This window comes from Triticum urartu, chromosome 5, assembly GCF_003073215.2.
Source record: "Triticum urartu cultivar G1812 chromosome 5, Tu2.1, whole genome shotgun sequence".
NCBI lineage: Eukaryota > Viridiplantae > Streptophyta > Magnoliopsida > Poales > Poaceae > Triticum > Triticum urartu.
The window spans coordinates 605,089,819-605,161,907 of NC_053026.1; the positions used below are offsets into that span (position 1 = coordinate 605,089,819).

At 45.9% G+C, this 72,089-nt stretch overlaps 3 protein-coding genes across 3 annotated transcripts; all 3 read left to right on the forward strand.

Annotated features, from left to right (window-relative positions):
* The first annotated feature begins 10,884 nt into the window (after positions 1–10,884).
* Positions 10,885–12,464, forward strand: LOC125511148 (transcription termination factor MTERF4, chloroplastic-like). Its single transcript, XM_048676447.1, has one exon. It carries the CDS (start codon positions 11,008–11,010, stop codon positions 12,166–12,168), a length of 1,161 nt encoding a protein of 386 aa, XP_048532404.1. The 5' UTR covers positions 10,885–11,007; the 3' UTR covers positions 12,169–12,464.
* A 7,609-nt stretch (positions 12,465–20,073) lies between these two features.
* On the forward strand, positions 20,074–22,807 carry LOC125511149 (ras-related protein RABE1c-like). The gene is made up of 9 exons (XM_048676448.1): positions 20,074–20,255; positions 20,336–20,427; positions 21,203–21,275; positions 21,381–21,481; positions 21,570–21,635; positions 21,706–21,803; positions 22,131–22,193; positions 22,365–22,457; positions 22,544–22,807. The coding sequence occupies exons 2-9, from the start codon at positions 20,355–20,357 to the stop codon at positions 22,619–22,621; spliced, it is 645 nt and encodes a 214-aa protein (XP_048532405.1). The 5' UTR covers positions 20,074–20,255; positions 20,336–20,354; the 3' UTR covers positions 22,622–22,807.
* A 17,906-nt stretch (positions 22,808–40,713) lies between these two features.
* On the forward strand, positions 40,714–43,094 carry LOC125511150. The gene is made up of 2 exons (XM_048676449.1): positions 40,714–41,981; positions 42,672–43,094. The coding sequence occupies exons 1-2, from the start codon at positions 40,816–40,818 to the stop codon at positions 42,673–42,675; spliced, it is 1,170 nt and encodes a 389-aa protein (XP_048532406.1). The 5' UTR covers positions 40,714–40,815; the 3' UTR covers positions 42,676–43,094.
* Positions 43,095–72,089: the final 28,995 nt, after the last annotated feature.

A 72,089-nucleotide genomic window follows, 5' to 3' on the forward strand; every position in this document is an offset into this window, starting at 1 on the left:
CAGGAGGCGCTGGGGAGTGTGTGGCCTCACCCAGTGGGCTTTGGCCCGGACATGGAGAGGAGAAGGCAGGCCGGTGGAGGAGAGAGGCAGGCCGCGGATCTGGAGCTGGGCTTGGCGCTGCGCTGGCCGGGAAGCTGGGCCGGCCCATGAAGGAGGAGGAGGCAGGCCGAACGAGGCCGGCTGGAGCTGGGCCGAAGGCGGGGCCCATGCGGGCGCGGAGCGACCCGGTCGTCTCTCCCGATCCGATCGGGATCGAGGCAGGGCGGCGGTGGCGCTGGGAGACCCCGGCGACGGGGATGGCCGGAGCCGCGGCGGGCGACTCCGGATCTGAAAGCAGGCGGCGGTGGCGGTCCTCCTCGGGCTCGGATCGAGGCCGGAGGAGTCCGGGACGGCGGCAGGGAGGCGTTCGGGCGCCGGGGCGCGCCACGGCGAGCGAAGGCGGCTGCCGGCGATGGCGGTGGCGGTGGCGGTCGGTGGCAGGCGCGCGGAGGAACGAGCGCTCGGGCGGCGGGGGGTTCTGGCCCGGGCCGGCCGGCTCTGGGTGCCGCGAGCCCGCGCGGTGGAGAGAGGCGGCGGCGCTGACGTGGCACGCCGTGGTTGGTCGCGGCGGGCGGCGCGGACATGTCCGTCGGCAGGGAAGAAATGTCCGGCGGCGCGGATCTGAGAATTTTTAGGGTTAGGGGAAGAATGAACCGCGAATTTCGGAGAGGGGGTGCTCTTTTATAGGTAGAGGGAGCTAGGAGAGTCCAAATGAGGTGCGGTTTTCGGCCACGCGATCGTGATCGAACGACCGAGATGATGGAGCAGAGTTAGGTGGGTTTGGGGCCAAAATGGAAGGGTGTTGGGCTGCAACACACACGAGGCCTTTTCGGTCCCTCGGTTAACCGTTGGAGTATCAAACGAAGTCCAAATGGTACGAAACTTGACAGGCGGTCTACCGGTAGTAAACCAAGGCCGCTTGGCAAGTCTCGGTCCAATCCGGAAATGTTTAATCCCCACACGAGAAAGGTAGAAATGACCACCGGAGGAGAACGGAACGCCGGAATGCAAAACGGACAACGGGGAAAAAGCTCGGATGCATGAGACGAACACGTATGCAAATGAAATGCACATGATGACATGATATGCAATGCATGACACGCAAGCAATGACAAGGCAACAACAGCGAATAACTGGACGACACCTGGCACATCGGTCTCGGGGCGTTACAACACTCCACCACTATGAGAGGATCTCGTCCCGAGATCTAGAATGGCACCGGAGGGAAAACGGAGGAGAAAGAGAAGAGGTAAATTAAGTTGCTTCTTTGACCAATGAGTGAAACCAAGAACCTTGCGGGTTGAACAAATTCGAGCAAAGAATACAACGAAGGTGAACTAGGTCGAAAACACTCCGTTAGAAAAGAGGGACAAAGAGCATTGCGAAAAAAAAAACCTTGAGGTTGAAGGGCAAGATATTTATTGAAAACACTCCGGTTAAAGAAGGGGATCAAGGAAAACCAAAATTCGGGCAGCACTCCGGTTGAAAAGAAAAGGAATTGAATAATAACTTGATAAGATGAGAAGATACTTGATGAAATCACAATACACTGCCTCCGTAACTATTGAATGAATTGAAACAAGGGGTAAGAAAGATCTCGGACAGCACTCCGGTTTAAAAGAGATGAAAAACTTGGTAAAATGAAAGAGCTTGAGCAAAAGGGGACACAACACTCTGGCTAAAAGGATAAGCACGATCAAAACATGGTCCTGGCAATCCGAGAAGATGGGTTGAGGAGAGCAACATCACAATGCCTCCGGAACGAAGGGAAACAAGATCTTGAGAGAGCACTGTTACAACAAATGTTAGAACGGATTTGTTGGATTAACAACAAGAAAAGAACAAGGTTGTAGTGGGCTTATGGAGACCATCTCAAACTTTATGAGGTGAAAATTCTGCCACTAACGAAAACAAAAGATTGGATTGATATGAACTAGGAGGCGAGAAACTTATTTCACCGGGAGGATAAATGAAAACTTGGATCATTTATAAGCACCATAATAACAACAATCCTTAGGGAAGGCTTTAGATGAAATATAACCCGAGATAATTCCAATGAAGAAAATGATGGATTTAAAATGTTTCATTCTTGACCGCATGTGAATCATGAAAACATGAACTCAAATTATCAAGAATGACATAATACCACCTCGAATGATAAGATAGACAGAAATGCACTCCGGATAGCAAGATGAAGAATGCTTGAGCTCCTTAGAAAAGAATCTTGATGAACACTTTGAGAAGGAATTTAAATCCTTCATGAACCAACATGTAGAACCTCCAAGAAGAACTCCGGTAACGAAAGGATAACGAGAAGAAAGAGAAGTTGAAAAACACAAGGTGAAACCTTGTAATGATTTAGATGGATCTCCGTGATAATTAGATCTTGGAACTCCGGGAAAGAAAAGATAAGGCATCTCAAACTGAGAATATGACATGATGAACCACTCCGGAAAAAAGAAATTACTCATCCGGATGAAACAAGAATAAGAATTACATTATGCTCGTCCTTCATCAATTAAATTGATGACAACCAACGGATTTGGCACACTACTTATTCTCGTATCAAGGATTAAGAGAGATATAACATAATCTTGAGAACGTCTTCAAGGAACCACCGGTAGGATTGGAACAACAAATGAATTGATATGATGAACAAGGAAGAGAGATCTTGAAAGAACCACCGTAAGAATTGAAAATGCTTGAAGTAGGGGTGCATCACCGGTAAGAATTAGCAAATGAACGAAGGTGCTTGAGACAAACTAGATACATGAGAACGAAGAGATCAAGAACTGATTAGAGGATATTCGATTGATGCACCGGCAAGATAGGAGAATGATAACTGACAGCTGAGAATGAATAAACCTGAATTGATGGACTCTGGATAACACACTGAGAAGACTCTTGAATATCTCCTGATGGGTGAAAAAGATTCTCACAATCGAAAACAATTATGAGAGGATGGCAACAAGCTATCACCATGAATCTTGAAGAGAATAGAGCAAGATTAAAAAGAAACTCTTCTTCGGTCTTCAAATGTTGAGAATGACGACGACAAAACACCACCATGAATAATTTAGACACTCTGGAAGAATCAAAAACGAAGAGGTTGAGCCAACTATGAAAAGAATTTGAAAGATCTTGGAGAAATACATTTGACTGATGATAATTCATTCTTACATCAAACTTCAAAAAGAATTTGATGATAGCTCCGGGGAGATTAGAAGAGTCAGGTAAGACCCTGGGAAAAGACCTGTGGGTTAGGGCCCACTCAAAAGTTACACCGTTGAAATGATTTAAAAGAGAGGATTGCTTCGGTTGAATTAAATGGCTTGAGTAAGATAGGACCTCGAAATAGCTTGAACGGATGCAAAGTGAAAACACAATTCTTCGAAATATCTTGAGCACTCCGGAATAAATGAATAGCGAGAAATGAATGAATATGATGAGCAACGGTATGATAAAGCTTCTGAAACGAGGAAAGGATATGATCAACACCAAAGGCTTGACTTGAATCCACCGGAGAAGATAAAAGAACAAAGAATGATAACTTGAAGCTCCGTTACGATCTTCATGAGAATCACCGGATAAGAATATTGACGGAAAAGGAATGGAGAAGCTTCCCATCAATAAAAGGATACTTGAATAAGGAATCTGAGTCCTCGAAGAAGAAGGGTGGGTGGGTGGGAAAAACAAAGACCACTTGGAACGGATGAAACAAACACCGTTGAGAAGAAATGATAATTGATCTTGTGAATGTTGAAGTGATCGGATCCACTTGAAGAGAAACACGTCGTTGAAAAGAAATTTAGATGACAAGCTCGATGACCGAGAAGGATTAGTATTCACATCGGAGTATGAGAACACCATTAGGGGAAGGTATGGAATCAACATTTGACTTTGAAGCAACTCGAATACCACAACTCAAAACAAAAACAAAGGATTGGCTTGCAGAATAAGCCAGAACAAACATATGATAGAGATTTCATCCGAAGTTTTCGTGGTGGGGCCTACACGGGCTCGATCGTACAACACCATCATGTACAAGGCAGTGCACATGACATACGAAGCGTCCCCGAGTCGGCATAGCCAAGGACTCTTTAAGACACAACGAGACCACTGTAAAACCGACCGTGAATAGGCGGACCACTAGACGTCGAACCCCAATTTCATATCATACATCTGTCGGAAAGAAATCCTAAGAGCTACTAGAATTCCCACCTATGAAACTCCCGAACCTTTCCGGTTATGCAATCAGGTGTTGGGGATACAGGGGAAGCATAATATCTCACCCAAACTAGCAAATCCTACATCCAGCTGTATCCATCCTTCAACACATAACCAAGAAACCTTCGGAAATCATCTACCTCAACCTTCGAAAAGCATCCGTTATACGAGTTATGGCGATACTCCCGAACTCCCGCCCCAGTACTGGGTGGCGTCGAGGTTATCTCACCAACGAACTGCATAAAAGAGATTTTCGATGTCGGCGTACTAAACTCGGGTATTCCAGAACTACAACGATAAAATTATGATGACAACACCTCAGAGCTCAACTCCCCGGGACACTTCCACTAAACCCCTGACAGGAGGCACCAAGACAATGTTCTCATCATAAAACCATTGGAACGATTCCAAGATACCCGCGTGATCCTAAATTTTTTTTTGTGAAATTTGAGAAGAGAAGAGTCAAAACTCTACGTCAGGATGCCTTACCAGAGCGATGAGGAGACTGGGAAGTAAAAAGAATTCCTAATGTCTCCAATATATAATTCCTAAAGACTCAAAACATTTTTCTAGACACAACTCGGCCGCTAAAAACGATCAAGCAATGGGGCTCCTAAGGTCGGGGAAGGCTCTGATACCAACTTGTAACACCCTCTATGCGACTATATCTCCCACGTGTCGAGGCACGACTTAGAGGCATAATCGCATTGAAGGCATATGTCGCAAGTGAGGTAATCTTCACACAACCCATGTAACATAATAAGGGAAAGAGGTACATAGTTGGCTTACAATCGCCACTTCACCCAATTACATGAATAAATCATTACATCAATCAGATACAAACAAGGCCCGACTATGGAGCCAAAATAAAAGAAGAACCCCAAATGTGACAAAAAGGCCCCCGATCGACCCCAACTGGGCTCCACTACTGATCAACTAGAACGAAACAACATAAAGGACAAGATCTTCATCGAGCTCCTCCTGAGCTTGGTTGCGTCAACTGCAAGGTCTCATCGGCACCTGCAAGCTGGTTTTGAAGTAACTGTGAGCCACGGGGACTCAGCAATCTCGCACCCTCGCGATCAAGACTATTTAAGCTTATGGGTAAGGTAAAGGTATGAGGTGGAACTGCAGCAAGTGACTAGCATATATGGTGGCTAACATATTCGCAAAAGAGAGCCAAGAGAAGGCAAAGCGCGGTCGAGAAGCTATGATCAAGAAGTGATCCTATAGCAACCTACGTCAAGCATAAATCCAACAACCGTGTTCACTTCCCGGCCCCCACCGGAAAGAGACCATCACGGTTACACACGCGGTTGATTCATTTTAATTAAGGTCAAGTTCAGGTTTTCTACAACCAGACATTAACAAATTCCCATCTGCCCATAACAGCGGGCACGGCTTTCGAAAGTTCAAATCCCTGCAGGGGTGTCCCAACTTAGCCCATGACAAGCTCTCACGGTCAACAAAGGAATAGACCTCCACCCGAGACCCTCCGATCAGACTCGGTATCCCGGTACAACAAGACATTTCGACAGGGTAAAACTAAACCAGCAACACCGCCCGAATATGCCGACAAATCCCGATAGGAGCTGCACATATCTCTTTCTCAGGGCACACTCAGATGAGCGCTCCATACAACTAAAACCAAACCTCGAGTTTCCCCGAGGGGGCGCTGCACAGGACTCTAGTTTGGACCAACACTCAGAGGAGCACTGGCTCAGGGGGGTAAAATAATGATGACCCTTGGGCTGGCCGACCCAAGGGAAAGAAAAGGCTAGGTGGCGAATGGTAAAACCAATGTTGGGCATTGCTGGAAGAGCTTTACTTAAGGCGAACTGTCAAGGGGTTCCCATAATAGCCCAACCGCGTAAGGGACGCAAAATCCGGGAACATAACACCGATATGACGGAAACTAGGGCGGCAAGAGTGGAACAAAACACCAGGCATAAGGCCGAGCCTTCCACCCTTTACCAAGTATATGTATATAGATGCATTAATATAACATGGCAATATAATGATATCCCAACAAGTAAATAAATGATGTTCCAACAAGGAACGGCCTCCAATCTTCACATGCAACTAGCAACGCTATAAGAGGGGCTGAGCAAAGCGGTAACATAGCCAATCAACGGTTTGCTAGGACAATGGTGGGTTAGAGGTTTGACATGGCAATTTGGGAGGCTTGCAAGCAAGTGGTAGGCATCGTAGCAATGGCATAGCAAAAGAGCGAGCAAACTAGCATAGCAAAGATAGTAGTGATTTCGAGGGTATGATCATCTTGCCTGAAATCCCGCAAGGAAGAAGAACGAGTCCATGAAGAAGACAAACGGACGTAGTCGAACGGATCCTCACAACACGACGTTATCGGAACCAACCCGAAGAAGCAACACCGGAAAGAAGCAAACGACATAGTAAACAACCACCACAAAGACATGGCATGATGCACAAACAAGTATGATGCATGTCCGGTTTAATGAGGCATGACATGGCAAAGTGCACAAACAATCCTACAAAATAAGTGGAGCTCAATATGCATCGGGATGCATATTGAAAAAACACCACATCAATTATTTAGTTCTCTCTCGTTTATGTACCCCAACAAAATTAAATGTTGATTAACATGGCAAGAGGTGAAGCATGACGAAACTACTTACTCTACGCAAGTTTAAATGAGGCCGGAACAACAACCAACAAGTCCGGAAACTCCTCATGAGCATATTATAGATTTGGTACTGTTCTTCCCTAAACATAATTTTAGAGTTATTAAACATGCAAATTAAAGGCACCATGTTAAACTAGGCATTTTTCTACCCCATTTACATATAAAGTTATTTAAATCGGAGCTACGGTTATTTAGTTATGAATTAAATCATTTTAACATGGCATAGGAGCAAAATTAAACAAACATCATTTTAGACATTTCAAACATAGATGAAAGTTGGATATTATTAATCTACACAAAATTCTGAGCAAGTTTCATATATAAAACATTTTAATCCGATGCACGGTTAGTAAGTTATTAATGCATGAAGAACAGGGACTTTTCTGCAAAACTGACAGGCTCCTGGGAAATTAGATAAAATCGCCCAGAACTAAAAAAAACGATGCGGGCGAATCTGGGCAAGCCCAACAGCAGGGAAAAAAATAGGAGGCGCTAGGGGAGTGTGTGGCCTCACCCAGTGGCTTCGGCCCGGACGTGGAGAGGAGAAGGCAGGCCGGTGGAGGAGAGAGGCAGGCCGCGGATCTGGAGCTGGGCTTGGCGCTGCGCTGGCCGGGAAGCTGGGCCGACCCACGAAGGAGGAGGAGGCAGGCCGAACGAGGCCGGCTGGAGCTGGGCCGAAGGCGGGGCCCATGCGGGCGCGGAGTGACCCGGTCGTCTCTCCCGGTCCGATCGGGATCGAGGCAGGGCGGCGGTGGCGCTGGGAGACTCCGGCGACGGGGATGGCCGGAGCCGCGGCGGGCGACTCCGGATCTGAAAGCAGGCGGCGGTGGCGGTCCTCCTCGGGCTCGGATCGAGGCCGGAGGAGTCCGGGACGGCGGCGGGGAGGCGTTCGGGCGCCGGGGCGCGCCGCGGTGAGCGAAGGCGGCTGCCGGCGATGGCGGTGGCGGTCGGTGGCAGGCGCGCGGAGGAACGAGCGCTCGGGCGGCGGGGGGTTCTGGCCCGGGCGGGCCGGCTCTGGGCGCCACGGGCCCGCGCGGTGGAGAGAGGCGGCGGCGCTGACGTGGCACGCCGTGGTTGGTCGCGGCGGGCGGCGCGGACATGTCCGTCGGCGGGGAAGAAATGTCCGGCGGCGCGGATCTGAGAATTTTTAGGGTTAGGGGAAGAATGAACCGCGAATTTCGGAGAGGGGGTGCTCTTTTATAGGTAGAGGGAGCTAGGAGAGTCCAAATGAGGTGCGGGTTTTCGGCCACGCGATCGTGATCGAACGACCGAGATGATGGAGCAGAGTTAGGTGGGTTTTGGGCCAAAATGGAAGGGTGTTGGGCTGCAACACACACGAGGCCTTTTCGGTCCCTCGGTTAACCGTTGGAGTATCAAACGAAGTCCAAATGGTACGAAACTTGACAGGCGGTCTACCGGTAGTAAACCAAGGCCGCTTGGCAAGTCTCGGTCCAATCCGGAAATGTTTAATCCCCACACAAGAAAGAAAGGTAGAAATGACCACCGGAGGAGAACGGAACGCCGGAATGCAAAACGGACAACGGGGAAAAAGCTCGGATGCATGAGACGAACATGTATGCAAATGAAATGCACATGATGACATGATATGCAATGCATGACACGCAAGCAATGACAAGGCAACAACAGCGAATAACTGGACGACACCTGGCACATCGGTCTCGGGGCGTTACAACATCGGTCTCGGGGCGTTACACTTTGCATCGGCAATGGCCCGACCTAGATCATCAGCGGGCTCATCTGATGCCTCTTCTTTAGCTTCTTCCCGCATTGCCGGCTCACCTTCTTCCCACATTGTTGTACCATCGTATTCAAGGAACCCATGGCCAGGATAGTTGTTGTCGTCCTTTTCTTCTTCATTGTCTTCCATCGTAACCCCCCTTTCTCCGTGCTTGGTACAAACACTATAGTGGGGCATGAAACCGGACTCAAATAGGTGCCAGTGAATGGTTTTTGACTTAGAGTAATTCCGATCATTCTTACAGCCAGCACATGGACAAAACATAAAACCATCCGCCCACTTGTTTGCCTCAGCCGCAAGCAGAAAAGTATGCACGCCATTAACGAACTAGGGAGAGCATCAGTCATCGTACATCCATTGTCGGCTCATCTTCATTACACAGCACCGAATAGACCAAATTAATACAAGTTCATACAACACTTATTATCATAAAACAACATACAAACTCTCTAGCTAAAGCATTTAAATGCAACAACAAATGGATCAAGATCTCAACTACGGTAACAATTGATCCAACAACATAATGATACGAAGCCTCACTATCGATGGCATATTTTCTAATCTTTCTAATCTTTAGTTTTGCATTTTCACAGTATATACCAACAAAGCTAGCTTAGACTAAATTTATTAGTATTGTGTTGAAGCTGCAGCGCCAAGCTTTAGCACTTAACTACTCTTGCTTCTATGCCTTTAGAGAGAGCACATTTTTTTAGTCACCTACTAGAGAGCTACTTAAGAATCATGTGCAGTTTTATCATATTTTTATTTATATACTTTCTACCACTTATTCTCCGAGTACATATTTAGTAAATGCAGAACATTGACATCAATGGTCGTATGTGTATGCAACTGTCTTTATCTTGTTATACGTACTACAAGGATTTCTCACTTTGTTTTATTTGGCTTGGGCAATTTATTTCCTGGTGCTTATGATTTTTGATAGATTATTGAGATGGAAGCAAGCTTTGCTAGAGATACAGATTGATTTTAATAGTTTTCATGTGAGATTTTTATAAGTTCCGTGCCATGTTTCATTGCTTGGCTACACAATTACCTTACCTAGAATCATCTTATGTGCATATATTGGTTGTGCCATCATAATCATTTGTTTATCCAAAAAATCCAAAAGTATCAATTTGCATTCTCCGTGAAGAATTTTCACTTCACTATTTTCTGTGTCTATACATATATAAATGACGTGGCTGTTTTTTTGTGGAGATTGTGTTATTGTGCAGAAAGTTTGTGCTCTTATGCATAGTTGGTTTTTCTAGAGAATGTGGTATTGTGGATTATGCTTCTTTTACTTACATGTTGTTGTTAAAACAGATACATGCATAATCGTTTGCCCAAAATAAAGCATGCCTAGCGTCAGACTCGAACCTATAGTTGTGTGAGCATCGACGCTGTTGGACATGGAAGCTTTAGATAGAAGATTTCGAGCACTAGCACGTGTCTAGCCCATGTTCGACCTGGCCAATTTTGATTCATAGAACCAAGTGTTTTCTTCCGTTGCAATGCACCGACATTTGTGCTAGTAACCTTTCATGGGAAGATAGTGTGTCATTTCCCTATCAGAGTTGGACTACTTGATGTATGTGTTGTATTATTGGCATGGTCGTAACAAGCAACCATAAATATTGTTTTTGATTTCTTTGGGATGAAGACTTTTATGTGACAACCATATGTTTACTAATACATAGTGGGGTTTCGGAAACTGATGGTTACTTTTGTTTATTGACAAAAAATTACTGTGATCTAGGAGCTTTTAGATTACAAGTCCCTATTTTATTTGGATTCATGAACCATGGGAGTGGACTTTCATTCGATGCCACTAGCTCCTGTGATGCACCATGTGAACATGTACCTTTTGTCACATCTATCCATCCTTTTGTGCTCGATATCTACCGTGTATGAATATTACATTCTTTAGTTGCCTCGTATATGAACACATCTTTCAAATGTGTTGTGCTATCATTCTGGTGACTATGGAGATATATTGTACTACACGAATGTATGTTTTTTTCTTTATTCTGTTATATCCTAATAAAGTCTGGTGTTCTACTAACTTGACCATTACTTGTTTTGCCATATCGTTGAGACCGGCACCCTCGCGCCAAGGCGCGATTCCGATCTTGTACATGGTATGGGCCAGCGAGCATGAGATGAGACTGACGTGTGGGGCCCACTTCACTTGGGATCGAACCAGAGCAAGAGCACCCACGGAAATCTTGTGCCCGGCTCCTCATTCCCGCACCAAACCGGCCGTCGTGCGTTCCCCTTTACCTCGCCGCCGGCGCCACCGCGCCGTCGCGCCGCCATGCTCTGCCTCCGCCTCCGTTCCCGTGCCCTCTCCCAGCTCCTCTCGTCCCCCTCCTCCTCTCCTATCTCCCAGCTCCACCGCCTCCTCTCTGCCGCCGCGCCCGTCGTCTCCCCAAACCCTAGCTTCGCCGTCGAGGATTACCTCGTCTCCACCTGCGGCCTCACCCGAGCGCAGGCCCTCAAGGCGTCCGCGAAGCTCTCCCACCTCAAGTCCCCCTCCAAGCCTGACGCCGTCCTCGCCTTCCTCGCCGGCCTCGGCCTCCCCGGCGCCGACGTGGCCGCCCTCGTCGCCAGGGATCCCAAGTTCCTCTGCGCCGGCGTGGAGACAATACTGGCCCCCAACGTCGTCGAGCTCACCGGCCTCGGTCTCTCGCGTTCTGACATCGCGCGCCTCGTCTCGGTTGCCGGCAATCACTTCCGCTGTAGATCCGTGGTCACCAATCTGCAGTACTGCTTGTGCCTCCTCGGGTCCTACGAGAATCTCCTCTCTGCTATCGAGCGCAAATCCTACATTCTCTCGTCCAACGTCGAGAGGGTTATCAAGCCCAACATCGCGGTCCTGCGAGAGTTTGGGCTTGGTCCTTGTGATATTGCCAAGCTGTGCCATGCTCAGCCATGGCTCCTCACCTGCAACGCAGAGCGTGTCCGGGCGATGGTAGTGTGCGTCGAAGGTCTGGGTGTACCCCGTAGATCTGGGATGTTCAGGCATGCGCTGAATGCTGTTACATTTGTCAGCGAAGAGAAAATCGCCGCCAAATTGGAGCACTTGAAGAAAACGTTCAGGTGGTCGGATGCTGAGGTGCGCATTGCTATTTCTAAGGCTCCAATGGTGCTGAATAGGGCTAAGGAGTTTCTGCAGAGAAAGTCAGAGTTCCTGATCTCTGATTTGGGGTTGGAGCCGGCATACATTGCTCATCGCCCGGTAATGCTTTTGTACAGCCTGGAGGGCCGGTTAAGGCCCCGGTGCTACGTTGTGAAGTTTCTTAAGGCAAATGGATTGCTAGGTCCTGATCGAGACTTGTATTCCGCAGTCGCATTGAGTGAGAAGTTATTCATAGAGAAGTACATATGCCCTCACAAGGAATCTGCACCCTGCTTAGCTGAAGACTATGCTGATGCTTGCAAAGGGCTAGTGCCAACTAATTTCAGAATTACATGAAGCAAGGACGTGCTGTGGAAATTGGTAACTGTGTATGACTATGACAGAGTTTTTACCATTCCTAGTAAACTGGTAATTCACATTAGTGTGTTTTTTTCCTAAATAGAGATTGATTTTTTGCTGTAGTACGCATTCCACATGCTGGTTTGCTTGTTGCTAATGCCTAATGAATTGATAGTTTAATTCATGAACCCTGTGGTGTTGATGTAATGATGTTCGTCGTTAAGTAGACGTGAAAGCATCGCCTACAATCTCTGGAATCGAGAGTCCATGAATATATTTGTGTTTCCAACTTCCATTTAGGATAATGAAAGTGAATATGTGAGTAGACCAATTTTCTTGTGAAACCAGAACCCAGAGGCCTTTTGATTTTTTTTTCCCATTATCCTTCTAAGGTTGAATATCTTTGTTCCTGAATCCTGTACCTGATTTTACTTCCGCTGAGAAAATTTTCAAATTTGATAAGGTAATCTATTTGGGACTATAGCATGGTCAACAATGAATTAGTCTCATCATTTACATCTGTCATAGTTCGTCAGAACTAGAGGGCCAGTTCAGGCCCTGATACTATGGTGTAAAGTTTCTCAAGGAAATGGATTGCTCAAGTGCGACCTGAGCTACAATACAGTTTCCATGGTGGCCCAGAAGGTTTTCATCGAAAAAATTCATATGCCCCCATAAGGAAGCTGCCCCGCACCGCGCTAAAGAATATGCTGCCGCTTGCAGAGGGGAAGTGCCCCGACCTAGCATTTCCATTGGCGCTAGCTGTTTCTGTTACAAAAAATACTTGGCTGTTCCACGGATACTCAGAATTTTGGTTAACTCCCCTTTTGAAAGCCTTATATTACTTGAGCTTTTTCAAGCACAGAAAGATAGGTCATGCTGTTTCCTTTGCAATATTAAATGAACTTTAGATGCATTATATATCTTGAGGACTGTTAGGACTGAAGTTCTAGCCATTGGATGCATTTTATGCCAATATCTACAGATACAGGTTAAACTTGGACTCTTGGAGTTAACAAGTTGCCGTTGCGGTTGACACACTTGAGTTATTTTCCCTTCTTTCTTTGATTTGTGTCAGTCCTGTTTGCACGCAATCACATGTTTTGGTTGAGTAGATAATTAGAGGTGACATGAGCTAGTTGCTGTTCATCTGGTAGCACAAGCAAAAAGACCTGGGAAGCAAAGGAGGTGATAATGGTCCATGTAGCATTATTTATTGGGTTTAATTCCATTACACGCATGGTACAGCATATCAGTCGAATTCCGGAGGGCTTGATGATCCTTGCCTCCTCTGTACTGACATTCTATACATGCTTTGCCTTCAGGGGCTAATCAGTAACATCAACAGAGCGGAAGATGCCCTGCATACTTCTTTGATTAGACTCGGTTGTGGTGCTTTCCTGATTCCAATCGTTCTTTCAGGTAGCAGCAGCCTTTTGACTTAAAAGCTTGGCTACTGTGGTCATTGGGTGTATTCATTCTCTGTGCCAACTAGAGAAGACATGGCATGCACATAGGCTGTACTACTTGTTGAACAGGGAATGTTTACCTGGAAATAGTGTTTTAGTCTAATCCACCCAAACTCCGTCTTCAGTTTACTGAATTTAGATGCTGTCTTCTTTCTATCGTGAGAAGATGTTGGATGCAGATGCACGCCGCCTGAGTGAGGTCGCTTCGGGGCACACTGCAGACATGTATTGCAGTCAGGCTCCACTGTTCAAAGTTTTTTGGTTTCGATTTGCTTACAGAATTTCTTTTGCTTGGGCTAGAATAATCTAAGTAGTGGTGGGAGCTTGTGGTTTATCGAGCTGCAGCGTTGTGAGCTTTTAGTGGTGCGTACGAATGGGAATGGTGACTGCAGCTTGTCATGATCTCTTCTTCTTGGTTGACAGTTCTTCATGCTATAGCTGTTTAGAAGAGAGCAAAGTTTGAGCTGGGGAGATGGTTTTGAGCATGTATGCCCATTTTTATTGCAGGGCAAGTGTTTTGCTTATATGCGCAGTGCCATGGGAATCCATTGACATGATCCAGGTGCTGATCAATGTAATCATAACTCTCCTACAGACAGAAAGGTCATCACTTACTGACTCAAATCAAAAGACAGCAGCACGTGAAATGCATGTGTGTTCCGCAGCACGGCAATTCCGGTCGGGGTGCTTGTGACTCGCGTCAAAGCGGAAACTTCGCTGTGGTGCCTTGCCGGGGCGAAATATTTGTGTAATATAATGCCGCGAGAGTGATGCTTGTAACCTGGTCTTTTGGCCTAGACTCTTAAACCTTCTTCGTATTCAATGAAAATGGCAAGCCTTTTGCCTTGTTTCAAAAAAAAAAAGACAGCAGCACTGCATTGCATCCTTTATTCTTTCATTTCTTTTGATTGTGTGGTTGGTCAGGCAAGTTATCTCTCAGATTATGTCTTTCAGCGCAAACCGGAGTCGATTAATTGATTTATAGTGTGTGGTATGTGATGGGCTCAACTCCACTGTTGGTGCTGTAAAACTCTCAGTTCCTGACACCCCACATTTCTGAAGACACATACGCGTACTGCCTACAGTTTCAGCAGCGATGTAGTGGCTTGTGCCTGTCAGTTGGGTAGAAGTAGTGCAGCTTGACTGTTTCCTTTGTGCAAGGTTGAACTCGTTGCCGGCTCCGAGATCTTAGACCACACCGACAGCGGTATGGGTGGAAGAAAGGTGCCCCATACATATATTATACTACCTCTGTAACAAAATATAAGACGTATTTTTAGGCTAATTGATACGGAGGGGGTATGAAGTTACAAAGTTTTTTCTTTTCTTTAGAGGATTTGCATCATCAGGTTTAATAAGCGGCTAATTATGTACTACCATCATGTCTCAAGCTCGAGTTTTTACCGGTCTTTCTTATTTGAGAAAGGGTTCTCACCATTTTATTTTAGGTAGTTTCTCAATTGCTATTTCTTGATATTTCTATCAAGATTGTGTTAGACCTTGTCTTTAGCTTTCCAACAAACTTAATTTCGTCCAATTCAGAATTCATTTGCAAAAGTTGTGACCGTTTCAGTTTTACCAGTTCCCGCATCTCTCTGCCTACTGCGGGTGCCCGAGATCACCTGAGCCCCTCCATAGACACCTCTCTGACCTGTCCGGGTGCCCGGGGTCACCCGGGCCCCCTCCCGAACCTCATCTGATCACCCCGGGTGCCCGGGCTCCTCCGCCACCTCCTCTCGGCCCCCTCCGGGTGCCTGGCCCTTGTGTGTCCGGGTGCCCTGGGTTGTATGGCTTTTTCTTTGTTGGGTCCGAGTGCCTGGGGGTGGCGGTTGTGTGCAACGGCCACATTTTTCTTGGGGGTATTTATACCCTCTTCTTTCACCTTCAACCCTAACTCTCTTGCAAGCCCCCCCCCCTCCCCCAATCACCACCATTGTTGACCTCTTCGAGTTTGCTAACTCTCTATTCCTTATATGATTCTTGGTTCTTTTTGAGGGAAAAGAGAGAGGAGACCTAGATCTATATTTCCACCAATCATTTTCTCTTATATGTGAGGGGAACTTTGTGGATCTAGATTTTGGAGTTCTTTTGTGTTCTCCTTGTTCTTCCTCTCATAATCCTCCATAACTTTCGTTGCTTTGGTGGGATTTGAGAGTGAATGGCTTGGGCACTTCGTGTGCCCTTGCCATTGCATTCGGTGCATCAGTTTTAGTTCTTCACGGTTATAAGTGGAAGTGAAAAGTTGAGAAGCTTATTACTCTGGGGTGTTTGGCATCCTGGAGCTTGTTCCTCTTGGGTGCTTTGCGACCAAGCTGAATTTCTTCTGTATTTGTATAACTCTATATACTTTCTTGACGTATCGTGTGTTAGTATCGGGACCATTGCAGAATGTCTTAAAATATACGTTTTCTGCAAGATTGCATTGATTTTTCTAGAGTATGGATTTTTGACTGATATGTGCAACATCTGCTTTGTTTTTCTAGTATGGATTTTTGACTGATATGTGCAACATCTGCTGTGTTTTTCTGGAAATAATGTGCAACATACATAATTTTATACATTATGTCAAAAGTTACAGGGCAACGTCCTATAATATTATGCCACTGCAAGCCCATGTCAATGGCTACCATTGCATGTTAACCAATCCTTAGGCCATCTCAAGTTTTCCCTATTTTAAACTCATTGTTTGTCTTCAATTATAGTTTCAAAATCAAAACAATTAAGCCATTTTTTGTGGTTTTGCTTTTGGTAATGTAATGCAATGTGTTTATAGGTTGCACTACATAATTGTTTTTGTTTTCTTGGTGTTGACGGTTGTCATAAATTAGAGCCAGCACTCCTCTGAAAATGCTTCATTTCTTGCAAGTTAATTACATGTCTACTCCTCCATTTTCTCTATGTTTTGGGTCGTTCATTTCTTGTCTTTGTTGAATGAAGCACGACAAATTAATAAATTTGTAGTTGATATCAGAAAAACTACTAACTAGAGGTCTACACTCTAGTGATCAATTGTTGTCACTACTGATGCAAAGTGATCCATCACGGTCATTCTATGGTTGGTTAGCCAATCGCCCTTTCTATTGGTAACAACTAATTTCATTTTTAAAAAGGAGTATGTTTGTTAGATCAATATTTGTGAATTAATACAATTGATGAAAATAGTTGTTAAATTTAACTTGCCCATCAACATAGTTGAAAATAGTTCCATTGATCTAGCATATATATGTATTGGTAGCATAGTACTTGATAATTGTTATTGCTAGCGGATTTCACTTGTGTGATTTGTTCGTTGTTGGGATGGTACTTGATAACTAGCTGAAATTGTCGATCATTGAATTCTTGTATACCCACTCCTAATGTTTCATGTAGGTTAATATTGTGTTGTATAACTTCTAATTATTTCATTTCTGTGAATCAAGGGGATAGACTTCCGAGACGAAGTAGCAGCGGTTGGAAGTTAGCTCACATCCTTTCACCTCTGGGTTACTAAAGTCATAGTGCCATATGTACCTCCACTCGACACAATAATACCAGACTATCTTGGCAATGTCGTCGCTATATCAGTTATCTTAGTATCATTTGTTCCATTCCAGAGTTGATTAGGACCCAATTGCGTTTATTATTTCCAGTTCGTGTCCTCGTAAAAAAGGGAACTGGTTATAATTTCCTGCCGTGATCTCTGACACGGAATCCAGTAGGAATCAGGCACAAGAATCAAGGAAAGTGGGGAAATAGATCCGCCCAAACGTGAGCTCAGCGAGGCAACATGAACTGACGGACGCAAGAGGCGGCGCATGACTGCAGCTATGGGGACGAGACGAAGTATTACCCTAAGTTTATCTGTCATCACACTGTGGTGGGCTACAACTGCGTTCAACTCGAGTCACCTGTAAACCAAACGAAAGGGTACACACTAATCGACTGTGAAGGCAGTGAAAATCACTGTTTTCGAAGGGGCAATAGTAGTCCGCTATGATAAGTATTAATTCAGGTTTTGGGTCCTTTGGGATCAAGCTCTCATTAAAAAAACTATCATTTTGTTCCATATAATATTTCTGGAAATGACACTGTAATGAAGGTGTGATGAAGATGATATCTGCAGTATTATTGTGCATCATTTTTCTAATTCATGGACGTTATCCTGATACATGTTTGTTAGGGATTTTCTTCCTCCCTTGATTTCCATTTGGCCAATGTGAATGGTGGGGATATGTCCCATGTGGTGGTAGGGATACCATTTACAACAACAACAACAACAACAACAACAACAACAACAACAAAGCCTTTAGTCCCAAACAAGTTGGGGTAGGCTAGAGGTGAAACCCATAAGATCTCGCAACCAACTCATGGCTCTGGTACATGGATAGCAAGCTTCCACACGCCCCTGTCTCTTTTGGGTTTCATCTCCATAAGAGTGGCTGAGTTTTTACGTTGGCTCGCCAAGCCTATCACAACCCTCCTCCTTTACCCGGGCTTGGGATACCATTTGTTGTGGAAAATTCTCCCCGAGGCTGTGTGCCCATAGTTTTATTTTCCTAGCAACCAAATGAGCCCTAAGTGTAATCAGGGGAGGAAAAGGGGTAAGGGTACGCCCCTCCCTCTTCCAATGCATGAATATTAGTAAATCAAGCTCGGTTAATAACCTCACTCGATTTGTAACATGAAAAGTATTAAAAATATAGTGGTAAACAGTTAAAAAATTTCATCGTGTAAAAATTGTTCACTATGTTGAACTAAAACCACGACACTTTATTTTGGAATGGAGGCTGAAGAACTTATTGAACCGGCGACAGGGGATTGGGACACGTTGCGGGTGAACCAAACCTTTTGTGGTGTGGATGTTCAAAGAATTCTCTCCATCCCACTGCCAATTTATGAGATGGCCGATTTTGTGGCTTGGAGCTATACAAAAACGGGTGTTTTTTCAGTAAGATCTGCCTATCACGCAGTTTGGGATAGTCAATTCGGGCAATGTTTACAACAAGTTGACAGCTCGACCTCAACTACGCCCACTTGGGAGTCTATTTGGTCTCTGAACTGCCTGGGGAAAGTCAAAATTTTCATTTGGAGAGCGCTCAATAGTTCAATTCCCTATCGTGCGAGCTTGTCTGACAGGCATATCAAAATTTCACCACTTTGTCCAGTTTGTAAGAATGGCCCTAAAACAATTCGACACTTTCTGTTTGAGTGCCCGGTGGCAGTGGAGGTTTGGAAACTGCTTTGGTCTATACGATGTGATAAAGCAAGGTTTGCTTATGGATAAGTCTGGGGAGAGGGTTTTGGATTTTCTTCTAAATTTGCTTGAGAACTTTGTCCAGATCCTTGGACTTCCGAAGCTGAAGGAAACAATTGCAACTTGCTGCTTGTATTTGTGGTGGGAAAGGAGAAAGCATACGCATGGGGGAACACCGCAAACTGCATCCCAAATTAATCTCTCAGTTCGATCAATTGTGGCGAATTTTATCTCAGCTTATTCACCTAAGGCGTGAGTACGCCTTGATGGCCGGGTCAAACCGAGGCATGATTGCGTCAAGCTTAATGTGGATGCGGGTTTCGATGCTGACACACTCGAAGGCTCGGTTGGAGCTGTCATCCGAGATCATAACGGCAAGTTCATAGCGGCTGCAAATGAAAAATTGAATATCTGTTATGATGCACTCACGGCAGAAGCCATTGCGGTCAGGTTTGGTTTGAACTTGGCTCGTACAGCAGGCTGCAATAGAATCGAACTGAATTCGGATAGTTTGGAGGTAATAGGCGCATTAAAGAAGGGATTTTCATCTTCAGTAGCTAGTGCCATCTTTGATGACTGCTACTTTATGTCTCTTGATTTTTCCCATACCTTGTATGAGCACTGCTGTAGAGAGAATAATCGTGTAGACCATGAGTTAGCTAGGCTCGCTAAATTCTCACCCCCTCATGTATGGTTGGATTCCCCACCCAGGGAAGTCTTACTGTTGATTGTATCTGATGCTACTATTGTAACAGTTTAATAAAGAGAAGGTTTATGTGTCAAAAAAATATTTTTAAAAACCATTGCATATTTTTTATAATGTAGATGTATAAAAAGTATATTTATAGAAATGAAAAGAAGGAATGCTTGTCATCTCTTTTAAAAATGTGCATCGTGTATTTTCACAAATACTCTTGAATATTTTTTTTAGTAAATAAAAATAAAAAGGAATATTAAATAAATATAAAAGGTAAAAAATTCCGAATAAAAACCAGGAAAACGTCAGAGAGAGAGAGAGGAAAAAAACAGTATTAGCCGCTTAATAGGCCTGGTTAATATAGCACGCCCCCTGTGCGAGGTTCGTCGAGCGATGAATAGGTGGTTTAGAGAAAGTCCACAGGTGGGCTGGCCCGCTTCGACCACCACCCCACCCGCGCCGCCGATCGATCCATCGATCAAACCCAACCCAACCCAGCCCAGCCCCCCTCTCCTCGCCTCCCTCCCCTCCTCTCCGGCCTCGCCCACGCGCCGCTGCTCGCGCGGGGAGAGAGAGAGAGAGAGAGAGAGAGAGAGAGACGGACGAAGCGGAGATCGATCGGACGAACGCCGCCGCCGCATCGGAGCACGCGCGCGCGCGAGCGAAGCCGTCCCCGCCTCGCTCGGTCCGTCCGTCGCGCCGTTCGTTTCGCTCCCCGTTCGCCGCGTTGATCTAATTTAATTTCGTCGCGGTTTTTTTGATCAGGCCTGGGAGTTAGGGCGCGATGGCGGCGCCGCCGGCTAGGGCTCGGGCCGACTACGACTACCTCATCAAGCTCCTCCTCATCGGCGACAGCGGTGAGCCCCCCTCCCCCCTGTTCCCTTCCCCCGTCCTCGCCTCTCGATCCGCGCGGGATCTGGCGGCGTATTCGTTAGGCGGTTTGATTTCGATGCGCCAGTTGGGATCTGGCGCGCTAGATCATTTTTCGCGGAGGCTGCTGTGTGCCCGTGTGAAATTTGAACGGGCGATAGAATCTAGCCTCTCGTGTTCCGTTGGATTAGTGCGTGCTCTGTAACAGGAGTAGCCTGTTCCTGCTTGCAAATTATAGAAGCAATAGGAGCTACGTAATCGCGCAACTGATACAAGTGAGGATGTAGTTATTACATTGATCGTCACATGGAGTCAGGAGCAAGCTCTTGTTCCTGTAACTGCCTGTCCCGGTGTTACGGAAATCGCATGGTTGGTATGAATCGTGCAAGTAGGATAATGAATTTCATTTTCTCTTTCCCCTTAACTGTGTAAATAACTGAACCAGGATTAAGCAAACCACTAGCTTTCCCCCTGTTTCTGTGACCTTACCATACCTGTATGTTTTGGTTATGTATACTCTTGTTGTTTTCATGTCGATGTGCAACTTGTAACTGATGCTTAGCCTATTAGCCTTACACAGCATTTCTCCGATTTCATGTCTAAAGGAGCATTTATGGTTTTACCTTGTTGTGACTAGTCTTCTCTCTGAGTATTCCCAGTCGATGTACTTCTGGATTCCAGCTTTAGGTTTTTCTGGCACAGACTATAGCATTCTATGTTGTTCCATTATCAATCATTTACAAAGTTTATTTACTTACGTAGGTGTTGGGAAAAGTTGTCTGCTTCTGCGGTTCTCAGATGGCTCCTTCACCACTAGCTTCATCACCACTATTGGGTATGTACTGTTGTAGAAATCACAAAAATATTAGCTTGGGAATTATTATTCTACATGGTAATGCTTGTATGAAGTTATGAATCATGACTGGGTTTCTTGAAACAGTATTGACTTCAAGATAAGGACTGTTGAGTTGGATGGCAAGCGGATTAAGTTGCAGATCTGGGATACTGCTGGCCAAGAACGCTTTCGGACTATAACTACTGGTATGGTTCCACACTTTGAGCAAAGCAAGAGTAGGCTCCTCCTGATTGTATGGATGAAGTTTGTGAAATGTGCAATTCTTCTTTGCAGCCTACTACAGGGGAGCGATGGGCATTTTACTTGTTTATGATGTCACGGACGAGGCGTCATTCAATAGTATGGACCTGTGTGCTTCAGATAACATTGAGCAAAATTTCCTTTTTCTGATTATCTCCATTGTTTGCAGACATCAGAAATTGGATCAAAAACATTGAACAGCATGCTTCAGATAACGTGAGCAAAATTTTGGTGGGGAACAAAGCGGATATGGATGAAAGCAAAAGGGTATACTCTTGTATCCTGGCCTGTTTCTAGGCATGTTTGTTCTGTAGCTGTTTCATCTTAGCTTCATGTTGCGGACTGGTTTGTTTCATGTGCAATGCAGAAAATAGATATTCACCGAACCGAACTATATTCAGGCTAAGCAGATGTTACTATTTGTTAAATTAGATTTAAGCTGTACAGATGTTACTCTGATACATTTAGATGTCATGCAAACAAAAAGAAAACATGCTCAGCATTATTATGGCTTACATTTTACATTCAGTTTGTCACTCACTTATCTTTGGAAGAATCCATATCTCTCTTATCTGCTCAATTGCTTTCATGCAGGCTGTTCCCACTTCAAAGGGCCAGGCCCTGGCCGATGAATACGGGATCCAGTTCTTTGAAGCGGTTAGTGAAAGTCACAACCTTCAACCTTGCTACATGTAGCATTTAAGCTCCGCACAGCAGTGAAATTTTATGTTGATTTATATGGCATCTTTCTAAGCATTGGTGCCCAACTGCCGATACCTTGGCATTTGTTTCCCACGCATAATCCTTTATATATTACTGTCCCCGCAGAGTGCAAAGACAAACATGAATGTCGAGCAGGTTTTCTTCTCTATAGCAAGAGACATCAAACAGAGACTCTCGGAGGCAGATTCCAAGACTGAGGTATCCCAATCATTCCCATAGTTCTGAGAGCATCTTTGCGCTTGCGACGGCTGGGCAGTGCCTTACAGTAATCTCGTTGGTTTCAGGGGGGGACTATCAAGATCAACACGGAGGGTGATGCCAGTGCAGCAGCAGGACAGAAGTCGGCTTGCTGTGGGTCTTGAACCGTCGTCGTCGCTACGGGAAAAAAAAGATAGTTGCGACACGGTGCTTGTAATTCTTGTCATTCCATTCTTTGCCTGCTGGTTTCGTTGTGTTATTTAAGTTATCGCTGTTGTTAGGATTTGGACAAATTGGTGTTACGTCAGCAATTACTTGCAGTATCGGTGGAAACTTTTTGTTTTTCTTGAGATGAAACTCTGCTACTCCATTAAGGCTGCTAAACCCGGTACATAATGGGTGTAGGCATGCACAGGCGGAGGAGCCTGCGAGCGTCCGCATCCATCAATTTTGCACCAGTATGGTTATTAAAGTAGCAGTGATTAGCTTAGTTTTTACCTGGCGGATGTCTCCGCTTGCATCCCTGTAATCGGGGAAGTTCGTCCACCGCCTCTCATGGTATCACCCCTAGCTGCTAGCATATGAGCAGTCTCATTACATGCCTGTGGGCAAAAGTAGACTGTAAAATGAATGAAGATCCAGAGTTCCAGAGACACAGGTGGCCCACTGAGCATGATCAAATGCAGGCGAGCTCAGTTTCTCCTCAACCAACCAGCATGGTGGAGCCTATCGCTGCTCAACCTGGGCTGCAGCACTGCCTTTGTTTCCTCGTGTGAGTCAATGCACACTGTAGGCTGATTTCACCAGGAAAATGCCGTTGCTATCGTGATGCCTTGGCTTTGGTTGCAGACACGAACCAGATCCTCTCATCCCACAGAGTCTTTGAATGCTGAGTGCAACAGCGGCATCACACCGGCTGAAGGTTACGAACTTGAGACCGGATCGACCAACTAGACGACTGGGACCGGGCGGTGGCCGGCGAGTAGGCACGGTGGCTGATCCCTTCCCTCGGCTGCACATACGTTTCCTGCAGACGAGCGTCGTGCTGCCCATCATGGTCAGCTCCGGCGCCACCGTACGTGCTCTGCCACATTCCCTCCCTTTGTGTTGGGGTGTCGTACGTGAGGTGAGGTTGTCTAGCACCTGCAAGAGCACATGAAAATGGGTTCTCCGGAGAGGCGTTCTAAGGGGCCGGCACGCAGGCACGGGAGGTGCACGTGCACCACAACGTTAGCTTCCGCCACGCCTACGGCCACCGCCAGGAAGACCATGTCGCACGCGGCAAACTCGTGCGTCAAGTCCTTGACGTCGGCGTGCACAACAGCATTCTCGTGGCCACGTCGTGACAATGGCGGGCACGGCCGCGTACGATGCACACGTGATGAACGCACCTGCGGCGGGTGAGGCCCGGCGCGTGGCTCACTGACATCCTTCGGTTCTTTTTCAGTCTGTATATAAATTTTGTCTGAAATCAAAGTATCTCTATTTTGACCAAACTTATAGAAAAATATATCAACACGCATAATACCAAATATCTTTAGATTTATTATAAAACTGTTGTTATAAAATTTAGTTTCATATTATATATATTTGGTATTGCAGATGTTGATATTTCTTTAATATACATTTGGCCAAACTTTATAAAGTTTGACTTGACAAAAATCTAATATGTGAAGTAAAAAAGGACCTGAGGGAGTGCTTTACTCAAAAATGATTAACAAGCTCATGTCGCCAGAGTTTGACTGAGATGGTACAAATAGAATTGAAAATTGATGCATTGAATAGAACATCTTTGAAGTAAAATAACATGGAAACTTGGCTCATGTTTCTTTCCCCGGCCTCGCGTGGTATATTCCAACCTGGCCTCACTTGTATGAAATGGCCGGTAGCTCATTTGGATCACCCGCATACTCCCACGGTCCGCGCAGCCAGGTAAGGGGCGTCCAACTAGAGTGCGCTCCGACATCCAAGCCAACACAAGCAACTCTAGACTGCCAATTGAGGCACCTCTGACACGCCTCATTAAGCAGCAAACTGAAAACATACACACATAAAGAGTTTGAAAGGATTTCAAAATGCAATATTTTGTTAATAATACAGGATGGATTGGATACAATGCAAGAGGTCGAGTGCCTCTGGTGTTCGAATTAGAAAGCGAGGGCCGCAGCTTCATGGGTGTACCCAACCACTACTAGGAAAAGGCCTACTAGTGGCGCACCAGTTTTGCCTACTAATGGCGCACTACTAGTGCGCCATTAGTATTATATATTAATGGCGCACCACTGGTGCGCCATTAGTATAGACCAACATGCGCCATTAATATGCCTCCCAGGGGCCATATTTACCCATGTGCTTTGGCAGTATGAATATTAGGTTTTTTTTATTTTTCTGATTTTTGCATAGGTTACAAAATATATTATTGGACAGAATATAGACAGCACCACACAGCAACAGCAAATTCATCGAATACAATAGAAGATTAGTCTACGAATACAATTCATCATATTAGTCTCTGAATTCAAAAGACCGAACAAAGATAGAACATTACAAGTCTCGAGACCGCGAGTAGCGAGTCTGTCAGAAGTAATACTAATTCTAACAAGTCCTACTAATCATCATCATACAACTTCTACTCGTTATTAATAACAAGTCATACGATCATCATCTTGATAGTCATCGAACCAACCCTACTTAATTGTTCTTAGCACATGATCATCAGTATTAGGCAGGACCTAAATACCTTATTTAAGGTAAAATAGTATAAAACAATATAGACCCTGACTCTCCATTATGGAGAATGGAGAACATCATGTCTCCAATTCTTGCGCTTCGCTTCCTTTTGCTTCCAAGAACCTCCTTACGACTGTCTATACATTTTTTTCATCCTTTGATTTTCATGTCTCCACTTCTTTTAGAAATCTCGTATGGACAGTTGAGATTCGTAGGATGACCTGGCTGTCTGTTCAAAATATTAAGACTACCTTTCTGATACATCAAATGAGGCACACAATTCTCTGAGATTATCTGTTGAAAAATATAGTAATAACTTCATAGTTAGCAATGATGTACTAGTTTTAGAAGTATGCAAAAGATGCACGGATGTCGTAATAGTAAAAATCTTACCATGGTGTCTCCATGGTAGTTACCGTAGTTGAACACATGCACTAGTGGCACGTATTGACCATAATGTTGAGGAGTTTGATTGTAAATATTGTAATTCTCAATGTCAGTACAATATCCGACCAGATGATTTTCCTCCTTGTAAGTTGTTAATTCGGAGCCATCGGTGTAGTGGGTTTTGTTTACCATCTCCCGCACATTCTTTGAACAATAAAAATAAGCTGTCAATGGAAATAAGCTATCAACTATTTTGAAATAAACAATATAAATTAGCTAATAACTATGTTTGAGAAACTCACATAGCGGTAGAACTGGAGGCGTATCAACAAGGACCCAAATGTCCATATTGTCTTGGTCGATGTCAGGATTACCAAGATCCATGGTGACAAGCATACCCTCATCAAAACCATACATCTTGCAAAATGCTTCCCAATTTTTATAATCAAAATGGGTTACGCTCCCAGAATTATACAGATTTACTTCAAAGTCCACATCGTGATCTTCAAAATGCTTCCTTTCATGTCCTATTTTTAGGTGAATTTTCTTTGTTTCAGAAATTTCATGGTCTTCAAAATCCATCCTCTCCAAGACATAGCGTCTTGCATGGCATGGGATAAGCTATACTCGAATTGTAAAAGATGAAAAATTACATGTTGAAATAGTTGAAGTCATGCTTAATTATGAAAAAAACTATTGTCGTCGTTGCGCACCGTTTCAACTTCGAAGGTCTCCTCGAGCTTAATGCTGAAGCGTCGATCATCGTCCAGGTGAGGCCTGTCGCACAGACCTCGATTGTCGTGGCACCAGTCGCACTCCCCCGGAAGACTTTCGTCGTCCGATGACGACATTTCCTACGTTCATAATTCAAAACTACATAGGATGAGTGGTTCCTCTTCCAGATTAGGGTTTATCGATGACGAGCAGCTGACATTAGTAATAACTATGAGTTGATATCACACTTCTATATGTATAACACAAGAGGCAGTTGATCCTACTTAATTAAGTACTAAGATACCCCGGCCCATGCATTTGTCGCAAGTACCCCATATGTCCTATTTTTAGAAAAGTCATGCTAAAATTCACGAAAATTTTTAGCATGACCTTTGCTGAAAATAGGACATATGGAGTACCCGATTTTCCTGGAACGGAAGTTAATCGACATTCCGGCAAACTCAAGGGCCTCTCGACATTCCGAAAATCATCACGACACGATGGTCGGAGACAAAACTTAGCAAACTCCTTCCCTTCACTCGTGGTACAACAATATATCTTCTAGCCATGAAAAATAATACCAACTAGGATCGGTATGACCTTCGTTTTTCATTTTCTGTATGATCAATTAAATCTTCTGCAAGTTTAGATGAAAAGGTTCAGCAACTTGAAACGTAACTCTTGCTTGGTGTTCCAAATCATTTCATTTATATTTTAAATAACAGTAGGAATTATTTCATAATAGAATTTACCCCAAAAACAAATCCCTTTAATACCATTCTCAAACTCTGAGTTGCCTCTATTGCACTAAAACTAATTCAAATAATTTTTATAAAATTGCCACAAAATTTTTGGAAGACCCTATAATTCCTATAAATCATTTTTGAACAAAGACCCATCCTACTCTTTTGAAATTTTTGAGAGAAACACCCACTTGTCCATTCTGATCCATTTTCAGTTTACAACTACAACCCTATTTCCCCTAGCTCCTAAAAATCTACAAAATTATCCCAACACAAGAACAGTACCTACACTCCTTTTTCCCAAACATCTCCTGATCACAAGTTCTAAATTTTCAATAGGCCACATGGATTTGCTGAATCAGCATGAACCTTTCAAGTACCAAAAATGCAGCATTTTCTTGGCACGACCAAGCTACTTCACGATAATTCATATTTTAAGAATTCTCACATTTCATATATCGTCTTTTTCAAAACAAAAAAGTATCTATGGGGGCTGCAGCTGCATGTTGTGTATCAATGTACCTTATATATCACGAATCTAAACTAGACAAACACAAATCTAAACTAAACAATTAATAGGTTGCAAAAATATATAAAATCTGAACATTACACAATTTTGAATAGTACACTTCTCAAATTCATAGAAATTTGATAGAGAGAGAGGGAGACAGCAAGGATTCAGATTTAGAGAAGTGCAGCAGGAGGGAAGTGGAGAGGAGGAGCAACAACAGTTTTGAGGTTTCAGAGAAGAGCAGCGGCAAGACGTTGAGAGGAGGAGCAGCAGGAGTAAAGCAAGAGGGAGGAGCAGCAACAAGGCGAGGGCGAGTGTCGGTGTCAAAACCGGCGGATCTCGGGTAGGGGTCCCGAACTGTGCGTCTAGGCCGGATGGTAACAGGAGGCAAGGAACACGATATTTTACCCAGGTTCGGGCCCTCTTGATGGAGGTAAAACCCTACGTCCTGCTTGATTAATATTGATGATATGGGTAGTACAAGAGTAGATCTACCACGAGATCAAGGAGGCTAAACCCTAAAAGCTAGCCTATGGTATGATTGTTGTATGATGAAGTTGTCCTACGGACTAAAACCCTCCGGTTTATATAGACACCGGAGAGGGTTAGGGTTACACAAAGTCGGTTACAATGGTAGGAGATCTTGAATATCCGCATCGCCAAGCTTGCCTTCCACGCCAAAGAAAGTCCCATCCAGACACAGGACGAAGTCTTCAATCTTGTACCTTCATAGTCCTGGAGTCCGGCTGAAGGTATAGTCCGGCTACCCGAACACCCCCTAATCCAGGACTCCCTCAGTAGCCCCTGAACCAGGCTTCAATGACGACGAGTCCGGTGCGTAGATTGTCTTCGGCATTGCAAGGCAGGTTCCTCCTCCAAATTCTTCATAAAAGTTTGTAAACACCAAGAGTAGTGTCCGGCTCTACAAAATAAGTTTCCACGTATTGCCACAGAGAGAATAATATTAACACAAATCTAATCTGCTGACGTATTCCGCAGCGTGACATCACACTACGGCCAAGCCTTTATTCGAATCGTTTTCACTTTTCCACCTCAGCATGTTTTGCGAGGCGGTTTCCTTGGCACATCTTGTCAAAGCAGAGATCGTGTCCCCCTTTTACGAGATTCTCATCAATACGGACGTGGGTAACCCAACCGCGCCATTTATCACGGCGCTTGGGAGGCAAGCGAGTTTTACTAGGCTGGTGGGGACGCATAGTCGCATCCGCCCATATAAGGGGATAAGGATCCACCTTTTTATCTACGCCTTCTTCCTCCTTTGCCTATCCATCTTCTGCGCACCCGAGCTCCAGCGCCCAAGCCCGCACTTCCTACCTCAACCTTCTCCAGCAATGTCCAGAGCGGGAGGCAAGTGGATGGTCTCCTCCGTCACGGAGGGCCATGTCAAAAAGCTAAGGAAGGCCGGATACCTGTCCAAAGACATCGCGCACCGGCTTCCTGAGGAGGGGCAGCTTCTCCCCACCCCAAAGCCCCATGAGAGGGTAGTATTTCTTCCCCACTTCCTCCGCGGACTGGGTTTTCCTCTCCACCCATTTCTCCGCGGGCTCATGTTCTACTATGGCCTAGATTTCCATGATCTGGCCCCGAACTTCATCATCAATATCTCGGCGTTTATCGTCGTGTGTGAGGCTTTCCTCTGCATCCGTCCCCATTTCGGCCTCTGGCTCAAGACTTTCAACGTCAAGGCAAAGGTGGTGCGCGGCAACCAGGCGGAGTGCAGAGGTGCCATGGCGGGCAAAATAGCCAACGTCCTATGGCTCGAGGGCTCCTTTGTGGAGACCTTGAAGGGGTGGCAGTCAGGGTGGTTTTACATCACCGAGCCACGCGATCCGAAGTGGATCGCAGCCCCTGAATTTCGATCCGGACCCCCTACGCGGCTCACGTCCTGGAAGGAGACGGGCTTGTCGTGGGGCGACAAAGAAGAGGTGACCGGACTGCAAAAATGCATCCAGTCCCTGGTGAACAAGCAGCTCAAGCTTGTCAACGTAGTCCAGGTCATGCTCGTCCGCCGGATCCTTCCGTGTCAAGAACGGGACTTCAATTTGTGGGAGTTCAACCCGGCGCAGCACCGAACTCTGAGCAGGCTCTTTGACACGACGTACGAAGATGTCTGGAGGGGGCTAACCAAAGGCGCCGAGGCTCCCACATCCGCCTCCGAAGACCGCGGATTCAGCTCGCAGCGTCTTGCTGGCGAGGTAAAATATTTTCATCTTTTATAGGATGTTAATTTTTCTTCATAGTTTGACTCTATGCGGGATCTAAACTCCCTCACCTTTAACAGGATTGGCAGGCGAAGTCCGGACTGATTAACTGTCCGGCTCTCTTGCCCGAAGACCCAGCCCCTGCTCTCCTAGTGAAGCTGCTGGTTCCGGCACCTTATGTGGTGCCAGAGAAGAAGGCCAAGAAGAAGAAGGCCACGGGGACTCGAAAGAGTTCCCGACATACGGTGGTGTCGGACTCGTCGTCCGACGAGTCCGAGACGCACTCCTCTCGTGAAGACGAGGAGGAGGAAGAAGAGACCTCTTCCCCTCCAGCGGGGGGAGGAAAGAAGAGGAAGGCCGCCCCAGTAGGGGAGGCCGAAGGGTCCAAGAAGAGGAAAACCCCTCCGCCGGACTACGCCCCCGACGCCGACGAGGATGAAGAGGAGTGGCCGGACAGGGCCAAGCGTCCGGCGAAATCGTAAGTGTTCGGATACCAGAGTAACTCATGATATTCCTTTTGTTGCGCAGCTTTCCCTAATGTCGAATGTAATCATGCAGCCCGCCCAAGGACGGGCTCGACGAGTCGTCGAGCGGCTCCCTGGATTCATCGGACGTGAATTCAGTTCCGCCCGCTGCCTCCCCCTGTGCTGCGGATGACGCCGAAGTGGCGTCGCAACAAGCTCCGGGGCAAGAGGAGGTGGTCCAGGAGGAACCGCGAGGCGACCTCCCGGACTCTAGGAGTAAAGGGGACCAGACCCCCCAGGGCTCCAAGTCCGGCTTTAAGCCAGACACCGCGCCGGAATCATCAACGGTTCCGGACCGCGGCAGGCGAACTCCTGCCAAGAGGAGCAAGCCTATTGAGCCGGCGTCCCCCGTCCAACCGGAGGCGCCGGACAATCTGCTGGAGGTGCTTAAGGGCGCCTCCATCGACGAGGAGCACCGTACCATCATGAGTACGGTGGTCCAGAAGGTTCGGTCCGCCAAAAGCGGACTGACTGAATCTTGTGCTAGCCTTCTAACAGGCTTCGAGGTAAGTAAAAAATATGTAAAAATATTACCGCATAGACAGTAGCCCCTGATGCTCTGTTTGGCGTTCGGAAAGAAAAGCCGAATAGAGGATCTATTAAATATCGCAGGAGTCTAACTAAAAAGGAGTCAATATACGTATGCAGACTTCGCTGCTGGCCACCGCCGCACTGACTGCGGAGGTGGGTGCCCTGAAGCAGGGCCTCGAGCGGACCAAGCAAGAGCTCGGCCTTGCCAAACGGCAGCTCGAGGAGAAAGAAGGTAAGAGATACCTTATAGAAAAAATGCCTATAAGAAGACGCAATTGCAAAAAATGACAGGAGTACACTGCTTATTGTAGGGGCCACAACTGAGGTGGCGACCCTCAAGCAGGCGCTGTCCGAGGCCGAGAAGAAAGCGGCCACGGAGCGCACCGAGCGGGAGAAATTTGAGGCGCAGGTCGGCGAGGTGCAGCAAGAGTTTCAGGCTCTCATGAAAAAACATAAGAGTTGGGAGCTCGACTCGAAGACGCGAGCGTCCGAGCTTGCTGCGGCCCTTAAAACTGCCAAATCTGCCAAGGCCGAAGCCCAGAAGGCCCTCCAGGAATTGGATGCGGTGAAAAAGATAGCGGCGGGTAAGGCATTCTCTATGCAAAGCAGACATATAAAAGTAAACTACTTGTTACTTACCCGAATCCGGAGCTCTCCAGGGGCATTCGCAGATCTTTCCCGCAGCGTATCCGATGCCGCCGCATTCTACCGAGCCGAGGAAGGCAGCTCGACGGAGAAGGTGTTCTGGTCTCAGTACGCTGAGGCCGGACACCTTGTGCCCTTGAGCGACCAACTGAAACAGTTGGTCGAGCTCCACAAGGCGGCTGAACAAGCCCTGAAGGGCTTCATAGTTCGGCTGTGGCCTGGAGAGGCCCTGCCTGGGAGCTACTTCGGACTGGTGCGGCGGCTGGTGGAGGCTTGTCCAAGGCTCGAGGTCATCAAGCGCTCCGTCTGCATCGAAGGTGCCCGTAGGGCCCTTGCCCGTGCAAAGGTGCACTGGGGTAAGCTGGACGGTGAGAAGCTTGTGAGGGACGGGCCGCCGCCGGGGAAGGAGCATCGCAAGCCCGAGAATTATTACAAGGATGTTCTGGCTGGTGCCCGCCTTATGGCGGATGAATGTACCAAGGATGTAATTTTTGAATGAACTCGCTCGTGTTATCCTGTACGCTGAAAACTTGTTCATACTAGATGATACCTCGCGCGTTGCTGCGAGACATTTGTGTGTAATATTTTAGAGATTCATGAGGTGAATTCTTAAAGCAAAGATAAGGGATAAAAAATAAAATGAATTTTCGGACACACAAAGCACATTTGCAAAATGTATAAGATATATGAATATCCTACTAAAATATATTCTATACTTTTCAGTCCTGCAAATTACAGGAAGCTTGGCAGACCAAGGTAACAGTTGCAGTAGCGCAATAATTCAGCAAAGTCCCATTATAATGTTTCAACGGTATAAACAATTGTCGTCAATAAGCACCAGTACAACACGGCATGTGGAAAAATCTGGCAAACTTTAAAAATACAAATATGAACATTGTAATCAGTTTAAGCAAGATTGGAACCGGTTGTTTGTGATAGATCTTAAAATATTTTTCCTGGCCCAAAAGACCGCCTGAACCTACCAAAAAAGCACTATGTTTGGCAAACTGTATGCACCATGTTTAACACCTGTATGTTACTATTAGGAGATATAGGGTAGATGTCTAGCTGATACAAAATAGGGATGACCATAGTAAAATGTAAGACGAACATAACCATAGATTGCAGTCATAAGACACTTGGTAGTGTGTCGGTAGAGATTCAGTGATCGGACAAAAACTTTGGAAATCTGCACAGATGACATGTGAATTGTTAATAGAAGTACATATCAAAGCTTCTCCCAACAAAATCAGTAACTACACTGATATTGAACGGTGGCAGTCATCGTTCCAAATCTCTAATGGATAGTGGTTTAAGATCAAATAGAAATTCGATCAATAATCAAAATACCATGAGACTCAATAAAGTAAAAAGGATCAAGAATTTATTAGAAATTAAGAGAAGTCATGAATTTGGGAACACATTTACCTCCCTGACAGGAATGTCGAGGTAAAGGATAGAGGAGTGTAGTGCAAATTTCTTTTTGTCATTTGTATAGATATGTTCAATGATGTAACCCTGGACGGAAGAAGAAAATTAAACTAGTATATATATGGTAAATTCATGGAACCTGTTCAATTGGTGCCTTACCATTCGCCCTGTTTACATTGTTGTCCTGCTCGTAATTTGCCTTCCGGCAGTTGCTCACTAGCATCTTTATCCATCCATGATTTCCCCTAAGGATGACGCAAGCAGAGATCTGCTGCCAAAAAAAATGAACAAATCTGTATGTTTTTGTTAGCGTCGTGAACTAAATCCCACCCTTCAATCCCCTCCCCGCTAAACCGTGGGGGAGTAATTGTCGTGAAGAAGATGGGGAGTTGACATCAGGAAGAGCCGCCCCAATCATATATTCTGCATGGTAATAAGGCCAGGTAATTATGGTTTCCGTTTCTTGTGAGTTTGTGGCTGTCGTTCAATGGTGATGAGTGGAAAGCTTCTCGATCGTTGCCGCGTCAAGCGGAAGAGAGAGCAGCAGTGATGAGACTCGCACCAGAGAAGATGTACTGAGCAACCTACTCGCTGTAATTAGATAGATGGGCTAATACCAGGACTGAAATAATAAAGAGGCATGCGTTAGCTAGGCTATCACCAACAACCAAGCCAGGTACGTGTCACGTACGAAACTACTGGCCTGGTTAAAAAATTGCAGTCTAAACCTTGGCTGTTCGGTTGTTTGCTGGAAACGGAGCCATTCATTGGAACGGGCTGCTGATGTGGCACATGCACTGAGGTGAGATGATTGCATGTGAACAAAAATAGGAGGTGACATGTGTGGGGCATGTGTGATGAGGTGAATAGGGTGCATGTCAAGATAATTGAGATAGTGGGGATGAACTTCTTCAGTATATAAGATGCGTTAAGCAATGCTTGTTGAATTTAAAATATTACTTTCTGTGCGGCCGTTTATCAAAAAATTAAGAGATGGCCAGTCGTCGGTTTCTGCCCCCATGTCACTAGTGCTGGGGTGTTCGGGATAAACCTGAGTGCTCTTTTTTCCATGATTGGGTACGTCGAGGGAGGCGCTCAACACAACGAACAAGGCAATCGGACTATAATGCTTGAACACTCTCACTTAGCCATAGAACTCTATAATTTTAAATTTTGACGAAACCCCTAGTATTCGGAAGACCGAGTTCGGGGCGCTATCCACGTCTTAGCCGGACAAAGCCGGTTCCTCGCTCGAAGCGGCATAAGTCTTTAAGGACTCGAAAAACCTCTCGAACAGCGACCGGTCTCTCGCCTCATCATGACAGTCAGTTTTAGTTTTCTCTACTGAGGTGCTCAGCCCAGCTCAACTGGGGCACAATCGCAGTAGTTCTCCTAGTGCTACGTTAGCCGATATAGCGCAACGTAAGGCACCAAAACACAGGAGCCGGGCAAACCCAACTATTGACCCAAATCATAATTCGGAGCCGATGCATATAGTGCTATAAGTTCGGGGTGCCGCACTTGTGAAAGTGTACGGACTTCTCACGCTATATTGATGGGTATTGAAGCCCCTGGCGTATTTTTGCCGTACCACAGTGTACGGATGCAACATGTTATTAATAAACATATATATAAAAAAGAGGATAATGCAAAAAATAGACAAAAAGCTATGCATTGTTTATAGAAAGGCTGCTATGAAAGCGGAACGATACAAATAGTGCGATAAGCAAAAGAAATTGGACTATTTAACATGTCCTGGCCAGGGGCAGGCCGCGGAATTGTATTAAAAAACAGGTATACTGCTCGCAATAGAGACCACCTGGGAGTTCCATAGTGCGGCGTGGCTTGTTTGCTTTTCTGGATCTTGCATCATTTGTGCGGCAGTTGAATTGCCGAACGGGTCATCCGAAGTATGGAGTCCTGAGAGTAAGAGAAAAAAAGAAAAAAAGGAATCCGGCAGCCCTTGGTGCGGTTTAAGCCGTATTTCGGGCGTGCCGTGATAGTGCCCCTTCCCCTGTGCCCATGGTATTTCAAGAGCGTAGTTATGTACGCGAAGCACTAGTTTCGCTATATCGCGAGGGCTAGGGTTGGGGCCGCATTGCTACGCTAGCTCAGAACGTGCCAGGCGCTCTTGTTGTAGGGTACTCCAGGCGCGCTTGACAGTGTCCGGCTTTTTGAAGGCCGAACTGGAGAACTGCCTAGAGAGGCTGCTTTGTACTTCTGCTGCGAGCGCTGCCGTGTGCTCCTCCGTTCGGAGGGAGCGTTCAGTGTTCCCATTGACCGTGATTACTCCTCTAGGGCCTAGCATCTTGAGCTTGAGGTATGCATAGTGCGGTACCGCGTTGAATTTTGCGAATGCGGTTCGCCCGAGCAGTGCGTGATAGCCACTACGGAACGGGACTATGTCGAAGATTAACTCCTCGCTTCGGAAGTTATCCGGAGATCCGAAGACCACTTCCAGTGTGACTGAGCCTGTACAGTTGGCTTCTACACCTGGTATGACACCTTTAAAGGTCGTTTTGGTGGGCTTGATCCTCGAGGGATCTATGCCCATTTTTCGCACTGTATCCTGGTAAAGCAGGTTCAGGCTGCTGCCGCCGTCCATGAGGACTCTTGTGAGATGAAATCCGTCAATAATTGGGTCTAGAACCAATGCGGCGAAGCCGCTGTGACGGATGCTAGTGGGGTGGTCCCTTCGATTAAAGGTGATCGGGCAGGAGGACGATGGGTTGAACTTTGGGGCGACTGGCTCCATCGCATATACGTCCCGTAACGCACGCTTCCGCTCCCTCTTGGGGATGTGGGTTGCGTATATCATGTTCACTGTCCGCACTTGCGGGGGAAATCCCTTCTGTCCACTGTTGTTCGGCGGCCTGGGCTCCTCCTCGTTGTCGCTATGCAGCCCCTTGTCTTTGTTTTCGGCTCTTAACTTGCCTGCCTGCTTGAACACCCAACAATCCCTGTTGGTGTGATTGGCTGGCTTTTCGGGGGTGCCATGTATCTGGCACAAGCGGTCGAGTATTCGGTCCAAACTGGACGGGCCCTGAATATTTCTTTTGAATAGCTTTTTCCGTTGACCGGATTTGTAGCCTCGGAATCCGGCATTAACTGCCGTATCCTCGTTGCTGTCGCTGTTAACGCGGCGCTTTTGTTTGTTCTGACGTGACCTGTCGCTTTTGTCCTTGGTATTAGAATTACCAGGGTTCTTGGTTAAATTGTTGCTGCGAGCTAGCCAACTGTCTTCTCCCGCGCAAAAGCGGGTCATGAGTGTCATGAGGGTTACCATAGATTTCGGCTTTTCCTGTCCCAGGTGCCAGGCAAGCCACTCGTCACGGATATTATGCTTGAAGGCCGCTAAGGCCTCTGCGTCCGGACAGTCGACTATCTGGTTTTTCTTTGTTAGGAACCGTGTCCAGAATTGCCTGGCCGATTCCTCTGGCTGCTGAATTATGTGGCTTAGGTCATTGGCGTCCGGTGGTCGCACATAAGTGCCCTGGAAGTTATCAAGGAATTCGGCTTCCAGGTCCTCCCAAGAACCGATTGAGTCTGCTGCCAAGCTGTTAAGCCAATGCCGGGCCGGTCCCTTAAGTTTGAGTGGGAGGTATTTGATGGCGTGTAGATCATCACCGCGGGCCATGTGGATATGAAGGAGATAATCCTCGATCCATACCGCAAGATCTGTTGTGCCATCGTACGATTCGATGTTTACGGGTTTGAAGCCCTCAGGGATTTTATGATCCATCACTTCATCTGTGAAGCATAGTAGGTGTGCGGCGCCTCTGTATTGGGCTATATCACGACGCAGCTCGAAGGAGCTTTGTCTGTTGAGTTCGGCCCGGCCGGATTTATTGCATCCGAAGTGACGATCACCGTCACGTGCCGTGGGGCGCCTGCGCGATCCATAGATCGATCTTGTTTGCCTTGCCTTGTCCTCCAGTATGTCGCGCATGTCGGGCGCATTTTCCTGTGCCTTAGTATGCTTAACGCGGCGTCGGGGCATGGCTTGAGTGGAGGGCCAAGAGGCCTCTCTGTCGCGGCCACGAGGTGGCCGGTCGGCCATGTCATGCGCTGGTGATGTAGGTGCTTCCTCCTCTAGTCGGGGTAGCAGCCTGCACTTTGGGTAACTCTTGAAGGGGCGTTCGAGTTCATACTCTTCGGCCGCAAGGACTTCAGTCCATCTGTCAGCTAGCAAATCCTGATCAGCTCTAAGCTGTTGCTACTTTTTCTTGAGGCTGCTTGCCGTGGCCATAAGCCTGCGTTTAAAACGCTCTTGTTCGGCGAGATCCTCTGGCACGACGAACTCGTCATCGTCGAGGCTTGCCTCGTCTTCGGAGGGAGGCGTATAATTATCGTCCTCAACTTCTTGGTCCGCCGCCCTCTCGTGAGGGCTGGCTTCTCTGTCCTCCTGTGTTGAATCTTGCTGGAGGGGTGTTCTTCGGCGCTATCCGGAGTAGTATTATCTCCCATGCCGGAATCACCGTTTTTGCTTTGGCGGGATTTAGAGCGGCGCCGCTGACGCCGGCGCTTGGGCTGTTTCTTAGAGTTATCGTCCCCCGTTGTTCCATCGCCATATCCATCCTTTGGAATGTCCACCATATATATGTCATATGACGAGGTGGCCTTCCAGCGCCCTACAGGTGCTGGTTCTTGTTCGTCTCCTGCATCGTCGTCCATGCCGTCGATGTCTTCGGGGGCGAAGTCAAGCATGTCGGTTAAGTCGTCGATAGTGGCTACGAAGTAGGTGGTGGGTGGGTTTTGAATTTCTTCATCGTTCGTATCCCAACCTTGCTGACCGTAGTCCGGCCAGGGCTCTCCTGATAAAGAGAGAGACTTTAGAGAATTCAGGATGTCGCCGAAGACGAAGATCTGTCCGCAGTGCGAAGCCGCTGAAGACGAAGATCTGTCCGGGGAAAAAAGTCTCACCCTGGACTGCATCGTTGTTGATAATCGAAGGAGCCATCGGGCCTAAAAGCGACGACACAGAGAAACTCTCAATGAAAGCACCAATGCCGGTGCCAAAACCGACGGATCTCGGGTAGGGGGTCCCGAACTGTGCGTCTAGGCCGGATGGTAACAGGAGGCAAGGAACACGATGTTTTACCCAGGTTCGGGCCCTCTTGATGGAGGTAAAACCCTACGTCCTGCTTGATTAATATTGATGATATGGGTAATACAAGAGTAGATCTACCACGAGATCAAGGAGGCTAAACCCTAAAAGCTAGCCTATGGTATGATTGTTGTATGATGAAGTTGTCCTACGGACTAAAACCCTCCGGTTTATATAGACACCGGAGAGGGTTAGGGTTACACAAAGTCGGTTACAATGGTAGGAGATCTTGAATATCCGCATCGCCAAGCTTGCCTTCCACGCCAAGGAAAGTCCCATCCGGATACAGGACGAAGTCTTCAATCTTGTACCTTCATAGTCCTGGAGTCCGGCTGAAGGTATAGTCCGGCTACCCGAACACCTCCTAATCCAGGACTCCCTCAGCGAGCGCGGCCGTGGGCGGCAACACGCAAGCGCGTCTGTGCGCGGGCGCGGCCGACTGCAACGACAACGCAGCAGCGAGGCAACACAGGAGCTTGACGACAGCGCCTACGGCGACGAACCCGACGGGGGAAGGGGGAAATCGGTCAAGGGTCTCATCGAGGTGCTCGACGGTGATCTCGGGAGGTCGGGGGTGGCCGGGACGGAGCGATGTGACGAGGTGGACTAGGGAGGCCGAGGTTGGGGAAGACGACGATGGCGACGATACGGTGCAGCTCCGGTCGATTGAGAACCCGTAGATAAAGAAGCAGTCGACGGCGGTCCTCCTGGACGTCTCCGTGCGGCGTGGGGTGACTGGTGGCGGCGCAGTGGGTCGGGGTGGCGATGGAGCAGCAGGTCGAGGGCTCGGGGGATTGGGGATTGGGTTCGGCCGGGGAAGGCGGCGCTCGAGGGAAAAGGGATAGAGGAAGGAAAGTTAGTAATGGCGCACCACACCCACGGTGCGCCATTACTAGTTTTAAAAAAAAATAAAAAAAAATTTGAATTTTTTTTGAAAAAAACTTAGTAATGGCGCACCTGTGGACAATGCGCCATTACTAGTTTTAACTAGTAATGGCGCACGATCTACTTGATGCGCCATTAGTATGTTTGTAAAAATGAAAAAAAATTGTTACTAGTGGCGCACCATGTATCTAGTGCGTCATTAGTGTTTTCCACACTAATGGCGCACCTGCACATGATGCGCCACTGCTATATTATAGTGGCGCACCATATATCAGGTGCGCCATTAGTATCCATTTCATCTATAGCCCTTTTCCTAGTAATGAACCTTCAAATGAGCGAGCAATGATAGCCACATCCAAAAAGGTTGGTTGCCACTCGCGTTTGGAAAGAGGTTCCTCGCAATCACATACTCCGACACTGAGTCGTTAACACCCTCGTGGCATATTCGTGTGAAGCCGCGGAGACACACTATAGTCAACATGTTCTCTGATTGGGATCTTCAGGATCATGGAAACATCCCGCCGACTCATTGTCATCTCTCTACAAGGCACAGTGGTGATACCTTTGGGGTTGAATAGAGCATCGGTTATCTTCGAGCCTGCTGTAGTCAATGTACCGCTTATCTCGTAACACATTCAAGATAATCGCTCGTGTTTGTATCTGGATTTTTCTAAACCTGACAATGCCCGTGTTTATGCATCTTTTCCGTCCTTAGGGGAATATTTTTTGGGGCTGAGAACTAATGGTTTGACAGACCGACTGCCTTGAATTTGTTGGAAACAATAATTGTGTGGAAACAACTATGAGAAGTGAGCGGAGTTGGTTTGACGCATGATTTTCCTCATGACATCGGGAGAGTTTGTTAAAGGGGTGGTCGCTAAAATTAAAATCCTCAATTTGGCAAGATGAAGTCACCACAAGGGACGCTCACTATGTTCCTCTATTTGCTAAATCCCGTAGCTATCGTTAGTGGAAAACAACAAATTTGACACACGTTTTTTCTAAAGCATGGCATAATTTAGAAGTTTCTGTAGATTGTAAGTGTTGGAGTACAAATTAAGGGCGTCCCGCAATTTTAGGATCATGAATGCATTTTACTCATTAAAATTTAATTCAGATGTGTCATATAAATACAAATTTACTCAATTTTATATGTTCAAAATTCATGAGAATATTGACTAAATCATCATCACTTACTTTTTAAGACCATCTTTCTCTCTCTCTCTCAACGAAGTAACTATCACAAAGTTTTCATCATGTATGTTGGGAAGGAAAAGGGTTATGGCCATTGAACGCCATACGCGCATAATCACACGGATGGCAGTTTCCAGGGCCACCTGGAGAGCCCCTTGTTGGCGCCAATTAGGGTAATTGGCGCTCACACACGTGAGAGTATAAGCCGACCCAGCTGAGTTTTTCGTAAAAATTGCTCAACTGGCGGGCCTGCGACCATTGACGGGTCCAGCAGTGATCGTTGATCACAAAGAGTAGACCGTTGACTTTTCTGAAAAAGGAACAAAATCGTTGATCCAAGATGGCAGCCGAAGACGAGGGGATCCCGCGGCAGGCAGGATCAGCACTCTATAAATCCTGCTATGAAGACGAGGGGACCTAAATTCCTCATAGGACGGCGGCGGCACGAGAAACCATAATTTTTTTTGAGCTAAAAGAAACCCTAAGTAGGGGGGAGGGATAAATAGGTCTAAGCGGTCCAAATAGAGCGATCGAGCGAATGGGCTGGGCCCAACTGGACACGGATCGAGCGAGCCCAAATCGGCCCAGAACTACATCCACACTATTTCAGACCTAAACCTACCCACCTCCTCTCTCCTCCTCACTCCTCACTCTCTCTCCTCACTCTGCCCTCTCCTCACTCCGCCGCCACTTCCATCCAATTCCAGATCCACTCCGTGCTGCCGACGAGAGAGATGGCCCTTCCACCCACCAAGTCGCGGCCGACACCGATCCTATCCAATGATATCACGGAGGCAATCTTTCTCCGCATCCGGCCGAACGAAGCCGAGTCCCTTGTGCGTGTTTCGCTCACGAGCAAGTTCTGGAGCAGTCGCCTCTCCGGCAGTAGCTTCTGCAGCCAGTACGTCGAGCGCCATGGTAACACCCCACTTCTCGGTTTCTTCTGCCGCTGGCCTGAGTTGTATGAACCGAAGGGTGAGGATACAGTCGGCCCCTTCGTTTCCACGAGCCTCCTCCACCCACCTTATCCAGATGATATGGCCGAGATGGATTGTGCCATGGACTGCCGGCATGGCCGGGCTCTGCTCGCTGATCTCTATGCCGACCCAGACCCAGTGAAGTTCTTGATCTGGGACCCGATCACCGGCCGCCGCAGGATTCTCGTCGCACCCAGAGAGTACGACAGCCGGCATGCTGCCGTGATATGTGCTGACAGTGCCTGCAAGCACCTTGCCTGCCACGAAGGGAACTCCAAAGTTGTGTTTGTGGGTGTTGAGCATGTTGGGGCTGCAGGTTTTCAAGCTCAAGCATCTGCTTATGTATACTCGACGGAGACCGGGCAGTGGAGCCAGCCATCACCTCTTCTGCATCTTAACGCATCTGCAGCAGTCTTGCAGAATCCCTCTGTCCTAGTCAATGACAAGCTATACTTTGTCCTCAAATATGATGAGGATGACCTTGAAGATGGTGATGACACTATTGACATTCTGATGTATGACTTGACATCTCACTCTCTCGCTGTCATAGACGCCCCCACACGCGATCTTAGCATCAGCAGCGACTTCATACTCTTAGCCATGGAGAATGGTGCTTTGGGATTTGCTAGCCTGGGCTGGTCATCGATCCATCTTTGGTCACAGCAGATGGGCCCAGAAGGACTCCTGGAGTGGACGGCACCCACAATTGTCGAGCACCGCAACCCCAATGCACACCAAGAGATCCCCAATGAAGCCACAGAAATTCTTGGTTCTTTTGAGGGTCGGGATATCCTCATCGTCGACACAAACCTTGGCATCTACAAGTTCAACCTCAAGTCCCTGGAGTACGAGAAGATCTGGAAGAAAGAGGTGTTTTTTCGCCATTCTTCCGTTTCCGCACTACAATTTATGGAAACAGGAAGGTATATATCGTTGTTATCTAATTCCCTTCTGCCTTCTGTGAAACATGGTCTTGACATTCTTTACAATCTCAACGCATAACATTCAGTGAAGTGTTCTTTGATCAGCACATCTAATTCCCCTTCTTCATTCACAACATGACTACCCTTTAATGTCTCTGAGATAAATCGGTATATCTTGTAAAAGAATGTTATTATGCATTGTTTGTGGTGTCCACACATCTGTTAATTGATAAATTGGTATATATAGAAACTCTTATTCCTAATTGATGTGCTATCATGCTTTAGTCATCGAGTCATTGTTGAATGAATTGTTTGAGGTTTGGAATATACATAATTTCGGGAGGGCCACATTTGTTTAGGTTCTACCAGTATTTTGCTTCTGGAGCCAATTGAACTGTTGATCACAAATGAAAATAAGCTTCGTTATGATGTGCCATGCAAATTTGTTGTTTAGGTGCTGCTCGCATCCTGCTGCATTATTATAGAGTATGGAATCTGGAATTTGTTCAATTTGTACCTGTAGCTTTAGGGGCACTTGTTGAAAAACCCCAAAACACAAGTTACATGATGCTGCTACTGTTGTACTTAAATGAATTAGGATCTGTAAATGCTCCTGATAATTTCATAATTCAATTTCTCATTGTCTTTCATTCCTTTTAACTTTTGAGCATTGGGAATTTTCATTAACAGATGAGCGTGCCCCATCAAACCTGAAGGAGAAGCCACAAGTGGTTGAGGAGGACGAGTCAGGCAAGGCTATCCCAAACCAAGAGTGTCAGCACTAATCTTGACGACGGCATGGAGCGGCAAGCTGGCGGAGTCGCGTTCGTGCATGAGCAGCGTTCAGGCCGTTGTGTAGCTACATGCATGTTTGTTTTTGCTGGGTCAAGCGGCTGTTGTGGGCTGCCCACGTTCTAAGGATGACCTTGCATGTAGCTAGCAGGTTGTTAGTTGGCGCATGGGTAAGTGCATGGAGCGTGTGCTGTAAGCGGCCGGTTATGATGGGTAGTGCGTGCGTGCGTGAGGCCAACGCCTGATGAGTCTGGCTATATAAGCCATGTATTGGTGTTGTGTAGAGTGCCGAGTAACTACGAGAAAATGTAGTCTTCAGTAGTCACTGTGTTGTTGGGCGCCGGTATGAGCCGAGTCTAGGAGCCAAAGATGAGGTAGTCTCCGCCAGGACCGTGGTATGCGCCCGGTCGGCTGTGAGAGAGCTCCTCTGGGTAGGCTGCGGTGTGTTGCCGCGTCCGGGGTATGTGCCCAGTAAAATAAGGCCGTTCGTGCGACGGGGCGTATGTGTGCCGGAAATATCTGTGTCCCTCTCCTTCCACCTATGTCCGAGCGAGTGTGAGAGAGAGCGGCAACAACAAAGAGACGAGCGCGAAGCTGGAAAGGGATGCCTGAGAGGAGTTCAGGCTTTCAAGGGAGCTTGGCTGGGCATGTGTGACGACTAAATTAATGTTGGTTAAGACCTTAATATAGTGCTAGTCTATTTATTCACGAGACCTTCAGAAACCGTTGGATTGGTATCTTGGCTTAGGTTTCGCTGGATTTAATATTACTAGCATCTGAACTATGATGCATTTAGCTGGGATTGGTATGTTGTCGACGACGTGAACTGTTCCTGATGCCTGAACCCCTTATATAACCGGTCGCTGTAATTTCATCATCTCTGCATTGTTAGTGCGTGTTTATTCTAGTTTATATGGATGATGGTGTTTTTGGATATCCATTTTGGCTTGCTTGGGGATCGCTTGTACAAGTGTCGGATTCTGGATCGCAATCAAATAGTTGCTCATATTGCCGCCCATCTTTCTTGATTCATCACTATTTCTCAGGCTGGCAGGTGTAGCTTTTACCAGTGGCAGGAAAGACATCCTCGCTACGACGTATGTTGGCTGCTCACCGCATGCACTCCGATGCAACTGTCGGTCTCATATGGGCTGCTACGGGCTCTGGCGACGCATGGATCTCTGCCCCTGATGACTGATTTGGCAAGGCTCAACCTTATGGTTTCCATCGCCACAAGGAATTGAATCCTGAGATGAGTGTGACCCAATTATCATGAAGATGAAGATGTTATGATTGACCCAAGGTTTTCGCGTTGTTCCTTTGCAAATCGAGGGGTACATTCTTGATTCTTTTGAGTACAAGAAAACGACCAGGATATTTCCTCAACCATGTGCGATGAATTTCATCCTTGGGATGGAATAGATATCTGTGTAGTCTAGTTGGTTAGGATACTCGGCCTGATTTTGACAGTGGAAACTCTCCTATCATTCTTTTCAGGATCAGAAAATTACAATTCCGCTGGATACATTTACCAAAGGAGAGTTCTGCCAGGGTTGTCTAAGATCACAACTCAAATCTTGTTTCAAGTATGAAGGATACATTACTTCTGTCTAACGTTTCACAAAACTCAGTATATTTGTCAGTACACAATTAGGTAACAGATGGGCAATAAAACAACTAGCTTTAAGTTGTTCTCAGTGCGTGATTAGTGGACTACCCCAAAGGGTATGTCTAGGACACTCTAGATGTGACATAATTATGTCACATCTAAGTTGATGTCTATTCTGCTTGTGGTCTATTTTTTTGTCTTAGTTTTTTTTTATTTCTTGTTGCTGCATTATATACTTGTGGGAGTTTAGATGTGACATCCTTAAAAAACATCTAGATGTGAATAGACAAACTGTACCCCCAAAACTCTACAACCAACTCGGTCCTAGAAAACCCCAGAGGTATTCGATAGATAAGACAGCCCAGAGATTAGATACACAAGGGAACATTCAGTTGACCTGACAAGCTGGCCTATTGTACATGTTTCTTTCATAACCCAGCAGAACACTGAAATGTTTGAAGAACAACAGATTGAAGAAGTGTCAAGATACCATGATGCGATTCTGAATTCTAGTAATTCATGGTACCAGCAAAACCAGGCAACCATGCCACCAGGGTGTTACTTGCACACCCCTTCAGCAAAATGGCCAACCAGCTCAGATGCAAAGACAGAACATGGGTTAAACACAGCTTGGTTCATTAGAAAAAACACAGCTTAGGCAGTAAACTGCATGAAAAGCATGTACATTAGGCTTAATCTCGCAAAAAGCAGAAAAAATTAAATCTACACAAGCCTTAGTCTCACGAACCATTTGGTGAGAGACCATATGAGTAAGTCGAAATCGCCTCCACCAGCTCTTGGGAATCAGTCTCCAGAACAATCCGTGTCCTCCCACATTCTTGAGATATTTGCGATGCAACACAACATGCTTCTGCTTCGGCTTGCAGTGGATCTTGTAGAAATTGTAGTTTGCCCGCATCTGATCCTACCGCGGCTTAGGGATTAGAGCAAGGAGAATGTATCCTGTGCATGAGCCAATTTGTGCACCCAATGCACCGTTGGATTCTGGACCTTAGATGAAAAAGTAACGTGCCAGATTTTGGTCAAAAGATGGACTATGCCTTTTTGGAAGAGACAACCCTGCACTTTGTACAAATTAACCCGCACTACACAGCACACACTCCCATCGGAAATCTACATGTTTATTTTTTGGTCCAAACACAAAATGATTCATATTTTTTGAACCGAATGTTCAATTTCAGATCTGTTTTGACTGTCATTTTTTCCCTGACGAGATCTTTGAAATAAGATCAACATTGGATATGTTTCCAATTTTATTTTATTTTATTTTTTGCTTTTTTTGAAACTTGATGTACCGGAAGCATGTTGCACGTGAGACGCACGTGTAGTACCGAGGCAAATGTTTCTCATCGGAAAATTACAAAACTTGTAAATTTGCAGTTAAGTTTGAAAGGGCAAGAAATATTAATTTTCAAAAACATACCTAATATTAATCTTGATTCAAAGATCTCGTCAAAATAAAGAAGGCAGTCAAAATGGTTCCGAAATCAGACATTTCGTTTAAAATATATGACCCCTTTTTGTTTGAAGCAAAAAAAAAATTAAACACACAGAGTTATTTAGAGGAGAGGGAGACGTGAGGTGAGGGTTGATTTTGATAAAGCAAAATGACTATTCTGTAATGTTTCAACAATCGATCTACCAACTTGATCATATCCTGTTGGGGAACGTTACATGGAAAACAATTTTTTTCTACGCACACGCAAGATCTATCCATGTAGATGCTAGCTACGAGAGGAGGAGAGTATCTACATATCCTTGTAGATCGCTAAGCGGAAGCGTTTTGTTGGGGAATGTAGCATGCAATTTAAAAAATTTTCTACGCTCACGCAAGATCTATCTAGGAGATGCATAGCAACGAGAGGGGGAGAGTGTCCACGTAGCCTCGTAGACAGAAAGTGGAAGAGTTTGACCATGGTTGATGTAGTCGAACTTCTTCTCGTTCCGACCGATCAAGCATCGAACGTACGACACCTCCGAGTTCTGCACATGTTCAGCTCAATGACGTCCCTCGAACTCTTGATCCAACAAAGTGTCGAGGGAGAGTTTCGTCAGCACGAGGGCATGGTGACAGTGATGGTGAAGTGATCCGCGCAGGGCTTCACCTAAGCACTACGACAATATGACCGGAGACGTAAACTGTGGAGGGGGCGCTGCACACAGCTAATAATCGTTGTTTTGTGTTCTAGCGGTAGGCAGCCAAGGGGCGCCCCAAGTAGGAGGAATCCTACTTGGGCGCCTCCCAATTCGGCCTCCCCTATGGATGGCAATTTTACCCATGGGTACGGGTACCCGCGGGTACCGTACCAGCATGGGCAGGGTATAGGCACAATTTTATACCCATCGGTAGTATCCATACCCTACCCGTTGATACGTCTCCGTCATATCTACTTTTCCAAACACTTTTGTCCTTATTTTTGTGACGCCCGGATGATTAAGCTACAGTGACCCTCTGCTAAGGATGCCACGTCCCCTCGGTTACTGTTGATAAACTCGAGTTAGTTCAAACACGATTCAAATTCAAATTTAAAATATAGGCAAACAGTAAAAGTTTCCAAACATTAAAACTAAAATGCTCTAGACGTGCCAAATAATGCATAGGTAATTATGGTTAAGAAACCCCGTTTTTATAAAATGTTTAAATACCCTTAGGTGAATAAAACAGTAGCAAAAACCAATATACAAATGCTTTTATAATTAAGAAAATACTAAACTAAATAGCTTTGGGGTAAAACCTTTTTGTTGCAGGGGATTTTAATGTATTACTAAATTAGGGATTATTTTAATATTAGTTAAAAACTAAATGAAAAAGAAACTAGAAATAAAACAGAAAAGGGAAAAACTAAACTAACAAAAAAAAAAGAGAAAGCCCCCCCCGCTGGGCCAAGTGGCCCAGCTGGCCTCAGCCGACCGAACGGGCCGCCCCCCCGGCCCAGCCGCCCCCCCCACGCACCCCCCACTCCCTTATCCGATCCCCCCTGGACCCCGAAACCCTAGCGCTAACCACTCCCCACTCCCCCTATTCCTCGCTCTCCCTCCCCGATCCAGATCGGGAACGGGGGCGTTCGACTCCGCCCCGCCGCCACTCGACGCCATCGCCTGAAGCCGCCCGCCGGCGACGACCCCCTCCCGCGCGCCCGTGCCACGGCCTCCTCCTCGCCGGAACCCGCCACTGCCCGTCGCCTCGTCCTCCTCGTCTCCTCCTCGCCGAAGACGCGTCCCCGTCCTCCTCCCCAAAGGCTTCACCGCGCCTCGACGCCCCTTCCCTCCAACGGACGGTGAGGACCCCGGTCCTCCTTCCCCCGCCTAGTGCCTTACCGCGGCGGCCCTCGCCTCTCGCCTCTGCCGTCCCTATGCGTCGTCCGCCGCCCGTGTCGAGAGCACGCGTGACGGCGCTCCCGCCGTTGCTTGCCCCTCCTCGTGTACACGCCTGCCACCCCACGCCCGAGCTCGCGCGCGTCCTGCACCCGCGCTCGCGGCGCCCCCTCCGCCGCATCCCATGCTCCGGCCGCGCTCCCGCACGCCCTGCACGCGCCTGCACACGCGCCTTGCCCCGCGCACTGGCCCGCGTTCGCGCGCCCCCTTCCACGCCAGCGCCTGCAGCTGTGCGTTGCTCGCGCTTCGGCCGCGCCCCCGACTCCTCCTCCTGCGCTCATCCCTGCAGCCCGACGGGCCGCTGCCTCCTCCCCTGCCGCGGCCCCTGCTTTGCTTGCAGCCGCTGCTGTGCTGCTGCCGCGCCTGCTCGCCTCTGCCGCCTCGCGCGGGGCCGTAGCGCGCCCGCTGCTGCCTCCGGCGCCCCCTGCTGCGTTGGCTTCCTCCGCCGGAAACGGCCGGCCGGTGAGCCCCGCCCTGGCCGCCGGCGCCAGTGCCCCCGTCGGGGCTCGGTTCGCCCCTCGTTCGGCGCCCGCCCGTAACCGCTAGCGCCAGGGCCCGCTAAGAACCCCCCTGGGCCAATGGCATGCAGGCCCCACGCCCAGAACAAAAAAAATGTGTGTTATAAAAAAATAATAATAAAAATAAATAAATAAATAAATAAATAAATTAACTTAATTAATCCTAATTTAATTAACCTAATTAACTACTTAACCTAATTAACTACTGTTAATTAACAGTATAGCCAATGACAAGTGGGCCTGCTGTCCAGTTTGACCAAGTCAAACTGCTGACTGGACTAGTCTAGTCATTGACAGGAGGGTCCCACTAGACCCCCTTGACCAGTCAACGGTCCCAGTTGACTGTTGACTGGGGAGTCAACTGGACCCCACCTGTCAGCCCCTTTAGTACATTGTTGTGTACAAGCTGTGGGTACACTTAGCAATTTCACCTTTAATTCTGAAATAATAAATAAATTCAGGAAATTTTAGAAATTGTTTAAAACTTTGAAAAATCATAGAACATAAACCGTAGCTCAGATGGAAAAACTTTGTACATGAAAGTTGCTCAGAACGACGAGACGAATTTGAATACGCAGCCCGTTTATCCGCCACGCATCCCTAGCATAGCGAAACGCAACTTTCCCCCTCTGTTTCATCTGTGCGAAAACGCGAAACACCGGGGATACTCTCCCGGATGTTCCCCCCCTTCACCGGTATCACCTCATACCGCGATAGGGCACCCCTAGCACCGCTACTTGTCATGTCATGCATCGCTATGCATCTGTTTGCTTAAATATTTATTGTTTCTCCCCCCTCTTCTCTCGCTAGACACCGGGACCGACGCCGCTGCTACCCAATACGACTACGGAGTTGACGATCCCTCTCTCTTGCCAGAGCAACCAGGCAAGCCCCCCCTTTGATCACCAGATATCGCCTACTCTTCTCTATACTGCTTACATTAGAGTAGTGTAGCATGTTACTGCTTCCCGTTAATCCTATCCTGATGCATAGCCTGTCCTTGCTACTACTGTTGTTACCTTACCTGCAATCCTAATGCTTAGTATAGGATGCTAGTTTTTCATCAGTGGCCCTACATCCTTGTCCGTCTGCCATGCTATACTATCGGGCCGTGATCACTCGGGAGTTGATCACGGGTATATACTATATACTTTATACATGATACATGTGGTGACTAAAGACGGGTCGGCTTGAGGAGCACCCGCGAGTGGATCTTTGAGGCGGAGCGACAGGGCAGGTTCCGACCACCTAGGAGAGAGGTGGGCCTGGCCCTGGTCGACGTTCGCGGATACTTAACACGCTTAACGAGATCTGGGAATTTGATCTGAGTTTGGCCATTTGGTCTATACGCACTAACCATCTACGCGGGAGTAGTTATGGGTATCCCGGCGTCGTGGTATCAGCCGAAGCCTTCGTGACGTCAGCGACTGAGTGGCGCGCGCCGGATTGGAATGTAAGCCTGCTCTTGTATTAAGGGGGCTAGTTCTGCTTCCGGCCGCGTACGCAACGTGCAGGTGTGCTAAGGGCGATGGGCCCAGACCCCTGTGCGCTTAGGTTTAGACCGGCGTGCTGACCTCTCTGTTGGTCTAGGTGGGGCTGCGACGTGTTGATCTTCCGAGGCCGGGCATAACCCAGGAAAGTGTGTCCGGCCAAATGGGATCAAGCGTGTTGGGGTATGTGGTGCACCCCTGCAGGGAAGTTAATCTATTCGAATAGCCGTGATCTTCGGTAACAGGACGACTTGGAGTTGTACCTTGACCTTATGACAACTAGAACCGGATACTAAATAAAACACACCCTTCCAAGTGCCAGATACAACCGGTGATCGCTCTCTCACAGGGCAACGAGGGGAGGATCATTGGTTAGGATTATGCTATGTGATGCTACTTGGAGGACTTCAGTCTACTCTCTTCTACATGCTGCAAGATGGAGGTTACCAGAAGCGTAGTCTTCGAAAGGACTAGCTATCCCCCTCTTATTCTGGCATTCTGCAGTTCAGTCCACATATGATAGCCTTATTCCAGTTGATACCAATGCATACATATGTAGTGTAGCTCCTTGCTTGCGAGTACTTTGGATGAGTACTCACGGTTGCTTTCTCCCTCTTTTCCCCCTACCCCTTCTACCTGGTTGTCGCAACCAGATGTTGGAGCCCAGGAGCCAGACGCCACCTTCGACGACGACTCCTACTGCACCGGAGGTGCCTACTACTACGTGATGCCCGCTGACGACGACCAGGAGTAGTTAGGAGGATCCCAGGCAGGAGGCCTGCACCTCTTTCGATCTGTATCCCAGTTTGTGCGAGCCTTCTTAAGGCAAACTTGTTTAACTTATGTCTGTACTCAGATATTGTTGCTTCCGCTGACTCGTCTATGATCGAGCTCTTGTATTCGAGCCCTCGAGGCCCCTAGCTTGTAATATGATGCTTGTATGACTTATTTTTATTTGTAGAGTTGTGTTGTGATATCTTCCCGTGAGTCCCTGATCTTGATCGTACACGTTTGTGTGTATGATTAGTGTACGATTGAATCGGGGGCGTCACAATTTTGGACTCTAACTTGCATGATTTGAATGGAACTAACCCGGACTGGCGCTGTTTTCAGCAGAATTACCATGGTGTTATTTATGTGCACAAACAAACATTCTCGGAATGACCTGAAACTTCACGGATCATCTTTTTGGAAAATATAGAAAATACCTGCAAAAGATGAAGGCCAGGGGGCCACCACCTGTCCACGAGGGTGGGGGGCGCGCCTGCGCCCCTAGGGCGCGCCCCTAACTCGTGGGCCCCTTGGTGCCTCTCCGACTCCAACTCCAACTCTATATATTGTGTTTTGGGGAGAAAAAAAATCAGAGAGAAGAATTCATCGCGTTTTATGATACGGAGCCGCCGCCAAGCCCTAAAACCTCTCGGGAGGGCTGATCTGGAGTCCGTTCGGGGCTCTGGAGAGGGGAATTCGCCGCCATCGTCATCATCAACCATCCTCCATCACCAATTTCATGATGCTCACCGCCGTGCGTGAGTAATTCCATCGTAGGCTTGCTGGACGGTGATGGGTTGGATGAGATTTATCATGTAATCGAGTTAGTTTTGTTAGGGTCTGATCCCTAGTATCCACTATGTTCTGAGATTGATGTTGCTATGACTTTGCTATGCTTAATGCTTGTCACTAGGGCCCGAGTGCCATGATTTCAGATCTGAACCTATTATGTTTTCATCAATATATGAGAGTTCTTGATCCTATCTTGCAAGTCTATAGTCACCTATTATGTGTTATGATCCGTTAACCCTGAAGTGACAATACATGATACTTACCGGTGATGACCGTAGTTTGAGGAGTTCATGTATTCACTATGTGTTAATGCTTTGTTCCGGTACTCAATTAAAAGGAGGCCCTAATATCCCTTAGTTTCCGTAAGGACCCCGCTGCCACGGAGGGTAGGAGAAAATATGTCATGCAAGTTCTTTTCCATAAGCACGTATGACTATATTCGGAATACATGCCTACATTACATTGATGAACTGGAGCTAGTTCTGTGTCACCCTAGGTTATGACTGTTACATGATGAACCACATCCATAATTCTCCATCATCGATCCATTGCCTACGGGTTTTCCATATATTCTTCTTTGCTTATTTACTTCTCCGTTGCTATTGCTATCATCACTACAAAATACCAAAAACATTACTTTTACTACTGTTACCTTTTGCTACCGTTACCACTACTATCATATTACCTTGCTACTAAGCACTTTGCTGCAGATATTATGTTTCCAGGTGTGGTTGAATTGACAACTCAGCTGCTAATACTTGAGAATATTCTTTGGCTCCCCTTGTGTCGAATCAATAAATTTGGGTTGAATACTCTACCCTCGAAAACTGTTGCGATCCCCTATACTTGTGGGTTATCAAGACTATTTTCTGGCGCCGTTGCCGGGGAGCATAGCTCTATTCTTTGGTGAAAGGATGATGAGGAGTTTGAGCGCTTTGGTGAAATGATTAGACCTATCTTTTTGCGTATGAGATTAACTGATATGCTCAAAATGAATCCTTATGCTAAGTACATGAAATATATTGTTACAAATAAAAGAAAGACACCGGAAGCTGAAATTTCCACCATGCTTGCTAATTATACTTTTAAAGGTGGAATACCTAAGAAACTAGGAGATCCAGGAGTACCTACTATACCATGCTCCATTAAAAGAAACTATGTTAAAACTGCTTTATGTGATCTTGGAGCCGGTGTTAGTGTTATGCCTCTCTCTCTTTATATCGTAGACTTGATTTGAATAAGTTGATACCTACTGAAATATCTTTGCAAATGGCTGATAAATCAACCGCTATACCTGTCGGTATTTGTGAGGATGTGCCTGTTGTAGTTGCAAATGTTACTATTTTAACGGACTTTGTTATTCTTGATATTCCCGAGGACGATAGTATGTCTATTATTCTTGGAAGACCCTTTTTGAATACTGCAGGGGCTGTTATTGATTGCACTAAAGGCAATGTCACTTTTCATGTTAATGGTAATGAGCATACGGTACACTTTCCGAGGAAACAACCTCAAGTTCATAGTATCAACTCTATTGGAAAAATTCCATCGATTATATTTGGAGGTTTTGAATTTCCTCTTCCTACTGTCAAGAAGAAATATGATATTCTTATTATTAGGGATGTGCATATCCCCATTGAGGTAACATAGTGTTATTCGAAATTTCTCCGGTTCCATGTTATTCGGAATGAGTTCGTTAACAAGACTTGATCAACCTTGTTAGTGGATTCCTTTTGATGATCATGAGATGAATGAAACTAGAAGGCACAACCTTCTGCACCCCACTTTTACCTTCTGTTATTTATATTAAATAAAATAAAAATAATATTTTTCCGTCTGTTATCTGATTATCCGTGCAATATAAAAATACCTCGAAAATAAAAGTTCTCCAAATGCCCTGAAATTTAAATATGATTTTTTCCAGAATATTTGAGAATATTTGGCACTGAGAACACAGCAGGGGGGGTCAACCACCTGCCCACAAGGGTGGAGGGCGCGCCCTACCCCCCTGCCTCGTGGGCCCACGGTGGCCCTCCTCCAATTATCCTTTCACCCATACACTTCTTCTTCCTCCCCCAAACACGAATAACCAGCTCAAACCCGAGTCCAAGCTCATTTTGTTGCCATTTTCGATCTCCTTGCTCAAAGCACCTCTCACAAAACTGTTTGGGGAGATTGTTCCTTGGTATGTGACTCCTCCATTGGTCCAATTAGTTTTTGTTCGAGTGCTTTATTCATTGCAAATTTTTGCTGCTTAGGTGACCCTGTTCTTGAGCTTGCATGTCAAATTTATATGGTCAAAAGTAGTTTTGATGCATGATATAGGCTCTAGGCACTTGTATGAGTAGTTGCTATCAATATTATTGGGTTTGGTTTACTTTTATTTGGAAGTTACTAAAAATTTAAGAAATTTTTCAGAGGAAGAAATATGCTTAGGAAAATGTTCCAAAGTGGTTCTTCAAGGAAGTAAGGACCCAGGATTGCAATGCGTGATGCTGATGATGAGCCACCAAGAGACGCTCCAGTGCGTCCTTGTGAATGGCCTTCTGAGAACTTTATGGATCGAGCGGGAATTAAAGAAGAATTTAACGCATATTTGCGTAACGCTGATCTTGTGAGCTTCGAGGAAGAGAAGTGCAGTATCACAATCTCACTAGTTCCTTTGTGAGGAGGTTTGAATTTTCATCTTCACGTAATTCTCCAACTGTCCTGTTTGATCTTTATGATAATTCTTACACTATGGACTTAGAGGATTTTACCACTGCTTGCAAACTTCCACAATGGGGTAGTATAAGGGATCCTCGCAAATCTGAATTTAGAGATTTTCTTGCTAGCATAACTGTGGGAGAATCTAGAGATATAACACAATCTACCATAGGGAGCATTCACTTTCCTGCTATACATTATTTTGCTCTCTTCATAGATAGATGCATTAATGGTAAAGATGAGGCATGTCACATGTGTGTCCCTGACCTCAGTATTCTTAGGAGTGATGTGTTAGGAGATAAATCTTATAATTTGGGAGCTATTGTTGTATGTAGGTTGCATCTTAATAGATTTAATGGAGATTTCTTTGGTGGAATTTATGCAACCCGCATAGATAATTTTCTTGGTGTGGCCATACGCGAAGATGATATTAAATTACCTCCTGCTTACCTAGATTTTAATGCTATGGTTCACCACCAGTTTGTCGAGAGGAATAAATCGCCTCTCCAGTATCGACTAATCTTTGACAGACGCCGTGCTGTCCGTATTACTCTCCCTGCTCCTGCCTTCTTTGATTATCAGGCAAGAGGAAAGTATGTTATTACCAGAGAGGAGGCAGATGAGTACGAGAGGAGGGCGGAGGCCGCTTGTCGCCACGCTGCAGCTCAGGAGGCGATAGCCGCTGCATCGCAGTACGACCCCAACTTCTACTATGGATATCAGCCAGGCCAGCCATGGCCATAGACCAACTTAGGCCAAAAGCCTAAGCTTGGGGGAGTACGTATTTCTCACCGACATTATATTCATGTTCACACACTCATTGCTAGATGTCGGTGCTCATACTTTTTCATTGTATCATCCATGCTAGTTTATTTTCCCTTTTTATGCTTTCTTCTTGTGTGTTTAATAAAACTTAAGAAAAACCAAAAAAAATTAGTTGTAGCTTTTAATTAGTTTACTTTCCATGCTTGTAGTAGTAATTAAAAAAAATCCAAAAAGATTTCATGTTCTTCTTTTGCTTGTTGGGAGCTTTCCCGTGTAAATAGTTTTATTTCTTTTCTTTTCTTTGGGGGTCGATAGGAGAAGACCATAATTAAATTGTTGAAGTAGCTCTTATATGAATTATTGTTGATCTGACAATAGATCCCATATTGCCTTGTCTTCTCATGTTTATTGAATGCTTGCAGATTCCAGCTTAGTCCAATGCACGCACACTATTATTATTATTCACATCATTCGGTCATGCAAGTGAAAGGCAATTATGACGATATATGATGGACTGACTGAGATGAGAAAGGATGGTATGAACTCGACCTCTTTTGTTTTTATAAATATGATTAGTTCATCGTTCTTGATTTAGCCTATTATGGATAAACATGTTTGCAATGACAACTAGAGATCATAGTTTCTTGTGCCATGCTTGATTAGCTATAAGTTATAATGGTTTACCTTGCGTGCCAACATGCTATTAAAATGGTTATGATGTGGTATGATAGGGTGGTATCCTCCTCTGAATGATTTAAGTGACTTGACTTGGCACATGTTTACGCATGTAGTTGAAACAAAATCAACATAGCCTTCATGATATTTATGTTCATGGTGGATTATATCCTACTCATGCTTGCATTCGGTGTTGATTAATTTTAATGCATGTTAATGACTGTTGTCGCTCTCTAGCTGGTCGCTTCCCAGTCTTTTGCTAGCCTTCACCTGTACTAAGCGGGAATACTGCTTGTGCATCCAACTCCATAAACCCCAAAGTTATTCCAAATGAGTCCACTATACCTACCTATATACGGTATCTACCTGCCGTTCCAAGTAAATTTATATGTGCCATACTGTAAACCTTCAAATAAATATCCTGTTTTGTATGCTCGAATAGCTCATGTATCAACTAGGGCTGTCCCTATCTTCCATGTTAGGCGGGTTATTCTCAAGAAGAGTGGACTCCGCTCCTCACTCACAAGATAAATGGCTGGTAACCGGGATGCCCAGTCCCATGCTTTATGCAAACTAAATCAAAGTAATTGCAAACAAAACTCCCCTGGGACTCTTGTTAGTTGGAGGCACTCGTTGTTTCAAGCAAGCCATGGATTGATGCTTGTTGGTGGAAGGGGGAGTATAAACTTTACCATTCTGTTTGGGAACCGCCTATAATGTGTGTAGCATGGAAGATATTGCCATCTCTTGGTTGTTATGTTGACAATGAAAGTATACTGCTCAAAATATTATTCACCTCTGTTTCAAAAACCGAGCTCTGGCACCTCTACAAACCCCTGCTTCCCTCTATGAAGGGCCTATCTATTTACTTTCATGTTGAGTCATCATCCTCTTATTAGAAGGCACCAGTTGGAGAGCACCCTGTCATTTGCATTCATTACTGTTAGTTTACATTGACTATGACTTGACTGGATCTCTTTTACCATGAATTACAATGTCTAGTCAGTCCTTGGTCTTTAAAGGTGCTCTGCATTTATGTTTTGCGGTCTCAGAAAGGGCTAGTGATAACCCACAAGTATAGGGGATCGCAACAGCTTTCGAGGGTAGAGTATTCAACCCAAATTTATTGATTCGACACAAGGGGAGCCAAAGAATATTCTCAAGTATTAGCAGCCGAGTTGTCAATTCAACCACACCTAGAAACTTAGTACCTGCAGCAAAGTGTTTAGTAGCAAAGTAATATGATAGTGGTGGTAGCGGCAACAAAAGTAAAGACAGCAAAAGTAATGTTTTTGGTATTTTGTAGTGATTGTAACAGTAGCAGCGGAAAAGTAAATAAGAGAGAACCAGTATATGGAAAACTCGTAGACACCGGATCAGTGATGGATAATTATGCCGGATGCGGTTCATCATGTAACAGTCATAACATAGGGTGACATAGAACTAGCTCCAATTCATCAATGTAATGTAGGCATGTATTCCGTATATAGTCATACGTGCTTATGGAAAAGAACTTGCATCACATCTTTTGTCCTACCCTCCCGTGGCAGCGGGGTCCTATTGGAAACTAAGGGATATTAAGGCCTCCTTTTAATAGAGAACCGGAACAAAGCATTAGCACATAGTGAATACATGAACTCCTCAAACTATGGTCATCACCGGGAGTGGTCCCGACTATTGTCACTTCGGGGTTGCCGGTCATAACACATAGTAGGTGACTATAGACTTGCAAGATAGGATCAAGAACTCACATATATTCATGAAAACATAATAGGTTCAGATCTGAAATCATGGCACTCGGGCCCTTGTTACAAGCATTAAGCATAGCAAAGTCATAGCAACATCAATCTCAGAACATAATGGATACTAGGGATCAAACCCTAACAAAACTAACTCGATTACATGATAAATCTCATCCAACCCATCACCGTCCATCAAGCCTACGATGGAATTACTCACGCACGGCGGTGAGCATCATGAAATTGGTGATGGAGGATGGTTGATGATGACGATGGCGACGAATCCCCCTCTCCGGAGCCCCGAACGGACTCCAGATCAGCCCTCCCGAGAGGTTTTAGGGCTTGGCGGCGGCTCCGTATTGTAAAACACGACGATTTCTTCTCTCTGTTTTTTTTCTCATCAAAACTCAATATATGGAGGTGGAGTTGGAGTCGGAGACGCAACAGGGGGCCCACGAGGTAGGGGGGAGCGCCCTGGGGGGGGGGGGGCGCCCCCACCCTCGTGAGAAGGGTGTGGGCCCCCGGTCTTCATCTTTGGCGAGGATTTTTTATTGTTTTTGCTAAGATGTTCCGTGGAGTTTCAGGTCATTCCGAGAATATTTGTTTTCTGCACATAAAACAACACCATGGTAATTCTGCTGAAAACAATGTCAGTCCGGGTTAGTTCCATTCAAATCATACAAGTTAGAGTCCAAAACAAGGGAAAAAGTGTTTGGAAAAGTAGATACGACGGAGACGTATCAACTCCCCCAAGCTTAAGCCCTTGCTTGTCCTCAAGCAATTCAGTTGACAAACTGAATAAAAGAAAGAAAAACTTTTACAAACTCTGTTTGCTCTTGTTGTTGTAACTATGTCAAGCCAGCATTCAAGTTTTCAGCATAGATCATAACTAACCACATTTGCAATAATTCTCAGGTCTCATAATTACTCATATCAATAGCATAGTCAACTAGCAAGTCATAATAATAAATCTCGGATGAAAACACTTTCTCAAAACAATCATAATATGATATAACAAGATGGTATCTCGCTAGCCCTTTCTGAGACCGCAAAACATAAATGCAGAGCACCTTTAAAGATCAAGGACTGACTAGACATTGTAATTCATGGTAAAAGAGATCCAATCATAGTCATACCCAATATAAATTCATAGTGATGAATGCAAATGAAAGCTGTGCTCTCCAACTAGTGCTTTTTAATAAGAGGGTGATGACTCAACATAAAAGTAAATGGATAGGCCCTTCGCAGAGGGAAGCAGGGATTTGTAGAGGTGCCAGAGCTCGGTTTTGAAATAGGGATAAATTGTATTTTGAGCGTATACTTTCATTGTCAATGTAACTAAAGAGATGGCAATATCTTCCATGCTAAACACATTATAGGCGGTTCCCAAACAGAGTGGTAAAGTTTATACTCCCCCTCCACCAACAAGCATCAATCCATGGCTTGCTCGAAACAACGAGTGCCTCCAACATACATCAGGTCCCAGGGGGAGTTTTGTTTGCAATTAATTGTTGGAAATATGCCCTAGAGGCAATAATAAATTAGTTATTATTATATTTCCTTGTTCATGATAATCGTTTATTATCCATGCTAGAATTGTATTGATAGGAAACTCAGATACATGTGTGGATACATAGACAACACCATGTCCCTAGTAAGCCTCTAGTTGACTAGCTCGTTGATCAATAGATGGTTACGGTTTCCTGACCATGGACATTGGATGTCATTGATAACGGGATCACATCATTAGGAGAATGATGTGATGGACAAAGACCCAATCCTAAGCCTAGCACAAGATCATGTAGTTCGTATGCTAAAGCTTTTCTAATGTCAAGTATCATTTCCTTAGACCATGAGATTGTGCAACTCCCGGATACCGTAGGAGTGCTTTGGGTGTGCCAAACGTCACAACGTAACTGGGTGGCTATAAAGGTACACTACAGGTATCTCCGAAAGTGTCTGTTGGGTTGGCATGAACCAAGACTAGGATTTGTCACTCCGTGTAAACGGAGAGGTATCTCTGGGCCCACTCGGTAGGACATCATCATAATGTCCACAATGTGACCAAGGAGTTGATCACGGGATGATGTGTTACGGAACAAGTAAAGAGACTTGCCGGTAACGAGATTGAACAAGGTATCGGGATACCGACAATCGAATCTCGGGCAAGTATCGTACCGCTAGACAAAGGGAATTGTATACGGGATTGATTAAGTCCTTGACATCGTGGTTCATCCGATGAGATCATCGTGGAACATGTGGGAGCCAACATGGGTATCCAGATCCCGCTGTTGGTTATTGACCGGAGAGTCATCTCGGTCATGTCTGCATGTCTCCCGAACCCGTAGGGTCTACACACTTAAGGTTCGGTGACGCTAGGGTTATAGAGATATTAGTATGCGGTAACCCGAAAGTTGTTCGGAGTCCCGGATGAGATCTCGGACGTCACGAGGAGTTCCGGAATGGTCCGGAGGTAAAGAATTATATATAGGAAGTGCTATTTCGGCCATCGGGACAAGTTTCGGGGTCACCGGTATTGTACCGGGACCACCGGAAGGGTCCCGGGGGTCCACCGGGTGGGGCCACCTGCCCTGGGAGGCCACATGGGCTGTAGGGGGTGCGCCTTGGCTTATATGGGCCAAGGGCACCAGCCCCAAAAGGCCCATGCGCCAAGAGATAAGGAAGGGAAGAGTCCGAAAGGGGGAAGGCACCTCCTAGGTGCCTTGGGGAGGAGGGATTCCTCCCTTGGCCGCCGCCCCCCTAGGAGATTGGATCTCCTAGGGCCGGCGCCCCCCCTAGGCTTCCTATATATAGTGGGGGAAGGAGGTCCTCTCAACCTAAGCCCTGGCGCCTCCCTCTCCCTCCCATGACACATCTCCCTCCTCCCGCAGCGCTTGGCGAAGCCCTGTTCGAATCCCGCTACTTCCACCACCACGCCGTCGTGCTGCTAGATCTCCATCAACCTCTCCTCCCCCCTTGCTGGATCAAGAAGGAGGAGACGTCACTGCTCCGTACGTGTGTTGAACGCGGAGGTGCCGTCCGTTCGGTGCTAGGATCATCGGTGATTTGGATCACGACGAGTACGACTCCATCAACCCCGTTCTCTTGAACGCTTCCGCGCACGATCTACAAGGGTATGTAGATCCACTCCTCCCTCGTTGCTAGATTACTCCATAGATAGATCTTGGTGACACGTAGGAAAATTTTGAATTTATGCTACGTTCCCCAACAGTGGCATCATGAGCTAGGTCTATGCGTAGTTACTATGCACGAGTAGAACACAAAGTAGTTGTGGGCGTTGATTTTGTTCAGTATGCTTACCGTTACTAGTCCAATCTTGATTCGGCAGCATTGTGGGATGAAGCGTCCCGGACCGACCTTACACGTACTCTTACGTGAGACTGGTTCCACCGACTGACATGCACTAGTTGCATAAGGTGGCTAGCGGGTGTCTGTCTCTCCCACTTTAGTCGGATCGGATTCGATGAAAAGGGTCCTTATGAAGGGTAAATAGCAATTGGCATATCACGTTGTGGTCTTTGCGTAGGTAAGAAACGTTCTTGCTAGAAACCCATAGCAGCCACGTAAAACATGCAAACAACAATTAGAGGACGTCTAACTTGTTTTTGCAGGGTATGCTATGTGATGTGATATGGTCAAAAAGAATGTGATGAATGATATGTGATGTATGAGATTGATCATGTTCTTGTAATAGGAATCACGACTTGCATGTCGATGAGTATGACAACTGGCAGGAGCCATAGGAGTTGTCTTTATTTATTTATGACCTGCGTGTCAACTTAAACGTCATGTAATTACTTTACTTTATTGCTAAAGCGTTAGCCATAGTAGTAGAAGTAATAGATGACGAGACAACTTCAAGAAGACACGATGATGGAGATCATGATGATGGAGATCATGGTGTCATGTCGGTGACAAGATGATCATGGAGCCCCAAGATGGAGATCAAAGGAGCTATATGATATTGGCCATATCATGTCACTATTATTTGATTGCATGTGATGTTTATCATGTTTTTGCATCTTGTTTACTTAGAACGACGGTAGTAAATAAGATGATCCCTCATAATAATTTCGAGAAAGTGTTCCCCCTAACTGTGCACCGTTGCGACAGTTCGTTGTTTCGAAGCACCACGTGATGATCGGGTGTGATAGATTCTAACATTCACATACAACGGGTGTAAGACAGATTTACACATGCGAAACACTTAGGTTGACTTGACGAGCCTAGCATGTATAGACATGGCCTCGGAACACAAGAGACCGAAAGGTCGAGCATGAGTCGTATGGTAGATACGATCAACATGAAGATGTTCACCGATGATGACTAGTCCGTCTCACGTGATGATCGGACATGGCCTAGTTGACTCGGATCATGTAATCACTTAGATGACTAGAGGGATGTCTATCTGAGTGGGAGTTCACAAGATGAACTTAATTATCCTGAACATAGTCAAAAGGTCTTCGCAAATTATGTTGTAGCTCACGCTTCAGTTCTACTGTTTAGATATGTTCCTAGAGAAAATTCAGTTGAAAGTTGATAGTAGTAATTATGCGGACTAGGTCCGTAAACTGAGGTTTGTCCTCATTGCTTCATAGAAGGCTTATGTCCTTAATGCACCGCTCAGTGTGCTGAACCTCGAACGTTGTCTATGGATGTTACGAACATCTGACATACACATTTTGATAACTACGTGATAGTTCAGTTAAACGGCTTAGAGTTGAGGCACCGAAGACGTTTTGAAACGTCGCGAAACATATGAGATGTTTCGAGGGCTGAAATTGGGATTTCAGGCTCGTGCCCACGTCAAGAGGTATAAGACCTCCGACGATTTTCTTAGCCTGCAAACTAAGGGAGAAAAGCTCAATTGTTGATTGTGCTCAGATTGTCTGAGTACAACAATCGCTTGAATCGAGTGGGAGTTGATCTTCCAGATGAAATAGTGATGGTTCTCCGAAGTCATTACCACCAAGCTGCTTGAGCTTCGTGATGAACTATAATATATAAGGGACATATATGATGATCCTTGAGATATTCGCGATGTTTGGCACCACAAAAGTAGAGATCAAGAAGGAGCATCAATTGTTGATGGTTGGTGAAACCACTAGTTTCAAGAAGGGCAAGGGCAAGAAGGGATACTTCATGAAACGGCAATTCAGTTGCTGCTCTAGTGAAGAAACCCAAGGTTGAACCCAAACCCGAGACTAAGTGCTTCTGTAATAAGGGGAACAGCCACTGGAGCAGAATTACCCTAGATACTTAGTAGATGAGAAGGCTGGCAAGGTCGATAGAAGTATATTGGATATACATTGTGTTGATGTGTACTTTACTAGTACTCCTAGTAGCACCAGGGTATTAGATACCGGTTCGGTTGCTAAGTGTTAGTAACTCGAAATAAAAGCTACGGAATAAACGGAGACTAGCTAAAGGTGAGATGACGATATGTGTTGGAAGTATTTCCAAGGTTGATCAAATATCGTACGCTCCCTCTACCATCGAGATTGGTGTTTGCGTTGAGCATAGACATGATTGGATTATGTCTATCGCAATACGGTTATTCATTTAAAGAGAATAATGGTTACTTTGTTTATTTGAATAATACCTTGAATGGTCTTACACCTAAAATGAATGGTTTATTGAATCTCGATCGTAGTGATACACATGTTCATGCCAAAAGATAGTAATGATAGTACCACCTACTTGTGGCACTGCCACGTAAGTCATATCGGTATAAAACGCATGAAGAAGCTCCATGTTGATGGATCTTTGGGCTCACTTGTTTTTGAAAGGTTTGAGACATGTGAACCATGTCTATTGGTGTATATGCATGAAGCAACTCCATGCAAATGGACCGTTTGGACTCACTTGATTTTGAATCACTTGAGACATGCAAATCATACCACATGGGCAAGATGACTGAAAGCCTCGTTTTCAGTAAAATGGAACTAGAAAGCAACTTGTTGGAAGTAATACATTTTGATGTGTGCAATCCAATGAGTGCTGAGGCATGTAGTGGATATCGTTATGTTCTTACTTCACAAATGATTTGAGTAGATGTTGAGTACATTTACTTGATGAATCACGAGTCTGAATTATTGAAAGGTTCAAGTAATTTCAGGGTGAAGTTGAAAGATTGTCGTGACAAGAGGATAAAATATCTATGATATGATCATAGAGATGAATATCTGAATTACGAGTTTGGCATAGAATTAAGACATTGTGGAAATTGTTTCACAACTAATACAGCCTGGAACACCGTAGTGTGATGGTGTGTCCGAACATCATAACTGCACCCTATTGGATATGATGCATACCATGATGTCTCTTATCGAATTACCACGATAGTTTATGGGTTAGGCATTAGAGACAACCACATTCACTTTAAATAGGGCACCATGTAATTCCGATGAGATGACACCATATGAACTATGGTTTAGAGAAACCTAAGCTGTCATTTCTTAGAAGTTTGGGGCAGCGACGCTTATGTGAAAAGTTTCAGGCTGATAAGCTCGAACCCAAAGCGGATAAATGCATCTTCATAGGACACCCAAAACAGTTGGGTATACCTCCTGTCTCAGATCCGAAAGCAATAAGGGATTGTTTCTAGAATCGGGTCCTTTCTCGAGGAAAAGTTTCTCTCGAAAGAATTGAGTGGGAGGATGGTGGAGACTTGATGAGGTTATTGAACCGTCTCTTCAACTAGTGTGTGGCAGGGCACAGGAGTTGTTCCTGTGGCACCTACACCAATTGAAGTGGAAGCTTATGATAGTGATCATGAAACTTCAGATCAAGTCACTACCAAACCTCGTGGGATGACAAGGATGCGTACTACTTCAGAGTGGTACGTAATCCTGTCTTGGAAGTCATGTTGCTAGACAACAATGAACCTACGAGCTATGGAGAAGCGATGGTGGGCCCAGATTCCGATAAATGGCTCGAGGCCATAAAATCCGAGAGAGGATCCATGTATGAAAAAAAGTGTAGACTTTGGCAGAACGGCTCGATGGTCGTAATGCTATTGAGTACAGATGGATTTTAAAAGGAACACGGACAATGATGGTAGGTATCACCATTAAGAAAGCTCGACTTGTCGTTAAGATGTTTTCCGACAAGTTCAAGGAGTTGACTGCGATGAGACTTTCTCACTCTTAGCGATGCTAAGAGTCTGTTGGAATTATATTAGCAATTACTGCATTATTTGTGAAATCTTGCAGATAGGATGCCAAAAAACATTGTTTCCTCGACGATTTTTGAGGAAAGGTTGTATGTGATACAACCGGAAGGTTTTGTTAATCCTGAAAGATGCTAATAAGTATGCAAAGCTCCAGCAATCCTTCTAAGGACTGGAGTAAGCATCTCGGAGTTGGAATGTATGCTTTGATAAGATGATCAAAGTTTTGGGTGTATACAAAGTTTATGAGAAACTTGTATTTCCAAAGAAGTGAGTGGGAGCACTATAGAATTTCTGATAAATATATGTTGACATATTGTTGATCAGAAATGACGTAGAATTTCTGGAAAGCATATAGGGTTATTTGGAAAGTATTTTTCAATGGAAAGCCTGGATTAAGCTACTTGAACATTGAGCATCAAGATCTATAAGGATAGATCAAAATTCTTAATGGTACTTTCAAATGAGCACATACCTTGACATGATCTTGAAGGTGTTCAAGATGGACCAGTCAAAGAAGGAGTTCTTGCCTGAGTTGTAAGGTATGAAGTTAAGACTTAAAGCTCGACCACGGCAGAAGAAAGAGGAAGGACGAAGGTCGGCCCCTATGCTTTTGTCATAGGCTCTATATGGTATGCCATGCTGAGTACCGCACCTGATGTGTGCCTTGCCACATATCTGGCAAGAGGGTACAAAGGTGATCCGGGAGTGGATCACTAGATAGCGGTCAAAAATTGTCCTTGGAGTAATAAGGACATGTTTCTCGATTATGGAGGTGATAAAGAGTTCGGCATAAAGGGTTACATCGATGCAAGCTTTAACACCTATCCGAATGACTCTGAGTAGCAAACCGGATACGTATAGTGGAGCAACCATTTGGAATAGCTCCAAGTGGAGCGTGGAAGCAGAATTTATAATATGACCTAGAGATTTGCGAAGTACATACGGATCTGAAAGATTCAGACCTGTTGACTATAACATCTCTCACAAGCATAACATGTTCAAACCCAGAACTCATCGAGTGTTAATCACATGGTAATGTGAACTAGATTATTGACTCTAGTAAACTCTTTGGGTGTTAGTCACATGGGGATGTGACCTTGAGTGTTAATCACATATCGATGTGAACTGGATTATTGACTCTAGTGCAAGTGGGAGACTGTTGGAAATATGCCCTAGAGGCAATAATAAATTAGTTATTATTATATTTCCTTGTTCATGATAATCGTTTATTATCCATGCTAGAATTGTATTGATAGGAAACTCAGATACATGTGTGGATACATAGACAACACCATGTCCCTAGTAAGCCTCTAGTTGACTAGCTCGTTGATCAATAGATGGTTACGGTTTCCTGACCATGGACATTGGATGTCATTGATAACGGGATCACATCATTAGGAGAATGATGTGATGGACAAAGACCCAATCCAAAGCCTAGCACAAGATCATGTAGTTCGTATGCTAAAGCTTTTCTAATGTCAAGTATCATTTCCTTAGACCATGAGATTGTGCAACTACTGGATACCGTAGGAGTGCTTTGGGTGTGCCAAACGTCACAACGTAACTGGGTGGCTATAGAGGTACACTACAGGTATCTCCGAAAGTGTTTGTTGGGTTGGCATGAATCGAGACTGGGATTTGTCACTCCGTGTAAACGGAGAGGTATCTCTGGGCCCACTCGGTAGGACATCATCATAATGTGCACAATGTGACCAAGGAGTTGATCACGGGATGATGTGTTACGAAACAAGTAAAGAGACTTGCCGGTAACGAGATTGAACAAGGTATCGGGATACCGACGATCGAATCTCGGGCAAGTATCGTACCGCTAGACAAAGGGAATTGTATACGGGATTGATTAAGTCCTTGACATCGTGGTTCATCCGATGAGATCATCGTGGAACATGTGGGAGCCAACATGGGTATCCAGATCCCGCTGTTGGTTATTGACCGGAGAGTCATCTCGGTCATGTCTGCATGTCTCTCGAACCCGTAGGGTCTACACACTTAAGGTTCGGTGACGCTAGGGTTATAGAGATATTAGTATGTGAAAGTGCGTTAATCGACTAGAGGGGGGGGTGAATAGGCGATTTTTATGAAAGTCTTCAAAACTTGGGAGTTATGAAGACAAACAGTGAAGATTATGCCTATTACTATGCAGCGGAAGTTAGATTACACAAGGCAAGCCATGATCATGTATTCATTAGAGTGAAGCGCAATGACAACAGCTTCAGTGTAATAAGGATCAGGTAGGAAGAAGTTGAAGAAGCCGAAACAGATCATACATTCATGTTGTGAAGACAAAAGATAAAGCAAGCATGCAATGGCTTCACAATGAATAACTGTAAGTGAAAGGAAGTGAAGATGAAACCCAGTGACACATTGAAGACAATGATTTGTTGGACCAGTTCCAGTTGCTGTGACAACTGTACGTCTGGTTGGAGCGGCTAGGTATTTAAACCAAAGGACACACAGTCCCGGACACCCAGTCAAGGACACTTAGTCCAAGACACCCAGTCCTCACCGTTTTCTCCTTGAGCTAAGGTCACACAGACCTCGCCCAATCACTCAGGTAAGTCTTCAAGGTAGACTCCCAAACCTTCACAGACTTCGTTCACTGGCAATCCACAATTTCTCTTGGATGCTCAGAACGCGACGCCTAACCGTCTGGAGGATGCACAGTCCTCAAGTGTAATAAGTCTTCAAATCACACAGACACGAAGACTTAAGTGATGCCCAATTTACTCTGGCTCTGGGTGGTTAGGGCTTTTCTCCTCACTGGGAATTTTTCTTTCAAAGGCTTCGAGGTGGGTTGCTTTCAAACGACAAAAGCCGTGCACTGAAATCTGAGCAGCCAACCGTTTATGGTTGTGGGGGTGGACTATTTATAGCCACTTGGCAACCCGACCTGATCTGTCCAAAATGACCCTGGGTCACTAAGGAACTGACACGTGTACCAACGGTCGAATTTTGAACTCACACGGCAACTTTACTTGGGCTACAAGTAAAGCTGACTTGTCTGGCTCTGGACAAGATTTTCTCTCAAAGTCTTCGCTCGAAGACATAGGATTTGAATTTGGCATCACTACAGTCATTCTGACTGGTTCTTTTGGACCCCACTTAACAGTACGGTGATTCCTATGACACTACATAAATGAAATAAAACTACGAAGGATCTAAGTCTTCGAGTTCCATAAGCTTCATAGGGAGTCTTCTCATGTCATTGTCTTCAATATGAATATCTTCATAAACCACCATTGTCTTCAATGTCTTCGTACATTTTTAGGGGTCATCTCTGGTAATAAAACCGAATCAATGAGGGACTTCTACCTGTGTTTTCCTGCAATTCTCACAAACACGTTAGTCCCTCAACTAGGTTTGTCGTCAATACTCCAAAACCAACTAGGGATGGCACTAGATGCACTTACAATCTCCCCCTTTTTGGTGATTGATGACAAACTAGTTGAAGTTTTCAACGGGGAACATAATTTGTGAAATAGTAAAGGAATTTGTCTTCATAAGTTGCAAGGGCTCCCCCTGAAGATGTGCATATAAGTAATTTGCCTTTTGAATGCAAATGCACATGGCAGGTTGTACTTGTGGAGATCCACTTCAACTTATGATGACAATCCACTATGCATGTGAAAGTATATGAAGATAATGACATGCATAATGGAAAATGGACGTCTGCAGTAAGAGATGAGTGCGGAATTTATCGTCGCACATGCGGAATTTATCTTCGCATAACGGATTGACAAGCAGGTAGCAGACGACCATCAAGGCTAAGTGTTACAACTCAAAGAAGCAAATGTAGCAAAAACGGGAGTTGTAAGCACGAAGCAAAATGTAGCAAAATATAGTGGCACCCGCCCAAAGTGACCCGCTTGAAGACTATAAACATCATGCTTCTCCCCCTTTTGTCAGTGATGACCAAAAAGGTTTGAAGACATAGAGTTTCCTACGCGTTCCCAGGCGCAGCAGGGTCGGTGGAGTTGTTTGGTGGCGGTGCAGATGAGCTTGGTGCAGATTCAACGTGTGTTGAAGCAGGTGGAGATGATGTCGCGTCGTTGTCTTCTTCAATAATCCGGGCAGAGACGGTGGCAGCAGAAGAAGAGAATTCTGACTCTTCAAGTGATGGTGTGCTTCGCATCACAGCTCTTCTTGGAGGCGTGGAGTCAAATTGGAATCTCTCTCTGAAGCCATCCTCTTGCAGTTCAGCTTCATTGCTCATCATGGTGAGGCCTTTCCAAGTGCGGCGACAGGTCTCGTGTGTGACAAACGCATTCTTGGTTGCCAGATTTCTGATGCGATTGACGTCTTGCATGATGCTTCTCATCTGCCGTTTGAGCCAGTCGTGATGCCTATCTTGCTTTTGGTGAAGAGCCACAAGAAGCTCTCGGTCATTAAGTGTTCGAACGCGCTTCTTGGATCTCTTGGCAGCTGTGCTATCAGTGGCTTCAGTTGATGCAGGGGCACGTGTGGTGCCAGCCATTGGATACACTCGGGAGAGAGCTTCAACACCTTCAATATTTTGAGTGAAGCTCTGGTGTTCTGCATTTTGAAGACTTAATGGTTGCTTGCCAGGCTCTGGATATATTGCTTCGGCAGATGTGTCCACATCTGGCAAAAATATCCTATGGTTGCGGGCTGAGGGTTGATAGGAGATTGCAGAGTGAAGCTTGATCAGCCTCATAACCCAAGGAGCATAGAACTTTAATCCAAACAGTTCTGAGGCAGACGCTGCAAAGTGACGGATGAAGAGATCCTGTGCATTGAAGCATTTGCCATGTAGAATGCAGAAGATGAGAGTCTTCATTGCACCATCAATTGTAGCATATCGAGAGTGTCCCTTTACAGGCCATAGAGTCCGCCTTATGATATGATATATTGTTCTGGGCAGGTACTCTAAGTCTTCAACGAAGAACCTAGTTGGATAGGGTGCATTCGGAGGCAGTGGCTTCATCATTGAGAGCATCTGACTCATATCTGGCTCAGGACGCTGAAATATGCTCTCAATTGCTTCAGCATGGAGTTGGCACCCTTCTTCAAAGAATTCGCCAGGAGTGGGAAGGCCGGTAAGCTCAATTAGGTCGAAAGCATTGGCTTCATGATGGATATTGCCTGTCATCCACTCCAGAATCCATGTCTTCAGATCTCTGTTATAGCCTTTGATATGCACAGTGGCGTAGAACTGGAGCAGAAGCTCTTCGTTCCAGTGCTCTTCATCAGTGATAAATGGCAGCAAACCCACTTGCTTGAAGCAATCCAGTGCTTCTTCCAGACCAGGCAGACCAGCAACAGCTTCAACCTCAAGGCGCTTGTGAGGAAAGATGCGGCCTTGGTTGTAAAGGATGCATGAATAATAGCTGCGCTGTTGGTGGCTCCAGAACCTATCTGATACAATCCGTTCCCTTGAATAAGGGTTCTTGGAGCGGTCGAAAAACGTGTTATCTGCCCTGAAGCCGTTGATGTTGAAGGAACCTGGAGCTGATGCAGGACCTGGGAACCTTGGCAGTCGTGGGATCGGCTTCTGGACCTGGGGTCTGTACGCAATATGATAGTTGAATTGTGGTCCTGCAGCAGACTCAGGCACAGAATGTTCAGGAGCAGTAGCTTCATTGTCTTCTGAAGCTATTGTTGGGTTGGGCTCCACATTTGCTTCGGCGTTGTTTGTGGCAGCCTCAACATTTGCAGACTCAGGCACGTTCTCCTGGAGAACTGCTTCTTGTTGGTGTGGGGGAGTTGGAGCTTGTGGTATCTCTGCATGCTCTTCGGCTGATGCAGCCGGAATGTCGTCAACAGCCTGAGCCCTTGGCCCTTTGCGAAGCCTACAGAATTTGGGCGACGCTTGTGGAGTTGCAGTGGGCTGTGGCTCATCTTCCTCCTGTGGGCGATCTGCCCATGATGCTGCTTGTGTGATTGGCGTCAAGGGACGACCAATACTGATCAGTTCGCTTGTCTCAAGCTGAGGAAGGGCTGCATCACCTTGCACATTGTCTTGGAGACCAATGTCTTCAGCAGCGTAGGGTTCGTCTGCTGGAATGTCTTTAGTGTTGGGTTCATGCACAGTCAACTGACGATCTGTGTCAGGATAGCGGACGCAGAGGGGTTCAACTATTAGGGGCTCTGTGGGAGCAGCCCGAGATTTCTTGGTCTTGCGCTTCTTGATGATGGGTTCAGAAGGAGAGGCTTCAGAATGTTTTCTCTTCTTAGCTTCAGCCTCTGCAGTCCGTGTCTTCTTGTGCTATGAGGCGGTTGATCGACTCTTTGGCTTCGAGCCAGTCGTTGCAGCGGGGAAGACAATTGGAGCAGTTTCTGACCTTGGCGCTTCAGGTTCGGGCACAGCCGCCTTCTTTTTCTTCTTCGCGGCCATCCTGGGGTCAATGCCGGGACGCCCAAGTGCCTTGCGCTTTTCTGCCTCATTGTAGGCTTGCACGCAGCGATCAGCCAAAGTCTTCATGCGTTCTCGCGAGCCTTGAGCTTCGGCACGCGTCTTCAGGAAGTTCTCTTTCAGCTCGTGCAACATGATCTTGAAGTTTTTCACTTCTTGCACACTGAGCTTGGCCACGTGCTTCTTGAACTGATCCTTTTCATGATCAATTTTCTGCTTCAGTTCTACAATTCACTGGGCTATTGCAAGTTCTGAAGCAATTGCACCTTGAAAGGCAACGCTGAGGCCTATGGGTAGCTGCAGATCATTGAAGCTTATGTCTGGTGTGTCAAACCATTCATCGATGAAGTTGTGGATGATGGCGACATCAAACAGAGGCAGATTGTTGAAGATTTCAGCCTCCTCCTTGCTCTTGATGAGCTGCTCAAGAGCATCATCTCCAAGATCTTCATCGCTTGAGAGATCAATGGCTTCGCAGCGCAGAATGTCAGTAGCTGTGAGCTCTTTGCCTGAGTGTGGCTGAGGCTTCTTGGCTTCTTGGGGCTTGGACACTCGTGATAAGCCTTCTGACTGCACACTGGCTTCAGGAGGTGCAGTTGCTAAAGGCTTCACTCTTGCGATCTTGGGAGAAGCGGCTGGCTTTGAAGCTTTTGGAGCTTTTGGCTTCTTCTGATTTGGCTTCGGAGCAGCAGGGGCGTCATCTGACTCAGTATCTGCTGGAGGGTCATTCACAGCAGTCCCTTGGACTTGGATGCGAGTGATGAGGCCTGCAAGATTGGCATACGGCCCGATGATATTGGGATCGGCGTTGCATGTGCCATCTGCCCTTGGTGAGGAGGGACCAGGGTTGAAGTCAAGCCCAAATTTCTTCTTGTTTATCTTCGTTGACTGTTGTGCAAACTGAAAGTTGCGCTTGAAGAGATTATCATTGCGGCACCAGAGAAGTGATGACGGATGTGCCTCAGCTGGCTGTGGTCCTCTCACCATGCATGGATAGAAGCCTTGAGCAATGGCTTCGACTCTGGACCTGGGTACAAGATTTTTGTATAGTACGTCTCCCCACGGTCTTTTGATGGCGCACTTCTCCGCATATTCCTGAGTGACGAAGCGGTAGTGGAACCATTGCTCTGCCCAATATCTTCGAATCCATTGGATTCGTGTCTTGCGCTGACCATAGCTTTCTTCAGGATCAGTTTTGTACATCTCTGCCAATTCATCAGGCAGATCTTTGGACGTTTCACCACGTCGCTGTCTGCCTCCCTTCCTTGC

Bases quoted from the DNA above. Each gene is read 5' to 3' on its own strand.
- LOC125511148 (XM_048676447.1), top strand. From the start codon at position 11,008: ATGCTCTGCCTCCGCCTCCGTTCCCGTGCCCTCTCCCAGCTCCTCTCG.
- LOC125511149 (XM_048676448.1), top strand. From the start codon at position 20,355: ATGGCGGCGCCGCCGGCTAGGGCTCGGGCCGACTACGACTACCTCATC. The intron at 21,276-21,380 runs GTATGTACTGTT...TTCTTGAAACAG, and splicing joins AGCTTCATCACCACTATTGG to TATTGACTTCAAGATAAGGA. The intron at 21,804-22,130 runs GTATACTCTTGT...GCTTTCATGCAG, and splicing joins ATATGGATGAAAGCAAAAGG to GCTGTTCCCACTTCAAAGGG.
- LOC125511150 (XM_048676449.1), top strand. From the start codon at position 40,816: ATGGCCCTTCCACCCACCAAGTCGCGGCCGACACCGATCCTATCCAAT.